Raw genomic sequence first — 72,089 nt, forward strand, 5'->3', positions numbered from 1 at the left:
CCTAAGGATCTATAGAGCTATCTTTTTTCCCACTTTCCCTCTCATCTATTTTTTTCTCCTCTATCATTTCAAAAGATAACATTAACCTAAATGTATGCATCATTTGTCCTTTCCTAAGCATCTTCTTTGTATTCAACACTTTCCTCTAAACTTTTCAGCTCTGACAAAAGCAGAAAATTACTGATTTATCATTTTATGTATATCCTACCTTTTCTTTAACAGCTAAAGATGATATATTTAAAAGCATCTCTCATTTTACCTCCCTAACAATGGAGACCCAATCGATGGATCCATTTGAGAGAGACTACAGTAATCTTTGATTTACAACACTCTGTTTAATGACCTTTTGAATTTATGATGGTACTGAAAAGCAACTTATAACTATTTTTCACACTTATGACCACATCCTGATGGTCACATGATCAAAATTTAGATGCTTGGCAACTGACTCATATTTATTATGGTTGCAGTGTCCCCATACACTGCAACCATTATCGTACATATGTACATATCTTCATGTGATCACCTTTTGCAACCTTCTGCAAGCAAAGTCAATGGGGAAGCCAGACTCACTTAACAACTCTGTTACTAATTTAACAACTGCAGTAAATCACTTAACAAATGTGGCAAGGAAAGTCATAAAATGAGACAAAATTCACTTAATAAATTTTTCACTTGGCAACAAAAAATTCTGTGTCAATAGTGGTCATGTCGAGAACTACCTGTAATTAAAAAAAACACTTCATAACCTCCATGATTGAATAGGAATTTAAAGCATATTTTCACAGATTCACATCCAACATCTTCTAGATATAATTTTCTGTGCATAGCCATTTATTTATCTTAATTTTTACCTTCGTTCTCTGAAACCTTCCCATCTGGACATGGAATGCAGTCATAGCAACAGAATGGCTTCCCTTCCTTCACTTTCTTCCTAGTACCAGGTTGGCAATGTTCATTACATATCGAGATTGGCTGGACCTAATTAGAAATGTAAGAAGAGAGTAAATTTGAGAAAAATCATAGATTAAAAATTCAATTGATTCTTGTTCTTCTCCTTTTGTTATTAGAGTTGCAGAATAATAAGATTTTAAAGAGTTCACATTTCTTTGTCAAAATGCAATCCTGTAGATGGGATCTACTGCTGATCATCTGATTGCTGTACAAAGATGAATAAGTATATGAATTTAAAAGCATTTTAATGTTTGAAAATAAATTTTCACTGACTTCCAATGTATTTTGGTTTATTAGATTTGTTTGTTACATGTATTTTATTCAATGGACAAGATATGTCCATAATATGTCACATATTTAATAATTTAAACTCTGTCAAACCATGTTCTTTTCTGGTCAGACTTTGCACTTTCTTTTTAAAAAAATCTATCAAATGCTTGGATAAATGGTAAAATAATGGCATCACCAAATGTCTAGACTTATATAAATTAGGTACATTATATTATTGCACATGAATTCTGGATCATTGAAAGAGCATGAGAATCAAGACTCTTGCTTTGTACCAAACTATGCTATGAATATCTATAGGAATATAGTAATACATCTACAATATGCATGTGTTTGGGCATCAAGAGACAGTCGTACAAGCATTATTTAAATAAGGAAGACTACCATAAGTAAGTTTTGTTTCCAATAAGGAGCCAGATCCAGAAACCAGCTCAATGAAATCCACCAAATACACTGTAGTCTCTAAAACTTCTCCAGCTATTCCACAAACATGCCCATATTTATTAAAGGCACACAAGAAGGAAGAATAACAAGGAAGTGCTTGGCTATACCAATAACCAGCCAGATGTAGTAGGATGAATATGGTTAATCTTTAAGAAAACTAGAGCAGATCTAAGTCAACAGATTTGGGTGAAATCAGTTTTTATAGTAATTATGCAATCAAAGCTACTATGACAAATGATGCATGATTTGAAGAAAACCCATTGTGTTTGGATTAACTCCTTACATTTTAATATACAGTAAGTTGTCTTTGGAATTATTTATTTTTGTTCTTAACCTCTCTGATTAAAAACTTTTAATAATTATGAGCATGCATTAGATTGAAAATTAGACGATAAGCCTGATGCTGCAGTTCAAGCCAAATAAGCTTGTGAGGACTGGAAAGTATGCTTATACATTTAGCAACATGTAAACTCATATGTATTTATTTTCACTAAATATGCACACCTGGAAAGATTGTAACCTAAAACCTAAATTTGTATGACTTTTTGAGCAGGAATGATTGTTCCTATTATTCTTAATAGTTTGGTTGAAAATTGGAGCAAAAGACTTTGTTCTCGAAAATAATTCAATGTATATTCTGCTTTACATTTCCATCAACACATTTTCAGACAATTTAAAGACATGCTCCAGATATTATTTCAGTAGACCTTCATTTGTTATACCATAGAATTCTATGTAGATTTCTGAGGATCCAGTGGCAGAACAAGATGCCAGACACAGATGTCCACTCCAGAGGAGGCCTCCCATCAGTTCACACCTTGCTGATGAAAGTTCAGACACGTTGAGCAGGCCATGTTGCAAGGATGCCAGACCATCACATCTCCAAACAGTTGCTTTATAATGAACTGTCTCAAGGAAAGCGATCACACGTGGGACAAAGGAAGTGTTACAAAGACACCTTGAAAACCTCCTTCAAGTCCCTGGAATTTGACACCACCTCCTGGGAAACCCTGGCACAAGATCAATCAATATGGTGCATGCCGATCCACCAAGGCTGCCAGACATCTGAGGACAGAAGAACAACCATAGCACAAGAGAAGCAAGCACTCTGAAAAGCCAGAGCTGCAAATGCTGCAACAATGATGCCCACAGATGTCTGTCCGACATGTAGCAAAATATTTCATGCCCATATAGGCCTTAACAACCACCTGCGGACACATTGTGCACCGCTCACATCCTGTTTGGTGTCAAGGTCCTCTTTGAACACTATAGACAAATATCATCAGCATCATTTGTTAAAACAGTTAGTTTATAGTACTTTTTTCATTTTTAAATCAAAAATTATTAGGATTAATCATTAAACTGAAGAACAGTGAAACTTACTTGGTTAAACCAACTGTGCCATACTATGGCATCTTTGTTGATGGTCAATGTTTCTCCTAGAGAAGTTTCATGAGCCATTCTCCCAATTTTTCTTCTATGAAAAGATAGATTTGAGGAAGTAATCCAGTTTATAATGTCCATTCCAACTAATAACCTCCTGTTCTCATCAAAGGAGATATAGTCTCCAGCACTATTGTTAAATGAGACACTACTGAGAAAGTGATGAAGCTGGTTTGAAAATGAAAATTCAATTTAAGTGGGTTTTTTTCTTTCCCCCAAAGAATCTCCCTTCCTTTTCCCTTTTTTTCTTTTCCATAAGGGAAACCATAATGTGGGAACACTTCCTATCAGCCTTTTGCATTTGTGTTGCTTAATGGGGAGAAATCATACTGAAGAATTTATCATTGTGTTACATAGTTTTGCAAATGTTGATCTCTTGGTTTCTCTGCTCACAGATTAGATGGGTTTTTTTAAAAAAAAAGAAAATCATTTACATCTTGGTCAAGTGCTAAGTTTACTTAAACAGAGTTAACATTTTTGCCTATATTCAAAGGAAGGCATTACCACTGCATTTATACTAGTGAATTTTCCAACATTTTATTTATTCCATATCATGATTAAATATTAACATTAAGCATGAATTTCCTCTAAAGGAAGTTCAAGTTCATGTTCAATGTGTCTGCAAATTTATGGACAACAGATGGAGAAGCTAGGGATAAAATTTCCCATACTGCAAATTTGAAGCCTTTTACCTGCAGAGAGTGCATCATTTTGGATTGATCCATTCTTGCTTTTTGGCTGAGACTTGATGCAGTCATGGCATGTAAGGCATAGGCCACACTATGGACAGCATTGTATATACTGTAGCTATGGCCAATCATATTCATTTCAAAAAAGGGGCCAGGTACATTCTGCAGCTTTTCCTTGCCTGTGCACATGAGTCCTTCAACTTTATCCTGAATTCTATTTGGAAATGCACAATTAAAGACATGTTGCCAGAAGTCCATCAAAAACCCATCCTCTTTGTTATTTATTGGCTTCTGACTCTGAATGAAATCTTGAAACCCATGAAGTTCTTTGGTGTGAATTGTAAAGGACAGAGCACCATGTAACAATCTTAAACTCCAGGTCCTTTGATAGTTCAAAACACTGAGCTCCATCTGAGTAGTCATTATCCATACTTTACCTTTTAATGGATTTATATATGATTTTTGCTCTCCAAATTCAGAAATGTGGGGAAACCATATCAAAAACAAAACAGAGTAAGATACTCCATAGAACACCACTGTATTGGCTTTGCTTGCTGTGATAACTTCATACATTTTTGCTCCTTGGTTTAACATGTTTTCATGTTCAGCAGAGTAATTTATTCCAGGGAACATTTCTATAAAGGCAAAACAGATGCCTTGATTGGAAAATGCTGGAATAATAGCATGCACAAATCTTTCTCCTTTGTCATCGTCCATAGCAAGGATCCCAATCCATGTCCATAAGAAATAGAGAAGCAAAGAGAGGATTCCAACATGCTGAAGATCATCCTTAGGGGCCATCTGGTAGAAAGACAGACCTGGAGATTTATCATTTATCTCTGGAGCTGATCCATAAGTGATCTGAATATAATTCATTAAATGAAATAGATTACTAACAGCATTTAGACAGCAAATTCTACATTGCTATACTTTGAAATCTACTACACTTTACACATATTTACAGAAATACTATGTATGATGATTTAAGATGATGGAAAACCTTAATTTCTTCAGACAATTTTAAAATACAGTTCAGATCACCTCTTGTCTACCTTGATACTATTAACTTCATCTAGTATCATCTCAGATACTGAAATGTTTTTTTTAAAAAAATGTGTCCATGATTTATGACCATCTCACTCAGAAACATAACATCAATTCTAGTTTTACACCAAGTACACTTTCAATGATTATGAGATTACAAGAGGGCCTTCCATTTTTTTCTTCTGTTTTAATTTTTAAAAAAGCCAACACAATTCTAGACTGCACAAACAGAGGGATAGAATCAAGATCACTTGAAGTGTTAATACCACTTTATAATGCCTTGGTAAGGACACACTTGGAATACTGTATTTGGTTTTGGTTGCCACGATGTAGAAAAGATGTAGATACTCTAGAAAGAATGCAGAGAAGAGCAATAAAGATGATTAGGGGACTGGAGACTAAAACATATGAAGAACTGTTGCAGGAACTGGGTATGTCTAGTTTAATGAAAAAAAGGATTAGGGGAGACATGATAGCAGTGTTCCGATATCTCAGGGGTTGCCACAAAAAAGAGGGAGTCAAACTATTCTCTGAAGCACCTGAGGGTAGAACAAAAAGTAGTGGGTGGAAAGAGAAGCAATTTAGAACTAAGGAGAAGTTGTGAATGCCCCAACACTGGAAGTCTTTAAGAAGATGTTGGATAGCCATTTGTCTGGAACAGTATAGGTTTCCTTCCTAGGCAGTGGGTTAGACTTGAAGACCTCCAAGGTCCCTTCCAACTCTGCTACTGTATTCTATTGTAATTGTGTCTGATTCTCAGAGACTGATTGGACAAGTCGCTGCAATTTTCTTGACAACTTTTTTAGAAATAGTTTGCTATCTCCTTCTTCCTAGGGTTGAGAGAAAATGACTAGGCCAAGATTACCCAGCTAGCTTTGTGCCTAAGGCAGGATTAGAATTCACAGTCTCTAGCCGGATGCTTTAACCACTACACAAAATTGTCTCTTCCATCAATTTACTTAATGGTAAATAAAGCAGTGAATTTAGCCGAGGTGGTGCAGTGGTTAGGGTGCAGTACTGCAAGCCACTTCAGCTGACTGTTATCTGCAGTTCAGCAGTTCAAATCTCACCGGCTCAGGGTTGACTCAGCCTTCCATCCTTCCGAGGTGGGTAAAATGAGGACCTGGATTGTTGTTGGGGGCAATATGCTGACTCTGTAAACCACTTAGAGGGGGCTGAAAGCCCTATGAAGCAGTATATAAGTCTAACTGCTATTGCTATTGCTATATTATTGGAGACAAATTCTTATGGCAGACATTTATTTTACAAATTAATGTGTTTTCCCAAAATTTAACATCAGTGGATGGAAGCTAGGATTTAAACCCATAACATCTGTAAACATTACAAAAATCCATTAAGAAAATAACTGGATTTGTCTCTATCCTGTAGATTCCATTAAATCAGGAGCATAAAATATATAATGATATTGGGGAATATCAGGAATTAAGTTAGGATATACATTCAGAAAGATTATATTTAAAAGAACATTCTACAAAACATCAGTTGCACTCCTATCTAAATATACTTAAATGAAACAGAAGGAAGGAAGGAAGGAAGGAAGGAAGGAAGGAAGGAAGGAAGGAAGGAAGGAAGATAGATAGATAGATAGATAGATAGATAGATAGATAGATAGATAGATAGATAGATAGATAGATAGATAGATCTAGATCTCTCTGTCTGTCTGTCTCTGTGTGTGTGTGTGTCCCTTGACATGCAGGTGGCACACAGAGCCATCTCTGCAACCACATGAGCTGTTGCTCCTGCTCAGCACCACTGTGCATGGCACATGCCAGCCAGCTGATTTTTGGGTTTCTGCCAGACATGTGTGAGGACGGGGTGCATGCGGGAGATGCACAAACATGCACAGATGGACACACACATGCATAGAGTAGTATGTGCATGTACAGGATCATGCACGCATGCACAAGATCATGCCCAAATGTGTGGGGTACAGGAGGAGCACAGTGGCCCATGCTTGTTCCCAAGAGACTGCAAGGAGACCTACCGGACCCAAAAGGGGCATCATGGGGGATTCACGTGACACTATAGATATAATTCATTACTCTTCCTGTCTAATACAGGATTAGGATAAATAAATATCTGAGCAACGCTGGGTTATCAGCTAGAATGAAATAATTCACTACACTTGATTACATACTTGGCATACTGCTTCATATGTGCATGCACAAACCCTAAGTGAATATATATTTGTATATGATAGCAGTCAGTCCCAATCTGATATTAAACTAAAGTTTTTGGGGCTAAACAATCTCCAATATTTTTAAATACAGTTCTAAGAATTTTGAGGGAGTTTGGGAGGACTTTTGCAGTGCATTCTTTAATATGCTGTAGAATTCACTCTGTCAATTTTATCCTTTTTGTTTCTTCGATCCCATAAGCTCCCACCTCACTTTAAGACCTTGTGAAATGTTCTGACAGGGTAGCGATGTTCCAATATCTAAGGGGCTGCCAAAAGAAAAAAAAGGGTCAAGCTATTCTCCAAAGCACCTTAAGACAGAACAAGAAGCAATGAATCAAAACTAATCAAGGAGAGAACCAACCTAGAAATAAGGAGAAATTTCATTTGAGTAATAATAATTTCCTGAGGAAAATACAGAGAACTTTTCCACAATAAATCAGTGGAACAGCTTGCCTTCAGAATTTTTGAGTGTTCAATCACTGGAGGTTTTAAAGAAGAGATTGTACAATCACTTCTCTGAAATAGTATTAGTCTTCTACTTGAGCAGGGGTGGAATTAGACGACTTCCAAGGTCCTTTCCAACTCTGTTATTCTTTTATTTCTAATTCCTCTTTTAAAAACATGAGTACTTTTCTTGAGCCTATTTAGCCAACCAAAGAGCTCTCATCTCACAATGTTAGTCTGAATCACCATCAAATTGATTATGAAAATCTATATATCTGGTTAGAAAAATAATGTTTAATGGATAAACAAGTGATTCTAAGAGGGACGAGACATTTGAAGCATTGTTACAGAAGAAAAATGTAATATCTTGGATCAAGGCATGAAAAAATGAAATTTAGTAGATGCAACCGTCAATATTCTCCCAACTAGCAATTGAATCTGTATAGTATGCCCTGATGAAAATGTTATTTCTGTATGATGAAAGCAGAGGTGAATATTAGATTGTCTGCCAGATCATGACCTCTAGATTTTAAGACCTTGTGATTACACATTGAGTCATGCAATTGCTTAAAAATTCATATTTATAGGAAGGAAGGTGGCAAAGATGTTTCTCTCTGTTGATTCTAAAGAAAAAGAAGATAAATGAGCCTAATATATTGTTTCATTGCCTTTATTGGAACATTTTCAGAAGAATAGATGATTCACATTTCTTTCTTGACAATTTTTCATTTTTCTATTGGAAGAATTCAGATAGAAATTTGACACTATAAAATCTTAGTTAGCTCACCATATCTAAATTGGCAACATTATATTAGCTCTAATGCCCAGGTAGGGTGGATCACCAAGTCAATGGATTCTCTGAAATATAAGCAAAGATCAATTGGGTTAATACGGTGATGAAAGGTATCAGGATTCCCAGTGTTGTGTACTAGAACTGAGAAATAAGTAGCAATTAGAGAGAGAGAAAACAAACTATTTATATATTGGAATTTCCATGAAAATTGGACAGGTAAATTCATAAGGTCACCAGGAAATTGAGCTTGATCTGGAAGATATGTTATCATTCTTCCAGTAATTGAGTAGGATATGTGGATTTCCAGAGGAATAAATACTTTCTGTCTGATATTAATTTTCTCCAACCAATATTTTTTTCAAGCTAGAATAGTTCTTTGAGTAGTTTTATTTTAAAACGATTGTTTATGTTATTTCTGATCCACTTATTTCAGTTTCTTGAATAGAAAAATCCAATAAGGAAAGATAAGAATGAAACGAAAGCTATGAAGGGCTAAAGATATTGTATATCTAAGAAGGATGAGAGACAATAAGATTGTAATTTCCTTCCTTCCTTTCATTTGATTTGTCTTTTATTTTAGGAAAAAACAATCTTAATATAAATAAATTAACAACAAAAATAAAGCCTAATTCCAATGTTACAGTATAAGAGAAAAGCCATTATCTTACCTGCGGAATTTTGTAGACATCCAAAATATTTGCCATATGAAGGGATGTTTGGGCATCAAGTCCTCCAATGACTACTATTAAGTTATTTTGGATACCACATTTATAATTGGGCATGAATCTATCTGATGTAGATATCAGCTGTGTTATGGCGCGATATGTTCTCTTTGCATTGAAATAGCTGTCATAGATGTGGAAACCCAAGGAAACATTAGGTAGCAACTGAGAATTTTTATTTATTTCCTTTACTGCAAATGCCAAAGCCAGAACGTGCTGATAATGCTTAGTCAGGATGCTAGAACAAGAGTTGCATTATAAATCAGCAGGATAGATTATATTCCACATTTCTAAATATTTCACATTAAATTTATGTTATTATTATTATTGAAACAAACCTTGCTCTGGCAGTTACATATTGATAAAAGATAGATTTTACCAGTGTAAATTATTAACTTTATAAGTAGAGTACTTCATTTGAGTTCTGTCTTTTTTTTTTAGATGATTATTTATCAAAATAATTTAATTATCAGTTCAAATGAATATGGAGAATCACATACCTTTGTACTAATAATATCAGGCCAAAATACTGGGCCCAGAAATACAGGATTCATTTGATAGAAATGCAAAGGAGGGGCTCCAAATACTAAAAGGTTGCCTAATCAGATTTTGACCACACAGCAGTATATATCTCTTTTAGAAAAGAAAGATTTATAAGATCCATGTTGTATCTAGGTGTACATTTCAAAGAAAGTCATGCTCCCCAGGAGATTAAAGTGCTGTTCTGTATTGTTCAAAGGTTGAAAAACCAAAACATGCAAGTTTTGGATTGAAAGCCAGTTTGTTATAGTGATTAACCAGGCTAGAAACAATGACTATGAATTCTAGTCTGTGAATTCTAGTCACACCTTGGATACAAAGCCAACTAGATGACCTTGGATTATACCCTGTCATCCCCAGGAAGATGTCAATGGTAAACTGATTCTGAAAAAAAAAATATCTGCAGGGACATGTCCAGCCAGTTTTTGAAGATTGAACAGAATTGAATGGAAGGGGAGGGGGAATTATAGATAGGGAGAGACCAAAATTACTGCTAATTGATGCTTTCTTCATAAGAGATTTTGGAAGTAGCTGATGCTGACTACAAAATGACTGGATGGCTTGGAAAAATCTCTATTTCTGATCGTGTATAATGTAAATCTACAGTGTTTGATGGGGGTAAGCAATGAAATTAATTATCCCTAGGACAGATGTATTTGTGATTTTTTGGCAATGAAAATAGAACAGGTCAGGGCATAGAAGAAGAGAGAATGGAATGACAGAACATTTGCTAAGGAACAAATATTTAAAGGCAGTTAAAATCAAGCAACTAATTTACTGCCAAATCAATACTTTATATATAGTAGCAATCTGCTTCTTAGTAAGCAGGCAGGAGACTATTGAAAATATCTATATTAAACTGTAGATGTAAGGAAGGAAAATGAAAAATTCCTTACCTAAGATCCTGATATACCACTGGTGGAGGTTCTACATCAAAAGTCAAAGGATCAGAAACAATAAAAGTTAGAGAAACAACAGCACCAATGATGAAATCTCCAAGCTTATAATACTTATGAACTGGAGGTTGTGGATCACGAACATAATGTCTGAATACATGAACCTGGCAAGCTATCTGAGAAAGTAGCAGCATCAATAGTATCATCATTTTGAGTGCAGATACAAATAATCCAAATCAGGTCTCTTTTTTAAACTACAATGTTTTAATTAAAATCATGATTAAAATAATTTTATGAATAAACATTTCAAGTTTTTCAAGTTATTTAACTGGAATATATAAAGTAGGAAATCTGAGACCACAGACGAGTAATTTTGTTTGTCTCAAATCTTTAGCTCTTCATTATACCTTTTGTTAAGGCATAATGAAATTGCACAGGAGAATTAGACAAACAACAGGATTAAATTAGTGATTAACTCATAATAACCACTTTACACTTGGGAAATCCTTATGTTCAATTTGTTTATTACAAATGAACAGAACCTTACCAGCCCTAACAAAGGACACTTGAGTTTGAAAGATCTATTTCAAGAAACAGACAGAAATTTTAGGAATATTATTTGGGACTACAAAAGAAATGTTCATGCATAAAAATCTTTCACTTTAGTATTCTCTAATTTTTTTCAGGTTTTAATGTCTCAAATTCTGAGACTATAGTTCTGAGTGTTGTCATTCTAATCATGCAAAAATGATAAAGTACAGAGTTATGAATACTATTGTTATTATTTATATTATTATTTGTGTCCGTGTGTCTGCGCGTGTATTGCCTGGGTAAAATTAATTTTGAGAAGCCTGTGTCATCAGTGCTATATATTGTAGACATCTTATCTTGGTTATGGCAAGAAACCTTCAAAATTTTGATTTTATTCAGTGCAACAAAAAAAATTCTTTTTCCCTTCTCTTATAATTGTATTATGGGAATTTTTTATACTATCCTTATTTTTTATTTTTTTTATTAACAAACATGTAAAATACACACACACAAAACTTAGATGTATACCACATTTATATAATACAATACGAACAGGAACTTCCTGTTCTTTATAATAGCAATTATCAATCGATACCGCTCACCTTATATTATTTCCCTTTCTATTGTATTTCATTTGGATTTCACCATTCTTAACCCTCTTATTTTACTCATAACTATTATTTTTTAAGTTTTGTTATATTCCTTCATGATTTTTGTTTCTTTCCTCCATCCACCTATACCATTTATCCCATATCTGGTAGAATTCTGATTCTTCTTTTCCCTGTATTTCTTTAGTTAGTTTATCCATTTCAGCACAATCCATAACCTTTCTTATTATTTTATCTTCGCTTGGAATTATTTTGTTTTTCCATTTCTGGGCAAAGGCAATCCTTACCGCCGTAATTATATGTAGCATTAAATACTGGATTTCTTTTTTGTATTTCACAGATATTATTCCTAAAAAAAAACAACCTTCAGGTTTCCATTCTATATTAACCCCTGTTATTGCCTCCAGCCAATTTTTGATCCTTTTCCAAAAAATTTTAGCCTCCTCACAAGTCCACCATAAATGGTAATAAGTTCCGTGTATTGATTCGCATTTCCAACATTTTGGGGAAGGTATTTGTTAAGATTTTAGCTAACCTTGGTGGTGACAGGTACCATCTGTAAAACATTTTGTACTGGTTTTCCTTGTTTGCAACTGATAAGTGTCATTTTTAAATTTGTTCCCGAAAATTTTTCCCATTTGTCTAATTCAATATTACAGCCAAAGTTCTGTGCCCATTTTGTTATTTGTTCCTTCATAATTTCCTCTTCCATTTTATACTTCAGGAGGAATTTATATATTCTCCCTATTATCTTTCTATCTGAGCTTTGAATAATTTTATCTAATTTGTATGGTTCTGTTTCGATGTCATATAATTTAGTATTTTTATTGTATTTAGTTTTGATTTGGAGGTAAGTTAGCAAGTCAACTTTCATGTTCTGATCTGCCAATTCTTCAATTGTTTTTAAATTTCCCTGTGTATCAATTAAGTCTCTGTATCTTAGCATTTTGTTCAAATCTATAAAATTTGGGTGAGTTGTCCTTTCTGTCGGTGATAGCCAATTTGGGATTTTCACATATGGATTTTTTTGATTTTGAGCCATTTTTGCAATAACGCTCTTCTGATTAAATGATTTTGAAAGTATTTGTGTGTTTTATTTTTATCATCCCACAGGAATGTATGCCAGCCTGCTTACAAATCATGGCCTTCTAAGGTCAAAATTATTTTATTCTTCAAGATTAATCTTTTATTACATTTTCATTTTCCTTTATATAATCACTTAAATACTGTGCAGTTAAAAAAAAGAAGCAATAAACAACTCATAACACTTCTATCCTACATACACCCTTCCTTCTACCCCTCCAACTTTCATTTCTCCCTTCCAACAATCCCCTCTTCTACTTCCCCTCCCCCTCAGCCATTCCTTTCTCCCCTTCCCACCATCTCACCCTCCTTACATTCCCTTCTCACTCCCTCTTAATTCCCCCCTCTTCTTTCCCTCTACACCTCGCTTCGGTGTATTTCTAGTATTCATTGGTCTATTTGTTTTGTACTAAAACAAAAGAAAAATAAAAGGAGAAGAAAGAAGAAAAGAAAAGAAAAAAGAAAAAAAAGCAACAGTATCCAAGTGCATTCATTGTTCTGAAAATTGAGTCTATATTTCCACCCTCCCCCCCACCCACCCCCTGAACCCCCCCTCCCTGACCCCCTTCTGACTTCCCAGATCCCATTCCCGGCATCGTTCTTTATCAAGCAAAGTCTGGAGTATATTGAAACCAAGTAGATTAGAAGTTACAAAATAATAATAATAATAAAAAATAAAGAACAAAAAAGAAAAGAATAATAAAAAGAAAAAAAGGGGGGAAACCCCCCCCCCAAGAAAGAGAAGTCAATAAACTCTCTAACATTAAACTCAGCTTCTCATTATTTTTAAAATCTTAAACAATGTCTTTACCCGCTTCCGCATATAAATTTTATACCTCCCATCCTGCCTTTACCCGTGTCCACATATATATTTTATCCTCATCCATTGCTCCTCTCATATTTACTCCACCCTCGTGTAGACTCTCCAGATAATCTTTCTTAACCTTGTATTCAAATAACAATTTATACAAAAATCAGCTTACATTCTGGATCAAGGTAATCTAATTGAACTTTCACTACCCTTCCATCTACCCCACGCCACCCGACTCCATTCATCCCAAACCACAATCCAAGAAAACTACGATCTCCGCTCTCCTCGCCCCAAAGAAGCTAAAATGTTGATAAACAATTATTGTCCATGGAAACGGATTCAGCTCGTGATAAGATTAAATCAAACAAAACTTTGAACTGAGTGGGGGAGACCTACTTTGTCCTGCACAAGGCAGTTTGAAATTCCCAGCACGGACAGCCGTTCTGCCTTGGGCTAGCCCCCCTTTCCCTGCAAGCACAAAAGCTGCAAAAATCAAAGAGCATTTGCCAGCAAAACAATTTCTTCTTTCCTTCTTGCCTGAAGGATAAGAAAACCTGATAAGACGTCAGATGGAAGATCCTCTAAACAGGTACGTAGCCAGGAATTCAGAGGCAGCTGATTTTTTTGCTGCCACCACCAGCAGGCTCCTCCCAGGAAGTCGAATCAAAATTATTTTATTCTTTAGCTCTATCCAATCCTTCACCAGTGTTCTTGTTACTGCTGATGTGTATAGTTTAGTTTAGTTTACTTTATTTGTATGCCGCCCTTTTCCCTGGGGGGACTCAGGGCGGCTCACAATTCAGGGGGAGGGGAGGACAAACAAGTTATAGACACAAAGACAATACATCATTAAAAAAGCACAGCAGTCATACTATTCAAGTGGGGCTGAAGTCTTTAGCCCCAAGCCTGTCGGGACAGCCAGGATTTAAGGGCTACGCGGAAGGTCTGGAGGGTGGTGAGGGTACGAATCTCCACGGGGAGTTCGTTCCAAAGGGTCGGAGAAGCCACCGAGAAGGCTCTCCTCCGGGTAGTTGCCAGCCGACATTGGCTGGCTGATGGAATTCGGAGGAGGCCTAATCTATGGGATCTTATTGGCCTAGTGGAGGTAATTGGCAGTAGGCGGTCTCTCAAGTATCCAGATCCAATACCATGAAGGGCTTTGTAGGTGACAACTAGCACCTTGAAGCGCACCCGGAGATCAACAGGCTGCCAGTGCAGCTCGCGGAGGATAGGTGTTACGTGCATTGACTTTAGTTTAATCCTTGCTTTTCATCCCTGCCAAATGAACCTAGTGGTTATTTTGTTTAATTCTTGAAAGAATGTTTTACCCGGATTAATAGGTGCGCTTGCAACAGGAATAGGATCTTCGTAAAATATTCATTTTAATTGTTGCTATATGTTCCATGAGTGATAGCTGAATGTTTTTCCAATTTTCTAAATCTTTCTTTATTTGTATCACTAATTTATTATAATTATCTTCTTTAATTGTGGAACATTTTGCGAAACACCCAGATCCTCAAATATTTCACTTTCTAAGTTATTTGCATTCTGGTTGCTACTTCCAGTTCCACTTCTTGCATTTTTGTCATGTTCTTGGTTATCATTTTTGTTTTGTCTTTATTGATCTTTAGTCCTGTCACTTTGCCATATTCTTCTAATTTTTGAATTAATTTCAGGCTGGATTCTAATGGGTCCTCTAGAACAAATACTAAGTCATCAGCATAGGCTTGAGCCTTATATTCTTCATTTTTGAGTCTTAAACCTTTTATTCCCTGGTCCTTCTGAATTTCATTTAATAAAATTTCCAAAGTTAATATAACCAGCAAAGGAGAGAGGGGACATCCCTGCCTGACTCCTTTTTTTATTTCAATTTTCTCTGTTAGATCTCCATTCATCAGAACTTTGGCTGTCTGGGTGTTATAAAATCGTTCTATCATTTTTATAAATTTTTCTCCAAATTTCATCTTGTCTAATAGTGTTATTATAAATTTCCAGATTACGTTATCAAATGCTTTTTGTGCATCAAGGAAAACCAGTACCATTTGTTTTTTCTGGATGTGTCTCCTAATACTCTATTATGTTTAGGATGACTCTCGTATTATTTTTAATGTGTCTGTGAGGTAAAAATCTGTTTTCATCCAGGTGTATTCGTTCATTTAAAACCTGCCATAATTGCTGCAAATATTTTATAATTGGAGTTTAGTAATGAAATTGGCCTGTAATTTTGAATTTCTTGTAGGTTGGTTTCTTTTTTGGGGATTAGCTATATTATTGCTTCTGTCCATGATTCAGGTATCTTGGCTTTTCCTAAAACTTCATTAAACGTTTCCACTCCTAGCTCTTCCAATATTATTTTGTTATATTTGTATAACTCCACCGGTATTCTGTCTGGTCTGGGGTTTCTATTATTTTTCTGGTTTTTCAGGACTAATTCCACTTTGGCTAACATTATTGGCCTGTTTATCACCTCCTTTTGTTCTTTTCAGATTGGTGTTATCTTTTCTGTGTTTAAATAATGTTTTATTTTGATTTCCTCAATACTATCTTCCGTGTATAGTTTTGTGAAGTATTTATGAGTAATATGCTTCTTTTCTTCCGCTTTATATTGAATTCTTCCCTCATCATCTTTTAATTGATATATCATCCTTTTTTCTCTTTCATTCTTCAATCTGTATGCCAGCCATCGTCCAGGTTTGTTGGCTTGTTCAAAGTAATTTTGTCTAGCTGGTTTAATTTTCTGTGCTAATTCCTTTTGAGTGATTAAGTTGATGTTATGTTTTATCATCTCTCTTTTTCCTTTTTTAATTTTATTCTTTGGATCTTTCTGTAGTTCACCTTCGGCTTCCCTAAGTTCTTTTTGCATACATTCTTGTTGCTCTTTTGGTTTTCTAGTTTTTCTTGCCATGTAGGCAATCGTGGGACCTCTTGTGTATGCTTTCATAGTATCCCAGAGATTTTGAATTGAGGTATCTTCTTTTTTATTTATTCTAAAGAATAGTTTTAATTCTTTCCCCAGCATTTCAGTGTATTCTATTTCATTTACAATATTTGAATTAATCATCCATCTTTTTCTTCTTCTTTGATCTTTCCATCTTAATGTTATTGGATTATGATCTGCCCACTCATTTGCTTCTATTTCAATTTTGTCTAATTGATTACATAACCCAGACGAGATCCAAGCCATGTCAATTCTTGATAGAGACTGATGAGGGTTCGAATAAAAGGCATATTGCTTTCTTGTTTTGTGCCTTTCTCTCTAAATATTCCATTACCATCTCAAAAAAAGGATTTGGGTATTGTATTTTTTTTTGTTTTATTTTTCTTTTTGCTTTCATAGTCTATTTTTTTATCCACTATTGCATTATAATTCCTAATTAAGGAAATATTTTCATAGTCTAATTCATTTATTTTGTTGTGTAATTTCCTATAGAATTCCTCTTGTTTCTGATTTGGTGCATATACGACTATTAATAATATTGGTTTTTCTGTTATCTCTCATTCAATCATTAGCATCCTGCCTTCTTCATCAAAGTAGATTTCTTTGGAGTTTATGATTTATAACACTTTGGCTTGCTTTTGGATATAATTTGTATTTTGTATGAAAAATGTAAGTGTAGTAGCACAAGAGAAACCTGTAGGCATGAAGTTAATGGTTACTATCCCAAGAGCAGAGATTCATTTGCACCTCTGTGGTTAGAGCTTTCCCCTTGAAGACCACATCTGATAGTCCACAGATGTCTCTCAATTGTATCAGTTATACAGGTATTCAATTCTAGTAATTAGTATGTATGTATGTATGTATGTATGTATGTATGTATGTATGTATGTATGTATATATCAGCTTCTGCCACCATTGGTTTTCTTGCATCAGGCTTCATGGTTCAAATTTATAATCCACTAGGTGTCACCATCTCCTCAGTATCACTGTTAGTGTCAGTCAGTTAATACAAGTCCAGCAGAAAAGGGAAATAAAGGTCTCTGGTACTGTTCTAAGTTCCGAGGTGAATAAATACCAAATACTTGTAAGTTCAACAATTCTTTGGGAAAACAAAACAATAGAAGAGCAAAAAGAAAAAAGTCAACTACCAACCCAACTGTTAAACAAACTTTTCTGTGCCTTCCAAGTCTTCTCAGCAGTTACTATGTTCTACTCCTGTTGTCCATGCCGGGTTTTCATTCTCAGTTTGGCCAATTCCTTCAAGTTATTCAGCTGTCAATTCCAACTGTCTATGCTCTCACTTCTTTTCAGCAAAATTCTGAACTACAAAAACAGTCTCTTTCCCAGAGCCTTTGTGTTGTCCTCTTCTTCTTTTGGTTGTCAATAATAATAATTACTTTCAACTGCTTTCTCTCTCTTCTTCCTTCTTCTGTGGTCGCCATCGCTCCAGTCCTAACTAAATGGCAGGATAGATCCTCATCCATTTAGTGGGTTTCTCCTACCCACTGGGGGATTTGCCTTATCAACCCAACATCTTCAGAGTTTCCCCCTTAATCTGCTGGTCCCTTCAGGATCCACAGCGCTCAGAAATGAGCCCAAACAAAGAAGTTAGAGTTAGAGGGTAGGAGAGCTCCTGTTCATCAGCTCCAAGCATGATGACATCACCACAGGAAGTCCTATCTATCCTTATTTTTATACTACCCCTATTTTCTGTATTTGTGACATCATAAATTAACCCATATTGTACATTTTCTTTATATGCTTCTGCTTTTAAATCAGTGTATGCTTCCCAGAGTCACCATTTGAGAATTGTAGTAATATAAATCCTTAACACAAACTGTCAGTGTATTCATGCCTGGCAGGGACACGGTAACAAGGTCAGCCAATAAAAATGGCTCAGTAACAAGGTCAGCCAATGGAAGCTGAGACAGTAAGGATCCTGGGGGTGAATTGGCTGTGCTAAGCTCTGAGAACTGAAACTGAAACTAATCTGCTGCTGGAGTGAAATCAATCTCTCCTCTGCTTGTGTTTTGCTTGTATCTACCACATTGGAAGAATCAGATTTATATTTACTTCATGTATTATATCCAAAGAGAAGTTAATAAATCCTGCTGAATTAGTTACCTGTGTGTGCTTTTTGGATTTGATTTCTGCAACAAACTCTGACACAAACAAACACAGATATATATCAAAAAGGAAGAAAAAATATAAACAAATGTGAAGCACTACCACCAAATGATTTATAACACTTTGGCTTGCTTTTGGATATAATTTGTGTTTTATATGAAAAATGTGAGTAAGTGTAGCAGCAAAAGAGAAACTTGTAGGCATGAAGTTAATGGTTACCATCCCAAGAGCAGAGATTCATTTGCACCTCTGTGGTTAGAGCTTTCCCCTTGAAGACCACATCTGATAGTCCACAGCAGGACAGAAAATTTTCAGTTCCTTAAGAAATGGTTTGAATGAAATTGAATGAAAGTTCATAGGTAAAATATTCTGAATATATAGAAGGATGCATTTTTGGCATCCCTTATTTTCAGTCTATTTATCTATCTTTTTATAGCCAGATTGAACAATACAGTTTCTATTTTTCAGCATTGGGATATAGACACATTTCAATCTCTCTTTATACAGATGATGCTTTACTACTTTTACATGTGCATAGTGGCCTGATGCAGATATTTCATAGGTAAGAGCCGAGGTGGCGCAGTGGTTAAATGCAGCACTGCAGGCTACTGCTAGATCAGCAGTTCAGCGGTTCAAATCTCACCGGCTCAGGGTTGACTCAGCCTTCCATCCTTCCGAGGTGGGTAAAATGAGGACCCAGATTGTTGGGGGCAATATGCTGACTCTCTGTAAACCGTTTAGAGAGGGCTGAAAGCCCTATGAAGCAGTATATAAGTCTACTGCTATTGCTATATGTTTTACCAAGTACTATTTAAAACAGGTCAAAATCAACTACCAAGATCATGGTGCTTGCTAAAAGACTAATGTTACATGTATATTAACTACATGTGTCTTAACCAAACATCATTTGATAGAGCAAGTCAAAGTACTCAAATGCTGACTTACTCTTTCTAACACCATTTGTAGAGCCCATCTTGACAATATTATGCGCATACACAGTCTCAGCTCTACAACTGTTCCATTTCTTCAAGGAAGCCCAATTTGTACCTTTAGTGTTAAAGTTTTCTAAGCTAAGATGCATGTTCAACTCATTTTAGGAATTCATTTAGACGATACATAATTTTTCACAAAAAGGAAATCTAACCATGCCAGCCATGCATAATATTTAACTTAAAGGGAAAAGAGAAAAAAAGTTATACATAGGAAACAAGAGAAGAAAACATCCAGAGAACCAGATTGTAAATTATTACCAAAACATTATTTCTTTCTTTTCATTAACTGTTTCCTACTGTTTAGCTCAGGCCTCCATAAAATAATGAAACACTTGGGGAGAAAAATGCATCCTAGCAGTCCAGCACTGGAGGCTAAGATAGAGAAGATCTCCACAGCTACCATATATTTTCCTTTAGTGCTCAGGTAAGTTGGAACAAAGGATAACCAAACACTGCAGAAAACCAACATGCTGAATGTGATAAATTTGGCTTCATTAAAAGTATCTGGTAACTTCCTGGCAAGAAAGGCCACCATGAAACTTACCATAGACAAAAACCCCAGATAGCTCAGCACAGAATAAAACATAGTCACGGAACCTTGATTACATTCCAGAACAATTTGATCTTCCATTGAGTCCATGTCAATATCTGGGAAGGGAGGAGCAGTTGACAGCCATATAATACATATGCTTGATTGAATAAGGGAACAGAAAAGAACAATGGAATAAGCAATTTTTTTCCCCACCCATTTTTTCAATACAGAATTTGGCTTGGTAGCCAAGAAAGCCAGAACAACTATGATGGTTTTTGCCAGCACACAAGAAACAGCCACTGAGAAGATCATACTAAAAGTGGTTTGGCATAGGAGACACAAGATTTTCCCAGGCCGGTCAATAAAAAGCAAGGCTGATAGAAAGCAGAGCAAGAGGGAAATTAGGAGAGCATAGGTGAGGTCCCGGTTGTTGGCTATGACAATGGGTGTGTTGTGATGCTTCAGAAATATTCCAAGCATGAAGGCTGTGATCAGCGCAAAGGAAACAGCAAACAATCCTAAGCAAAGTCCCAAAGGTTCTTCAAAAGACAGAAAGCTTACAGTTTTCAGAATGCAGAAATCCTGGGTCTTGCTTGGATATTTTTCATTTGAACATTTGTTGCAATCATTCATATCTGGGGAGGGAGGGGGAATGAAAATTCACCTTCTAATACAAACCTTGCAAACAAATCACAAGGATTGCAGATTACATAATCAACATCTGTGACCTTCCCTGTTTAACAATGGCAACAAGGAGTGCTAGAATTTTCATTGATAAGTGGCATAATTGCATGACAGCATGTTTATGACCTCATTGATAGATTTTATATATATATATATATATATATATATATATATATATATATATATATATATATATACATACATACATACATACATACATACATACATACATACATACATATATATATATATATATATATATATATATATATATAATTATGTTTTCATTCTATACAATCACAGGGCATATAACATTGAGTAATAAACACGGCCTTCACTTATATAGAAAATGCCCTCTACAATACAAACCCAATATACCACCTTGGCCCACCATACACCCTCTTTCAACCCCCTCCAACTTTCATTCTTCCTTCTCACACACCCCTCTACGCCTACTTCCCCTCCCCTTCTTTCTAACCCTAACCCTGTCACTCCTTCTAATCCATTCCCTCCCTCCCTTCTCCTCCTCCTCTCTCTCACCCTCTCCACCCTCCTTCTTCTTTCACTTGACTCTTTCCTTCGGTATATTTCTATTATCTTCCAGTATATTCGGTTTGTTCTATTTTCGCACTAACATTGAAAAGCCACAGTATACAAATGCAATCATGGAATTTAACACATATTGTATTTCCCCCCTCCCCCCTCCCCCTAAATCCCCACCTCCCTTCCCTCCCCCCAACTTCCCAAAGACCATACGTGGTATAACTTTTGGACAATCACAGTCTAAAATATCTCTACATTGAACTCAGCTCCTTACTGTTACCCAAATTTTAAACAATTTAAATTGTTACTGATACTAAGCATAAGCTATCTGGAGTTTCTTAGTCCCATATTTACTTTTTATGTAATCAATCCATTTTTTCCAGTCTCGTTTATATTTCTCGTTTGAATGTTCTTTGAGATATGCTGAAATTTTGGCCATTTCGGCTAAGTTCATAACTTTCAAAGTCCATTCTTGAATTGTAGGTAAATCTTTCTTCTTCCAATACTGCGCCACCAAGAGTCTTGCTGCCGTTATTAAGTACAGAACCAAATTAGTCTCTGCTGCTGTAAAGTCAATACATATACCCAGTAAGAACAACTGGGGGGTGAATTTTATCCTTCTTTTGAGGATGTTTTGCAGGATCCACCATATTTTTATCCAAAATGCCTTGACATTACGACATGTCCACCATATATGAAAATATGTAGCATCACAGAAACCACATCTCCAACATTTAGGTTGAACATTTGGATACATAGAGGCAAGCTTTTTAGGATCTAGGTGCCATCTATAAAACATCTTATAAAAATTTTCTCTCAAGTTTTGTGCTTGTGTAAATTTCACATTTCTTACCCAGATTCTTTCCCATGTTTCAAGCATTATTGGTTCCTCGATATTCTGAGCCCATTTTATCATACAATCCTTAATCAGTTCCGTTTCAGAATCCATCTGTATTAGTACATTATATATCCTCTTTATATGCATTGAGCTTTGATCTCTTATTTGTTTAAACAAATTATCCTCAACTTTTACAAAGCCAATTTTTTGATCTGTTTTCCACCTAGCCTGTAGTTGACCATACTGAAACCACGTTTGAACTACCTTCTCTTCTTTAAGTACCTCTAAAGATTTTAGTTGCATCACCCCTCTTTCTGAGATAAGAAGTTGTCTATAGGTGGTTCTATCGTGTTTTTGTTCTACATTCATATTTTCAATTGCATGTCTAGGAATTGCCCACATGGGCACTTTATCATTTAGTTTATGTTGATATTTTTTCCAAACCCGCAATAAAGCATTTCTTAAGATATGATTTTTAAATTTCTTATCCATTTTTTTGTTAAATAACAGGTAAGCATGCCAACCATATAACAAGTCATATCCCTCGATATTCAAAATTCTGTCATTAGTTAGATGAATCCAGTCACTAATTGCAGATAATGCCACTGCATCATAGTATAATTTTAAGTTAGATAATTTCAATCCTCCTCTTTCACGTGCATCTTGCATTATTTTCATCTTTACCCTCGGCTTCTTTCCTGCCCACACAAATTTGTTAATACCCTTCTGCCATTCTGAAAGATTCGCATCTCTTTTAAGTATTGGTAACATTTGAAAAAGAAATAAAAATTTTGGTAAAATGTTCATTTTTACTGCCGCTATTCTACCCAGCAAGGACAAATGCAGTTTTTCCCATCTTTTCAACTCCAACTGTATACTATGCCAAAGTGGTTCATAATTATGCTTATATAATTTCCCATTTGAGATTAAAATATTAACTCCAAGATATTTAACTTTTTTAACTACCTCACATCTTAGCATCGCCCCCAGTTCTTCCTTCTGTTTGATAGTCATATTTATAGCTAATATTTTGGTTTTTCCTAGATTTATTTTAAATCCCGAGACTTGACCATATTGATTGATCGTGTTCAATAATACCCTACTAGATTCCTGCGGTTGTTCCAATATTATGACCAGATCATCTGCAAATGCACGGACTCTATATTCTTGCTGTCTAATTTTAATCCCTTTTAGACCGCCCAAGCCCCGTATCTTATTCAACAGTATTTCCAAAGTTATAATAAACAATAATGGGGACAGAGGACAGCCCTGTCTTGTACCTTTTTCAATTTGAAAGGAGTCTGTCAGACTTCCATTGACAATGATCTGGGCTGTTTGCTGCTGATATATTGCACCAATTGACCGTAAAAAGCCATCTCCTATCTGCATTTTTTGCAATGTCTTCAGCAGGAATTGCCAATTAACTCGATCAAAGGCTTTCTCCGCATCCAAAAATATGAATGCGGCTGGGATTTGATTGTTCTTTCCCAGGTATTCTAAAGCGTTAATAATTAATCTAACGTTGTTCTTCATCTGTCTGCCCTGTATAAAACCAGTTTGATCAGTATGTATCAATTGTTGAATTACCACCATTAGCCTATTTGCTAATATTTTAGTAAAAATTTTATAATCTACATTGAGTAATGAAATAGGTCTATAGTTTTTTGGTTGGGTAAGGTCTTGGTCTTCTTTGGGTATCAACGATATGAACGCAGTCTTCCACGAGGGGGGCACTTTCCCTCCCGATTGAATTTTATTAAATAGTTCTCTGAGGGGTTCTACCATTTCTAACTGTAAATTTTTATAATAAACAGCTGTTAAACCATCTGTGCCTGGTGCTTTCCCTAACTTTAATTGTTTAATTGCCTGCAGAATTTCCCCAGAGGTTATAGGTTGATTCAGCTTATGCCTATGTTCTTCTCTAACTAGGGGAATTTTCTCTTTATCTAAGTATTTGTCTATATCTACGTCCTTAATTTTATCCCCTTTATACAACTCTGTAAAAAATTCCCGAAATACCTTTTGAATCTCTTCCTGTTGAAACACTTCCTTCCCTCTGTAACACAATTTGGATACATTTCGAGCTTTCCTTTTTTTTCTAATCTGATAAGCCAACCACCTACCGGGTTTATTTGCATTGCAGAAAGTATTATGTTTAGCATATAATAAACTGGTGGCTACCTGGTCAGAGATCAGCATATCAAACTGAGATTTTAAAATAGCAATTGTTTCCCTAATCTTTGTATCTCCTGGATTCAATGTTAATTCTGACTCTTTCCCTTTAATTTCCTCTTCCAATTCTTTTCGTTTTTGCCCTTGTTTGTGTCTATGTATTTTGTTTATATTCATTAATACTCCTCTCATATACGCTTTGCTTGCATCCCATACATATTCCATAGATGTACCCTTATTCATATTGAGAACAAAATATTCCGATAGCAATTTTTTACAATCATTAACATACTTTTCATATCTAAATAAGTTTTCATTCACCCTCCAGGACCTTCTTGCCTGGGCTACCCTTCCCAATTCCATCCAGACTGGATTATGATCTGAAAGAACTCTCGCCATAATCTTTGTCTTCTTCACCCTGCAAAGTAAATCATTTGTAATTAGTATAAAATCAATCCTTGAAAGGGATTGATGTCTGTTGGAAAAAAAGGTAAAGTCATATTCTTCTGCATGCCTCTCGCGCCAAGCGTCTCGCAATTCAAAGTCGTCCAGCATGTCAAAAAAGGGTATGGGTAACTTAGCTCGGAATTTGGTGTTCGGGCGAGATGTCTTCTTATCTCTTTTGGTGTCAATCACGCCATTCCAGTCACCCAATAATATACAAGACTCAAAGTCCCACTGTACTAATTTAGCATGGAGATTTCTATAAAATCCATCTTGTTGTTGGTTAGGAGCATAAATTCCCAAAAGTAACGTCTTTTTCCCTTCTAAGATTAAATCTAATGCAATATATCTTCCAAAGGGATCTGCTTCAATTAGCTCAGCTTTAATGTCTTTTCTTAAGTATACTACTATGCCGTTTTTCTTTTCCATGGCTGAGGTCGCAAAATGTTGGCCCAGTTTGGGGTTAAACAAATATTTTTGATCGGTTGATTTGATATGAGTTTCTTGCAAACAAATTATGTCATTCTTAAACTGTTTGAGATAATGAAATATTTTCTTTCTTTTCTGTGGAGAGTTCAGTCCGTTAACATTCCATGTCAAAATCTTAGTTGTCATTTTTGGTTGCCTGAAGCTTTTTTAGAGCCTCCCGCAAGGCCTGTCTCACCTTTGGTTTGGCTCCTCCCACAGCTTCTGAGCTTGTTGCAGTAGCTCCTTGATCAGTGGCCAACGATTGTTGAGATTGTTGCATGGTAGTTTGTTTATCCGTTTGTCTGGTGGTCATACGGTTGGATCTTTTTTCCTTGACTCCTTGCCCCTCCGGGAGAGGGAGATGATACATTTTATCTGATGGTTGTGTGGTTTGCTGTTTATCTTGTTCGTCTCGTGGTTTTTCATATATCCCGAAGATTCAGGGTATCCCATCTTCAGAATCTTATGATAGAAATCACGAGCTTTCCATACAGAACTGAGACGATATCTTTGTTTGTCCATTGTAACTATAATACCGAATGGGGCATCCCATCTGTACTGTATCTGACGCTTTCTGAGCTCTTCCACCAGAAAGGCATAATCTCTTCTGGCTCTTAGCATTTGAGGTGGTATTTCTTTCAAAACAATCAGATCCTGTCCACCAATTTGAAGCTTAGTATTATAAGACTCCTGTAGTATCATATTTCTAGATTCTCTTGTAACAAAGTATATTACCACATCTCGGGGAAGTTGCCTTTGTTTTGCTGCCCACGAGTTAACACAAAAAGTCTTGTCAATCTGCCAATCAAAATTGGATCCCGGTTTTCCCACCAGACGGTCAAAAGCTTCAGAAAACATTTGCTTTAAGTTCTCCTGCTTTTCTTCACGCAGCCCCCTCACTCTTAATGCAAGTTCCATCTGCTTATACTGTATCATAATAATTTGTTTTTCAGCATTATCAATTTTTTGTTCCACCACTTCAGTTTTGGATATCAGGTTATTTTTAGCTTCATTGAGAATTTCTAAATTATCTTCCATTCCAGAAATATATTCTGTTACCACATTTACAATTCCCATCATATTATCATTCATTTTAGTGACCCTAGTATCGAATTTGTCATATAGAGCTTCCATCTCATTCCTTATTTCATCTTTGAACTCTCTAAGCATTTCTAGATTCTGTTCTCTGGACTCTCTAAACATTTCTAAGTTCTGTTCTCTGGATTCTTTGAACATTTCCAAGAAAAATTCTTTTGTTAGTATGTCTCCACTAGGGGGCATAGATGGTGGGGGCTGCACCTTTGTGCCTGGTATGGGAGACGTTTTCGGAAGTAATTTCACAGAGGTTGATTTGGATGCCATTATATTTTGCTTTTAATTATTTATTCTAAATTGCTAATCTACTGTGCTGTTTGGAGAAAAAGAAATTCCTCCCCCCACCCTTTTTTTTTTTTTTTTTTTACAAAGGGTTTTACGGAGGGTTTCAAAAGAGAAAGTCCGTTTGGAATGTTTGGAATGTCTCTGTATCAACAACAAAGAGTCTTTGAAGGCTTTAAGGGAGTAGATCTAATTAGATTATAAGAAGTTATTCCTTTAATTCTGTACCAGGAAGCCGGAGATAACAAATGCAGAAGCTGTAAACGCCATTTTGAAGACAATTAAACAAAAGAGATTTTTATAACATTGAAGCTGGTATTTCAGATAGGGAAAAATTTTAAAGTTCACAAGTTTGGTCTTTGCTCGTATTGATTTTCAATAGTCTATTTTCTAAAGATTGTCCTAAGGGGGAGGGGTTCCTGTCTTGTGCTGTAAATAACAGCTGCGAAGTACAGGTCGGAGTTGAATGACTCAGCTTTGGGTTGATCCTCCCCCTCCGTCCACAGCCCAAAAAGAAACAAACTGTGAACTTCAAAGAAGATTCTTACCAGCTGAGATTCCTCACTGCTTTTTCCTTGCCTGAAAAAAGAGTTATCTTCTTGATATTGAGTAGATAACGAACCAGAACTCTGGGGGCAGCTCTGTTAAGCTGCCGACGGCAACAGGTCCCTCCCCGGAAGCCTCATGTTTATGACCTCATTGACTAGCAGCAGAAATACTAATCCCAATCACTGTTGTTTCGGGAAGACTACCTTTATATTTTCCTTTCCTTCCATGTATGCCTATATATATATATATATATATATATATATATATATATATATATGTATGTATGTATGTATGTATGTATGTATGTATGTATGTATGTATGTATATATATATATATATATATATATATATATATATATATATATATATATATATATATGTTTTTTTATTTGTGCTGGTAAATAAATAAAGGGAGACTAGCACAAATAAAAAAACACAAATATAACAAAGGCAACAGTAAAAATATTGGGTTTCTGTCGTGATGGACTCTTGTGACAAGCCGAAGGACAGATGATGGAAGCAGTTAGCTTCCTCCCATAATTGGGGCTTACCAGGGGTTGTAAAAAATCTAATATATATATATATATATATATATATATATATATATATATATATATATATATATATATATATATATATATATATATATATATATATATATATATATATATACAGATTCGTTCTCTGTAGCTCAAATGGTTAACCCTCTGCCTGGGAGGCAATGGAGCACAGGTTTGATTCCCAAACTTGGGTATGGCTAGCTGATGAGAGCTAAATAGCTTGAAATAGATCTATACTAGTCTCCCTTTATTTATTTATCAGCATAAATATAACATATATATATATATATATACTTAAAGTCACAACCCCTGGTATGCCCAAGTATGGGAGGAAGGTCACACTTCCACTCTCTGTCATTAGGCTCGTCACAAGAGACCATCCAGACAGAAACCCAATATTTTTTACTGTTGCCTTTTTGTTACATTTGTTATATTTATGCTGATAAATAAAGGGAGACTAGTATAGATCTATTTCAAGCTATTTAGCTCTCATCAGCTAGTCATACCCATGTTTGGGAATCGAACCTGTGCTCCATTGCCTCCCAGGCAGGGAGTTAACCATTTGAGCTACAGAGAACGACTCCTTATCAGCCAGCCAGGGTGGGAGGTATATACTTAAAGTCACAACCCCTTGTATGCCCAAGTATGGGAGGAAGGTCACGCTTCCACTCTCTGTCATTAGGCTCGTCACAAGAGACCATCCAGACAGAAACCCGGCTGGCTGATAAGGAGTCGTTCTCTGTAGCTCAAATGGTTAACTCCCTGCCTGGGAGGCAATGGAGCACAGGTTCGATTCCCAAACATGGGTATGACTAGCTGATGAGAGCTAAATAGCTTGAAATAGATCTATACTAGTCTCCCTTTATTTATTTATCAGCATAAATATAACAAATGTAACAAAAAGGCAACAGTAAAAATATTGGGTTTCTGTCTGGATGGTCTCTTGTGACGAGCCTAATGACAGAGAGTGGAAGCGTGACCTTCCTCCCATACTTGGGCATATCAGGGGTTGTGACTTTAAGTATATACCTCCCACCCTGGCTGGCTGATAAGGAGTCGTTCTCTGTAGCTCAAATGGTTAACTCCCTGCCTGGGAGGCAATGGAGCACAGGTTCGATTCCCAAACATGGGTATGACTAGCTGATGAGAGCTAAATAGCTTGAAATAGATCTATACTAGTCTCCCTTTATTTATTTATCAGCATAAATATAACAAATGTAACAAAAAGGCAACAGTAAAAAATATTGGGTTTCTGTCTGGATGGTCTCTTGTGATGAGCCTAATGACAGAGAGTGGAAGCGTGACCTTCCTCCCATACTTGGGCATACCAGGGGTTGTGACTTTAAGTATATACCTCCCACCCTGGCTGGCTGATAAGGAGTCGTTCTCTGTAGCTCAAATGGTTAACTCCCTGCCTGGGAGGCAATGGAGCACAGGTTCGATTCCCAAACATGGGTATGACTAGCTGATGAGAGCTAAATAGCTTGAAATAGATCTATACTAGTCTCCCTTTATTTATTTATAAGCATAAATATAACAAATATATATATATATATATCTCCAATGAATAAATTATATTCATATTTATGTGTGCATGCAGAAATAGATAGGATATGAGACAGATAGGAGGAGGGAGGGAGAGGGAGGGGGAGAAAGTGAGAAAAAAAGAAAGCGAGAGAGAGGGGGGGAGAGAGATCTTTTTTATTACCCTTCTAGGTAATTATTGCATTATTTTTCATATGTACATTAGGTATATAATTAGCTAAAATAATTTAATAAATTAACTAAAAATAATTTAGTACTCATGACATCTAATTCTAATTAATTGAACTATTTTTGTTTTTTTGTTGTTGTTTTTTTTTCACAGAATTTTATTTTATTTCTTTAAAAAAAAACACAAATATGTCATCATTTGTCAATCATTAAGACATTGAAGTACAATTTTTGTGTGTGTGCCCCTCCCTCCCTTCACCCCCCCACCCCCCCTTGGACATTGGACCCCCCATGGACATTGAAAGTAACAAACTTAGCCGAGATGGCTAAAATATCGGCATATCTCAAAGATCATTCAAATGAGATATATAAACAAGACTGGAAAAAATGGATTGACTATATACAAAATAAATACGGGACTAAGAAATTCCAGTTAGCCTATGCTTAAGATCAGAAATGATTTAAACTGTTAAAAGTTAGTTCAGTAAGAAGAAGCTAAGGTCAATCTAGAATGTCATTAATCTCTTTATTTCTTTTTTCTCAATAGATTTTAGACTGTGTTAGTTAAAAATCCATACCGTGTACGGGTTCTGGGAAGTCGGGGGGGGGGGGAAGGATTAATTGAACTATTTTTATCAGGACTGTGAAAACTGTGCAATACTTCATCAGTTAAATAAAAACTTTGGCTGTTTAAAACAATTGCCTTTTCAAAAAAATCTCCAGAAAGTTACAAAAAACAATATAAGAGGTGGTGGTGGTGGTATCAGAAAAAAAAAGAAGCTGAAGAAATAGTCAACCATCTAATTAGCTGCTTCAAGACTACATAGATTAGCTAAAATAGCAACATGACAAGTAGAAACAACGTACTTTTGAAGATATGCAAGAAATATTATTTTTCTGCAAGCAAGAACTAGTGGGACCATAAGATAAAGAAAGTATTAAAAATGAAGAAGCTAAATTGCACTGGTACTTTAAATTCAAATTTGAAAAACAGACACCTGCTACATAACATGCCAGATTTAATCATTGAGGTACATAGTACATTGGACCCTCCAGTCATGGCCATAATCCATTTCAGGACTTTGGTCAGCATCCAATTTGGTCGTGGTCAGAAGCATTTGTGACCTGAGGTTCTACTGTATGTAGTAACATCCATAATATATTCAATACATCTTCAATCAATTAAGACTAAAAATTAATCTAACGATGAGCCTACAATCTTCAGTAGCTTAATCTGTGGACCTGCATGGAGTTATTCGATATGTTTTTCAGGTGCAATGTTTTACGTCTGCATTTTCCCACTTCTTAGATGAAATTCATTTCTAAGAATGAGCTTGATATTCCTCAGGAAACACTAACCTATTTATTTCAGATAAATGTAAATAATATTATTGCACTCTAATTAACAATATTTTCCTTTCTTCTCATCTGATGCATGAGATTTGAGTGCTACATGTGGCTCTTATACCTTCTGCATTGCTTTTCTAGATAAGACATAACTTTCATTTGCCAAGCCTGCTTCAGATGATATAGATGGTACATTTGGGTTGGTTGCTTAAACTTTCAATAATAGGATGTGGTAAGTCAGCTGTGATTGTAAAGCACTATCATCATAGGTATCTCTTGAATCCTCAGTCAATAACATCTCAATGAATAGAAACAACAGACATTATTCCCAAAGAATCCTATCCAAACCACCACCAACACCACATTTTATGTTGTATCATAACATGACTGATAAATAGTTACATTAAGATGCTTACCCTTCTTGCTTGAAATCTTCCCTTGAGGACATGGAATGCAATCAAAGCAACAAAATGGCTGCCCCTCCCTCATTTTCTTCCTTGATCCTGGAATGCAACTCTGACTGCACAGAGAGATGGGTTGTGCCTAATCCTCCCACAACAAACAAACAAACACATTCAACAGATTAAACCTTAACCTGGAAATTATCCTCTTGGAAATTTCTCAAAGTTGCAAAAAGAAATGAAGGGAAATATCTTGTGTATTTCCAACTTCTTGAAAGTTAAATACATAGGAAAAGTGCACAGAGACACTGCATTGCACAGAGGTTGTGATTGTGACTAATATAATTACATTTTATTGAAAGTCACCCAGAGTTGCTGGTTCATGGAGATAGGCAGCTTATCAATTTAATAAATAAATCTCCTTTTCAAATATTCCCATCATATCAGGGGTCCAATACTATTTATCATTAATCAAATTTATTCATCACCTATTTCATTGTATGTGACTCTAGATTGTTTAAAATTAAAGAAATCATAAAAGCCATATAAAAATAAATTTGAAAAAATGGCAAGAGAGTCCTAAAGTTACCAGCACACTCAGGGCTGTGCACCATTGAGTTCAATCCTAGGTACTGGCAAATGTTTCTCTCTCCCAAAGTGAAAAGAAAAATATCTGCTGCAAACCCTGCAGGGTGTCAGGAAGGGCCTCTGGCCAGTAAATGCTCAGCTCTATCCAGTCGCCCTCACTTTACCCTGAATTAAGAAATTACAGGGACATAAAAAAGGAACTTTTTTTCTTATACATTCTAATGAGCAATAAAAGTTGTAAGAACTTTTATTGAAAGAGGAGAAGATAGTTCAAACATGGTTCCAGTATGGCCAATTACAGGCCAGGTGGAAAATAGACCAAAAAACTGGTTTTATCCAAGTTGAGGATAACTTGTTTAAACAAATAAGAGATCAAAGCTTAATGCATATAAAGAGGATATATAATGTATTAATACAGATGGATTCGGAAATAGAATTAGTTAAAGATTGTATGATAAAATGGGCTCAAAATATTGAAGAACCAATACATGGGAAAGAATCTGGGTAAGAAATGTGAAATTTACACAAGCTCAAAATCTGAGAGAAAATTTTTACAAGATGTTCTATAGATGGCATTTAGATCCTAAAAAGTTGGTTTCTATGTATCCGAATGTACAGCCTAAATGTTGGAGGTGTGGTTCTCTCGATGCTACATATTATCATATATGGTGGACCTGCCAAAAGGTTAAGGCATTCTGGATAAAAATATGGTGGGTTATGCAAAATATTTTTAAAAGAAGGATAAAGTTTATTCCTCAGTTATTTTTACTAGGTATATGTACTGACTTTACAATGGTAGAGACTAACTTGATTCTGCACCTAATAACTGCAGCAAGACTGTTGGTGGCGCAATACTGGAAGAAGGAAGACTTGCCTACAATCCAAGAATGGACATTGAAAGTCACAAACTTAGCTGAGATGGCTAAAATATCGGCATATCTTAAAGATCACTCAAATGAGAGATATAAACGAGACTGGAAAAAATGGATTGACTATATACAAAATAAATACGGGACCAAGAAATTCCAGTTAGCCTATGCTTAAGATCAGAAATGATTTAAACTGTTTAAAGTTAGTTCAGTAAGAAGAAGCTAAGGTCAATGTAGAATGTCATTAATTTCTTTATTTCTTTTTTCTCAATAGATTTTAGACTGTGTTAGTTAAAAATCTATACTGTGTACGGGTTCTGGGAAGTCAGAGGGGAGGAGGGGGGGTTGGGGGGGTGGAGGGAGGGAGGGGCATACAAAAAAATTGTACTTCAATGTTTTAATGATTGACGAATGATGAAATATTTGTGTTTTTTAAAAGAAATAAAACTCTTTTCTGAATTCAAAAAAAAAAGTTGTAAGAACTTTAGAAGAGAATAATGACAAAGATAATATGAACTGTACATTTCTTCTTAAATAAACATAAAGTAACTTTTTGCATGTTAATATAATGTATATAAGTCATTACCAGCTTTAATGCATTGCAAAGGACTAAATCTACTTAAAATATTTTTTTCTTTCTGCAAACTAAATTTCTCAGTACAACCAATTTGACAAAACCAAGGTAAGCATGTTTAAAAAGATAGAAATCTAATAGAATAAAATGGGTTCCGGTTTCCTGTAATCATTTTAATTCAATCAATAGCATATCAAAAGTATAGAAGTTGGTTGAAATTCATTTGCTATAGATTGCCTAATGAGCGACATTAAGCTAAAGCAATATTTGACTTTAATGCACATGGGATTTCTTCTGAGGGATGTGCCTTTTCAAACATCAATAAATTATACCTGATTAAACCAACTATGCCATGTTATAATATTTTCATTGATGGTGAACACTTTGCCTGGAATGGCCTGGGGGTCCACCCTTCCAACTTTCACGCGTTGAAAGGACTGATTGGAAGAAACGATCCAGTTAATCACATCAAATCCAGCTTCCAACTGTCCATCCTGATTAAAAGTGATAGTTTCCCCAGCACTATTGTTGAAGGAGATGGTCCTAACAAACTGGTGGAGCTGGATTGAAAGGGAAAAGACAAAAATAAAAGATAAGATAAGGTCAAAAATAAAAGATAAGGTACGATAAGGTGGATAGGTCATGCATAAAAACTTGCCAAAAAACCCATAATTTGATTTTTCTTTTCAAAAATTCCAATTTTACTGATACTATCGTAAAGGTAAAGGTTCCTCTTTCACATATGTACTAGTTGTTCCCCACTCTAAGGGGCAGTGCTCATCTCAGTTTCAAAGCCAAAGAGCCAGCGCTGTCTGAAGATGTCTCTGTGGTCAAGTGGCCAGCATGATTAAACCCTGAAGGGGCACAGAATGCTGTTACCGTCCCACCAAAGGTGGTTCCTATTTTTCTACTTGCATTTTTACATGCTTTCGAACCACTAGGTTGGCAGAAGCTGGGACAAGTAATGGGAGCTCACTCTGTTAGACAGCACTAGGGACTTGAACCACTGAACTGCCAACTTTTTTGATCAACAAACTCAGTGCCTTAGACACTGAGCTACCAATTCCCTCTACTATCATACTGAAGACTAAAAAGACAGATGTCAATCATCTTCTTTTAATGGCCCAATAATCCCTTGTAGAGTGGAGTCTGGGCAACTAAATGAAGCTGAATGTTTTCTGTTGCCCACACAGAGGTTTTTTCCAGCAGATATATTCTCAGTGTGAACTCACAGCCTCTTGATTGTGAGGCAAGACCTCCAGCTCCAGGCCACTGCACCGTTTCTAAATACAGACTTCAATGTACTCTTTAAACTCTAGTGAAGATGTTATCAAATACATATGTCAAGTTAAATATTTTCCTTTCTATCTAGTAATTTTCTCACCAGCTTTCTGGTACATCACCTTCATAGCTTAAGAAATATTTCAATAGTGAGTACAGGGATAAACTATGCAAATCAACAATGGTTTTGGAACATGAATTCATATATTTATTGTTCAAGACATATGATATTGGAAATAAGCTTCACCCACAAATGATTGCTAATAGTTCTTGTTGTAAAGGAATAGATTGGTGTTGTTTATTTACTGATTGTACTTTTATTGGCCAATGACAAATAAAATGCTGTTCTATCAAATATATGTTCCATATTAAACTATATTTGCCTTGTACCTTTAGAATAGACACACAGCCATTCTTGCTTTGGCTTTTTCACCAGCTTTTTTGTTTAGTGCTGGAACTTTACTGCAGTAGAGGAGTTTCAATATTGAGCACAGGAATAAACTATACAACATTGTAAAATGTAAAATGAATTCATATATTTATAATATAGTGCAAATGACATTGGAAAAGTGATTTCCATCTCAAATCTGCTAGAAGTGTCGAGCTTTTCTAGTCTTCAAAACAAAAATAAATGACTCTTGGGCCATACAGTAGTAGAAGCTATGCCTACTACTATTAAACTAGTTGGGATACAAAATAGATTGCAATGAGAAAACTCTTTCAACTTGGTTGAATGGGGAAAGTATTAAACTTATTTCAAAAATTACCTTCCACAAGTCATGAACCTTAACATCTACTCCTTTAGCCGTTCTTTTTCCCTTATATTTGAGTCCTCTAGTTATTGTAGAAGACATTTCACTTAAAGCATGGGCCACAGCATAAACAGCATTGTAGACATTGTAGCTTTGACCAGTCATTTGCATTTCAAAGAAAGTTGCAGGAAGACTCTTTAGGTCTTCTTTCCCTGTGCAAATTTTTCCTTTCACTTCATCTAGATGTTGATTTTGAAACACACAACCAAAGGCTTGTTGCCAGAAGTCCCTGATAAAACCATCTGGGTTGTGGGTTGTTGGGCTTTGATTTTTAAGAAACAGTTCAAAATCTGGTAGATCATTGGAGTGAACTACAAAGAGCAAAGCTCCATTGGAAAATTCTGCATCCCAATCCTTTTGAAAAACAAATGAAGTGAGTTCCACCTGTGCTGTTAGTATCCATACTTTACCTCTTGGATTCTTAGTAACATGTTCTAATTCAGATAGATATGGAAACCATCTAAAAATAGCCACAGAATAAGAATCTCCATTGACAACTAGTACATTGGCTTCATTGAGCATGATTTTATCATGTATTCTTGCTCCCTTTATCATATTTTCTCTTCCATCAATATCAAAAGATGGTTTAGGAATTTTTTCTATAAAAGAAAAACAAATACTACTTTGGGAGAACAGAGGAACAACTGTTCGGATAAATCTTTCTCCATCATCATTATCCATAGCAATGATACCGATCCACAACCATCTGAAATGTAGAAGCAAAGAGAGAATTCCTACATATTGGATTAATTCTCTTGGCACCATCTGATAGAAAGGCAGTCCTGGGGTTTTATCATCCATCACTGGAGGAGAGCCATATATGAGCTAAAGAGAGATATGGAGAAAAAGGGCAAGGGTCCAATAATGATGACATGACACATTGTCCAAATATTGTTGTTAATTTTTTTTGTATTTTTAAACTGCCATTTGACCATGATATTTATCTCTTAACACAGAGTGTATTAAAAATTCATGTTCATTATCTTTCATTTCGTTCAAAGTAAATGGTTCAGTTTCATCCACTTTTTCCATATCATCATTTCCCCCAATTTTTAGTTTTTCCCATAAAGTCAATTTAGCATGAGAAAAATGCTAGACACTATATTACCTATGTTTCTATCTAACTGATTCCAGAGACTGTAGGGTATTAATTTATTTAGATCCTAATGCTGTCCATCCAACCAAATGTTTATTTGTGAGTATGTGCGTGTGTTCTCCCAAATAAAAATATTAACACTGTTGTCTTCCTATATTTATTAGTTGACAATAGGTAAACTTAATGATATAGTTACAGATTTGGAAAACTAAACCATCATTCATGAATTATAAATTACTAACTAGTAACTGTATTTTATTGAAGATATTCTCAGAATTGGAGAACCCTTAAAAATTTATAAAAGAATCTATTTCTGTAAAAATATTTTTCAGATATATAAAAATTGGAATCTTACATTATAAATTAATCTGGGAATAATATTCATTTTGTGAATATTCACATTTCCCCAACATTGCAGCAATGCAGCATTAAAAAGAAAAATGTATGCTCCATTTCACTTCAATTCAGCAGATTAAAAAAAGTATAATAATGATAGTTACTTAAATCTATTATAAATATAGATGTACTTTAATAACCATGCTTAGAATTGAAACTTTATTGATAAAATGTTATATTTTACTTTTTGTCTTTTTCTTTTGCTCTATTTTCCATTTTTAAAGCACTTTCGGTGTTTTTTTTTTCTTTGACAATGTATCTATTACGTTGTGCTTTTCTCCATTTTTGGTTTTTATTTTAAAAGCAACAAAAGAACGCATTAAAATGTAACATTCTTGTTGACAATATAAACAGAGAATTATTTTCCCTGCATCTTGACACCTGTTAATGTATTACTGGTGTGGGCTAAAAAAAAAGGCATTTAACAGGTAATTATTTTGGCCAGAGGCATAATTGGAATTATAGTGTTCCTCTATAGTGTTCCTCTCATTAATTTATCTATTCAACCAGAATCACTCACAGGCTTGGAAATGCTTAACTCTATCTTAATTCATTTTGTCTTTCTGTGTTTTACATGCAATCCAGTTATTACTATTATGGTTAATTGCATAGTCAGCCTGATGTTCAGACTGGGTTTGGTATTTTTGTCTATGTATAAAGTCCTTTCCAAGGACCTGGGAGAGGCAGATATGCATGTTTGATAGTGTAACCAATATTGTTGGATGGAAGCTGTTCTGAGTATTTTTTTTTACCTTTTACAATTGACTGATGGTGAATTTGTCAATGTCGAAGGTTATTATTATTCCTTTTCTACATTCTGCATCCATGTCATTAAGAATTTAATGACATAAGCTACAAACAACAGTATTGCATAGAAATAGTGTGCTATTTTCTTCCTTTTTTCAAATTGCTTCAACAATGGATGCTTTTCACCATATATATCTTACTCCTTTAAAAAAATCAGAGATATCACTGGATATCTCTGCATATAGGCTTTTGTCTCAGATCCAATATTGCACAGATGTTTTATACATAAACAGAAATATATCTTACCTGTGGAATTTTGTAGATATCCAAGACAGTTGCTACATAAAGGGAGACATCTGGATCCAGTCCTCCAATGACTGCCACCAGATTATTCTGGGTGCTACATTTAAAATTGGGGACAAAGTTCTCAAATGAAGATAGGAGTTGTATCACAGCACGATAACTCCATTTTGCATTGAAATAACTGTCAAAGATGTGGAAGCCCATAGTGCAATTGGATAAAATCTGATGGTTTTCATTAATTTCCTTTATTGCAAATGTCAAGGCTGTAATATGCTGGTAATTCTTGGGCACCATACTATAAAGGAAGTTTTATTTTAATAGAGTATTTCTAAGAAAGGTGTCTAATTCTTATTCTATAACCTAGTGCATCAACAAAAATAATTGGACAGATGACTAACTTCATCAAACTATTCAATTTTTATAAAAACTAAAGAAAACATAATAATAGACCCCCTACAAATATGAGTGTTATAAATTGCTATAAAACATATCTACTATTTAAGAAAGAGGAAAGAATAGTCATTTCACAGTCTAACTGTGGGAAAAAGGAAAAACCTCAAAAGATATCATATTATCTTCCATATTTGTCACATACAAAACCCAAATGCTTCCATACTTTTTTCTATAACAATAAATTTCACCCCATGTAAATAAGTAAGAAATATAATTTCTCTTCCACCAGCCTTTTTTTAAAAAAATTTGATTAACTTTCTGCATTACCCAAGACATAGATTAAATTTGTAGCTGCTCAAAAATATGTTGGAATTTAAGAAATGAAAGTAGAATGCCAATTTCATACATAATTTCATCCAACACTGTTAGAGAAGGCTCTAGGTTAAAGGTTATTTTATCATCAATTATGTATGCCTGAGATGTAATGAAGCCAACAATAATATCTCCTGGTTGATTGTGTACATGAATTGGAGAATGTGGCTCCTTCTCTTTGCAGATCTTAGCATCAGTCACATTCAGTATTTTGGCAAGCAGTATTTGCAGCTGTAGAGCTAGCAACCCATACATATTAAAGAAAAGGATTGTGTACCCTTATTTCTTTGGAAATAATGTCTGTGAGTATGATAGCTTGACTTCTCCCCTTTGTTCCAAGAATATCACCATGTTTTTTCTAAAATTGACGTGGTCTCAATAAATCTGTAGAGATTTCAAGAAATATTATCAACTAAGGTTGTAATTAAAGAGAAATAAACCATGTTGGGAATTCCCATTGACGTGAAGTTGAAAACATGCCTTGCTTTAGAGGATCAACATGTTTATTGAAACTATAATGTTTTCACTACTTGTACAATAAGAAACTCTTCTGACTGTAATTCTTTCAAACATGAAGTAGCAATGAACTATGTGAACTAAATCTAGGATAAAATAAACTTTCTATAAGATTAGTAACAAAAGATTAATAACAAAAAGAGTTGATATACTAATGACTTTAACCATATTTTATATCACATTATTAAAGGGATCAGTAAGGTGGAAGGCAGAATATAGACAATATGAGAGTGAGCTACAGCCAAGGTAGTCAAGTAATTAGATCTCTCTCTCTCTCTCTCTCTCTCTCTCTCTCTCTCTCTCTCTCTCTCTCTCTCTCTCTCTCTCTCTCTCTTTTGGGGGGGAGGTATGGAAAGGGCTGATGAGATTTGAGTGGCAAACCTGAGGGCTGGAGTTGACCACATACAATTCAGGAGTCAAGCTCCTTTCACCATCTGATCCCTCTTCCACTTGGAAATCAACCCCGTCTTTAGGCTGAAGATGGGACTCAGGCATGGAAATTTTACCATCCGTGTCAGTGGAGACCTCAGCGATGGGGGGCTTTGAGTTCTTGGTGTAGGGGCCAATGGAGATCTTAGGGGGCCCTCACAGTATTTGGACTTGGTCCTGGCCTTGCGGGGACTTGAGTCCGTAGTCTTGCCCTCGTCTTTTTCTGGGGCCTTATCCTGAGGTAGTTTGGACCTAGAGGTTTTATCAGGCCTAGGAACATCCTCCCTCACCGGTCCACCCCTTTTCCTGGAAGCCACTTCAATAGGAGCAGAAGGAGGAACAACGGCTGGAAGGGAATCCCGAGGAGACCCAGGGAGACTGGCATCAGAGCCATTGGAAGCCATTTTACTCATGATTGCAGAGTCACAAAATGGCCACCAAGGATTTTCCCCACCTAAACTGCTTCAAAATGGCCACCAGAATCTTCAATCCCCTGAGGGATAACAAGAGCGAACCAACAATGTCGGCTAATTTGCTATGGCCTCGTGATCTTCCTGAGGCCTCCATGCTGCCAGTGCAATGAAGATCTGTCCGGCAATGGCTGACAACCGCTGGCAAGGCGATGAAAGGCTGCAGCAGCCCAGTGGTGGCAGTAGTAGCTTGCCAGCAGCGGTGCAATGATAGCGTCCTGGCAACAGTGGCAGAGGTGGTGGCACTGGAAGCAGCACAATCAGCAAAAGTGGAGAAGCCACAAGAAGAGGTGAAGGTGGTGGAGATGATGCTCACTAATCACCATGCACTGGAACCGTGGGCCTATAGCTCCCTTGATGAGCCTGAGGGGCCAGGCAAGGGCCCTGATTCAGAAAACCACCCACAATGCTTCTAATCCGCAGCAGATCCAATATAGGTGAATTTAAACTCTTTTTAAAAAGCCAATTAACTGAATGAAATGAAATTTAGAATAAAAATATAGCTAATTAGTAAAATTTTGCTGGGAGAGATCCAAGACATAGCCAGTCCAAGGATAAGGACTGAGTCTAAGCTGGGAGGAGCTAGCACAGAGGGCATGACTTATCAATTTGGTAGACCCCGTCCCTATTGGATACTGGATGGAATAACCCATGTCTGGATGATGTCTTCACCGTCCTGAGAAGGGGCGTATCAGGTAAGTAACCAATGCCCATTCAACCTTCGCCCTGTTGTATTTTGTTAGGTAAGCTCCCCATTGGGAGAGTGAGTACGTTCAGTGAAGCATTGTGAGAGTTGTGTTGGAGAACACACAAACCAGCATACAGAGACACTGCAGTTTAAATAGGCTTTTACTTTTATGGAAATAGAGATATCAGAGTCCATCGAACAGTCCAAGTCATACACAGATAAGACAGTTATCAATGTCTTTCAGTTAATGGATAATCCAAATAAAATAGTGCAGTATCATATAATCAGTTCAGTACTCAAAATTTTGCAGTTGCAAAACTTACAATAGCTCATGGCACTTCCAGCTTCCCAAAACACTCAAATCAATCTAACAAAACAGAGAACTAACAGTCATTCTTGCTCCCTCTTATGGCCAATTGAGGAAAACAGCAACCAATCACATTTTACAGTATGTTTAAAGAAACAAGTACAACATTGTTATATGATTTATATATTGCCAACCCAACCGTTAGAATTATATTCCTAACATATATTGCTTCCTTACTTCATTGTATGGTTACATCTTTGCTAAGTTTAATGGTACTATTTGTTTTTTAATATTTTGACATTTTGTATTGTTATATTTATCTTGTTGTAATTTACCTATAGTTGCTTGATGATGAGATGGAGGCATATAAATTTAATAATAAATAAAAATAAAGTGACGTACTGAAGAAACTGGATTATTTTCTCCAAATCCCTGTTTTTTAAAGCTTCATTTATTTCCCTAACTTTGGGGTTCCATCGTTATTTCAGGCTGGTAGGCTTTGTCTCAAATTTCTATTTTTCTAAATCTGCTTATTCTTTTCATGTTGCTTTAGGTTGGTTGGTAGGAATAAATAAATTGCTGAGAGTTTGCTAAGGGCACAAAATTACTGCTATTGCATATATTGTTTATATTCTTCTATCCAGAATCAGGAAATCCTAAATTTATTTCTCTAATCCCAGAAAACAAGATTGGAATCCCATAAGCTTTATGTTCCCAGTGATGGTTTGAGGACCAAATAGAAATAAAAACACCCATCATAAAAATGCATCACTCTTACCCAGGTATGGTCCACTGATGTAACAAACACTTGATACCTATTGTCACACCAACATCACATAACATATGCTACCCATTGAATTACAAATTGTAGAAAGTGTCAAGTCAGCCACCCTCAGCAACCAAGAAAGAAACCACTTAACTCCATTTCATAGAATTAAGAGTACTTTTACTGGTTATGAAAAGATAGCAGCTAAGCAAAGCAAGATCTGAGGCAAAAGCCTGTAAAATCATACATATCAATATGTGACCCAACCCCCTCCATCTGGTAACCCCATTCCTAGTCCAATCTGCAAATCCCTCAGGTGTCATGTGAGTTCCATCTTCAAAAAACATTGTCAAGTTGGTGTACAGGACAGTTGGCCTTGGCAGGCCCATCCACTATCTCCAGCATGCGCAGTAGATGGTGAGAACAAAAACCCCTTTTTACAATCTCTCCTGTGCTTAAAACTTCCCTTCCCAAATACCATCCCCCCTCCCCATTTCAATGGAAGCCGAAAGCAAGTAGAGAAACAGAGGCTGATAGTAAGTCACTCATAAGCTTTATTCAATATCATCTTTTTATTAGGTATTGTTTATTGTTCAGCTCAGGCCTCATAATAATTATATAACATTTGGGAGAAAAGATGCAAACTAGAAGCCCAGCACCAGATGTTAAGATAGAAAAGATCTCCACAGCAATCATGTATTTTCCTTTGGTGCTTAGATAGGTTGGAACAAAAGAGATCCAAACACTGCAAAAGACCAACATGCTGAAACTGATAAATTTGGCTTCATTGAAACTGTCAGGTAATTTCCTGGCCAAAAATGCCACTATGAAACTCACAATGGATAGAAAGCCCATATAACCCAGAACGCAATAAAACATAATCACTGACCCTTCGTTGCATTCTAATACAATTTCTTCAGTTACCAAATGCAAATCCTCATCTGGGAAGGGTGGAGTAGTCCCCAACCAAAAGGTACAAATACCAGTTTGAACAAATGAACAAGAAAAAGCAATGGCGATAGCTAGTCTTTTCCCTAACCATTCATTCATTCTGGATCCTGGCTTGATAAGCATGAAAGCTAAAATGACTGTGATGGTTTTTGCAAGGACACAACAGATAGCTGCTGAAAACACAACGCTAAACACAGTTTGTCGGAGAAGACAAGTCACTTTATTAGGCTGACCAATGAAGAGCAATGCAGAAAGGAAACAGAGCAGAAGGGAGATGAGAAGGCTGTAGGTCAGGTCCCGGTTGTTGGCTTTAACAATGGGAGTGGCATGGTGCTTTATAAATGTTCCCAGCACCAAAACTGTGATTAATGAAAAGAAAAGTGTTGCAGTGCATAAGCAGATACCCAGTGGCTCTTTATAAGACAAAAAAGTTACAGTTTTGGGAATACAAAAATCACGTTTTTTGTTTGGATATGTTTTGTCTGTGCATTTATAACAGTCGTTCATATCTGAAAAAATGGAAAAGAAATATAATTTAAATCTCATAGCTCTGTTTTAAAATCAGCATTTGTTTGTTTGTTTGTGTAATTAGTTAGTTAGTTAGTTAGTTATAGCTGCACTTCTCACACACTTACAAGTTCAAAACAAGGAATCCCACCAGCTCCCTGTGCCCAAAGAAAACATAGACTCCATTCACTGCGAGCAATAGCAGAGCTCAACCAACCCCTGAACCAAACACCTGGGAAAACAGCTAGATCTTCAGTGTCTTGTAAAAAATTAACAGAGTTTAGGCCACCTGAACCTCTGGAAGTAATGCTGTTCTATGGGACAGGTGATACCACTAAGAAGGCATGACTCCAACAAAATTACATTAGTAGAAAAGACCTGGAACATGGTCTATCTACTCTATCTAATGGGAAAGGTAGAAACAATGAAGAGATGTGGTCTGGTCCTATGCCATGGAAGGCTTTATATATGATGACAAGCACATTACATATAAAGTGAATTGTATTTGGTAACCTAAATCAGACAAGTAATGATTTCAGTAAAAGAGAAACAAATGATATTATAATCAATATATGTTTTCGTAGATTTTCATGGGTGTAGGTATGCTGGTCTTGTATCGGGTCTTTTCCTGAGGTTAATCTCTAAAACTGAACATTTTAACAAGAGAATAATTATGGAAGCTATCAAAATAGAGAAATACTCCCACAACATAACCCAGCTGTTGCAGCACAAAACAACAACTGACACACAACCAGCACCAATCAGCACCAATCCACCAATCATGATACAACCACACAACCAATCATTCCACTCACTGAAACAATGCCAACACTCCACACCGCCCCCCAAGTTTTATAGAAAGACGGCAGCTCCAACCATGCTTTAAGACCAAAACCCAGCCTGAAGATGGCAAGTGAGACCTCACCGAAGTTTTGCTGTGACAATCTCAATCTTACATGGGAAAACACCCGAATACAACAAGACCAGCATACCTACACCCGTGAAAATCTATGAAAAAAATATCTACCTCTACTTACCACTACCTCCATATATAGAGAGGCTGGAGTTTTCGGCTTAAAGTGTGGTTTGAGCTGCCGTCTTTCTATAAATCTTGGTGGGAGTGTGTGGAGTGCTGGCATTGTTTCAGTAAGTAGATTGATTGGCTGTGTGGCTGTATCATGATTGGTAGATTGGTGCTGATTGGTGATGGCTGTGTGTCCATTGTTTTGTGTTTTAGCGGCTGGGTGGTGGGTGGGGCTCGTTTGTTTACCAGGGCTGGTTTCCAGATGTCTCGTAGGTGGGCTGTCACTCTGGCTTAGATATGTTGATGACACTTTTGTGATTTGGCCACACAGGAAAGAAAAATTGGACAACTTCCTCACAAATCTCCTAATCTACAAAAAATCGAATGGTTCCCTAGGACACACCACCTACTGGAAAAAACACACACACCTACTGCTATTTAAATGCACAATCCCAAAACCACCCTGCACAGATCAACTCAGTAGCCAAGACCCTCATCTCCAGAACCAAATGCCTAGCCAACAAAGACCACCTGAAAACTGAATTACACACTCTCACAAACGTATTAATCTCCAATGGATTCCAAAGAAAAACAATTACCAACCTAATCCAAAGGGAGACTCCACTCAAAAACTGAGACACAGAACAGGACAACTGCATCACCCTCCTCCCTTACACCAAAGGCACCATAGATAAAATCAGCAAAATTCTCCACAAACACAATATCAAGACAGCCTTCAACACTGACCAAAAAATACCCAACATCGTAAGAAACCCCAGACAAAATCCAGCTAGAAAACCAAGGAGTCTACCAAACACCATGCAAAATCTGCCCTGCAACATACATAGGACAAATGTAAAGGAGAATAAATGCACGCATCGCAGAACACAAGAACGCAGTCAGAAAAAAAGAAAAAAAATCCTCCCTTTTCCAGCACCTTAAAGCTACAGGACATGAAATTAATTTTGAAGGAACCAAATTAATCTCCAAAACTGAATACTTCAACAAGAGAATAATTATGGAAGCTATCGAAATAGAGAAACACCCCCACAACATAAATAAACGTGATGATACCTCTCACCTACCAGACATCTGGAAACCAGCCCTGGTAAACAAACAAGCCCCATCCACAACCCAGGCTGTTACAGCACAAAATAACAATGGACACACAGCCAGCATCAATCAGCACCAATCTACCAATCATGATACAGCCACACAGCCAATCAATCCACTTACTGAAACAATGCCAGCACTCCACACACCACCACCAAGATTTATAGAAAGACAGCAGCTCCGACCATTCTTTAAATCGAAAAATCCAGCCTGAAAATGGCGAGTGACAAACTCTGATTCTCCCAGAGTTCTCCTTCTTCAGACGAAACTTTTTTAGTCTCCAAATAGCACCTTTGTTAACAGGAGATGGAAATGCTGAATTATATTTCAGATTGTTTATTCTTATGGAGCGTCACAGATTTCCTTCCCCACAATTTGATCCAAAAATTTTCTTTGAGATACAAGTGGTTTTTTTAACTATCATTGAACAGTTAGAAATTGCATATGTGGGTATAGTAAAAACAACACAGGAAATTTAAAATAATTGGGATATTAAAAATAAGAAAAAAGAAAAGGGAAGTTATATTAACCTGTAAAATAGCATGGAAAAATCATAAGATAATAATTTGAGTGGACAAATTTTCTTCTCTTGTTCACTGACAATCAGAACACTTTTAATTGTTTGACAGATATTTTGCTGTGCCTGATATATTTTGCTGTGCCTGATATAATCTGAGCAGTGATATGTGGTGAGGATTACCGTTGGTGAGGCAAGAGCGCAGCAGTGGCGAGAAGCAATGTCCCCACCTCTGTGTCTGACAGCGTCTCGCATTTATGGTGGACATAAACATGAGATGCCTGTCGGACACAGTGGCGGGGGTGTTGCTTCTCGCCGCTGCCACGCTTTGCCGCCTCGTCCCCCCACCTATTCCAATGAACAATCCTGCAGCCAGCCCAACACCGAGTGGGGAGGAGGAGGAGGAGGAGGAGGAGGAGAGCGGTGAGTCCTTGTGCCGGCCGGCAGGCCAGGCAGGGAGCAGGTCGGGCCGGGGGGAGTGGACTGGCTAGCTGGGGAGGGGGATCAGGTAGCCCCCACTGCTGCTGACAGCAGCTTTGGTGTCCTGGCTCCATCCAAGCTGCTTCTCGCTGCCGTTGCGCTCCAATGTCTTGCTCCCCCCGCCTCCTCCGACGAACAATCCTCCACTTTCTTCAGCTCGGATGGTGCCGGGACACCCAAGCTGCTGTCAGCAGCAGCAGGGGCCATCTGTGTGGCCATGATCCCCCCTCCCCATCCAGCCAGCCCACCCACTCCCTGCCCGAACTGCTTCCCGCCTGGCCGGCTGGCCGGCACAAAGACTCACTGCTCTTCTCCTCCTCATCATCATCATTATCTTCCCTGCTCGGTGCTGGGCTGGCTGTAGGCCGGGGCAGTGGGAATGTCGGCACTTGGCAGCTCCCGTGATCCAAAGTGCCCGGAGGGGCACTTTGCATCGCGGGAGCTGCTAAGGCCCAGGTCTGCAGCAAAGGCGCCAAGGCGCCCAGTAGAAAATGCCAGCCAGAGAAGAAATTGCTGCTGAAGAAACAGCAGCTGGCAGCCCAGAGCAACCTCTCCAGAATCACCCTTGATGGAAACTGCCAGATTGCGCAGTCGCTCAAGTGCCCTTGCATAGGCATGATTCGCTGCTCCCAGATCAGGAGGTGGGAGAATCAGTGCCTCCTTTGCATACATTTTTTTTCTTTTTAACCCTTTCTTAACTTTTAAAAGGCAAAAAATTCCTTATGCAAAGGAGGCCCTGAGTTCTCTGGCCTCCTCCCATAGTTAACACTGAGCAGACACCAAGCCACTGTGACTTGGAATCTGGTAGCAACTACCCTGGCTTTAATTATTTTTAAAAAATTCTTTAAAATTCTTTCCTTTCCCTCAGGAGACTGGTGAGGCCCCAGGTCCCCTGCCTCTAGTGACTGCACGTCCCTGAATCTGAGCATGTACTCTTCATAAGTACAAAATTTGGTCTGAAAGTTTCAGATAGTATGATACACACATTAATATTTCTGCCTGATAAATCTTTCAAAAGAAATGAAATAAAATGTCTTTTAAATATAGAAATTACAATGCTCTACATTTTCTTTTGCATGAGATCCATAAAAATTAATTAGAATTGATTGAATTGATTGATTAATTGATTCATTAATTAATTAACCACTGCGCCGAGGTGGCGCAGTGGTTAAATGCAGCACTGCAGGCTACTGCTAGATCAGCAGTTCAGCGGTTCAAATCTCACCGGTTCAGGGTTGACTCAGCCTTCCATCCTTCCGAGGTGGGTAAAATGAGGACCCAGATTGTTGGGGGCAATATGCTGACTCTCTGTAAACCGCTTAGAGAGGGCTGAAAGCCCTATGAAGCGGTATATAAGTCTACTGCTATTGCTATTGCTGATTCATTTTCATTGATTGATTGAAACAATGGATGGAAACTAATCAAGGAGAGAAACAACCTAGAACCCAGGAGAAATTTCCTAACAGTGAGAACAATTAATCAGTTGAATGGCTTGCCTTCAGAAGTTATGAGTGCTTCATCACTGAAGACGTTTTAGAAGAGACTGGACAGCCACTTGTTTGAAATGGTATAGAGTCACCTGCTTAAGTATAGGGTTGGACTAGAAAGACCTCCAAGGTTCCTTCCAACTCTATGATTCTATGTTCTGATTGAATGATATCAAGTTATTCTGGACTCTTAGCAATCACATTGAAAAAAATTTTTCCCCATGATAATTTGTCCCTAAACTTTCAGGTTTTTAAAAGTGCAATCATCACCATTTAACTGAGTCCAAAATTGGGAGGAAGGGGGGGGGTACATGCACTTGGGGAGGGGGGTTTCCATGCATAGAATTGTGGGTGTGGGCCAGTGACGTGCGGTGAAGTTCACAGCCGGTGAGGCAAGGGGGCAGGACCTCTATATTCTCCTCCCCCCACCCCTCCAATCTAGGCAGGACCAAGCCACTCCGGGAAAAAAAACCCTGCCCGCCTCTTGCCTTTGAAGGAGAGGAGGAGGAGGAGGAGGGCTCCTGCTTGGGGAGGGGAGGTTGGACAAGCTGAAGGGTTCATCTCCCCATCGCATAAGGATCGGAGGGCTTGTCTCGGAACCCGCCTCTCCGAGCGTGTGCTCGCTCGCTATAGCTGGGTGAGGGGGGCGGCGGGGGCTTTAAGGCAAGCGTCTGAACACAAGAAATGAATAATCTCCCCGAGCAGCCTCACACACCAGAAGCACCGAGGAGGGCAGCAGCGACTGGCATTGACAGAGCCCCCTACCTCCACCCACCCTCGCGCGCCAGGATTTTCCTTGTGGCATTTCGCCATCCACCCCCTCACCCCAGCTGCAGCTGAGGAGAGGGAGGAAAGCCAAGGAGAGCCCCCCTTTCCCATGCAAAGCCCCCTTAAAGTAGAGAACAAGCCCGCTCTATGACGGACAGGCGCGCTGGCACTTTAAAGTGCATGCCAGCACTTTAGCTTGTCCCTCGGCCGCCATTCAGCGAAACATGTTTCACTGAATGGCGGCCGAGATCTAAACTGCCAGCTTCCCTTCGCGCCGGCCCGCCATTCAGTGAAACATGTCCTGGTTTGTGGCCGGGCTGCACGCTTGCACTTTAAAGTGCATGCCGCCCGGCCACAAACCAGGACATGTTTCGCTCTATGGCGCACCGAGGCGGCATGGCTTTAAAAAATAAAAAAATGAAATGAAAAATAAAAAATGAAAAATGAAAAATAATAAATGAAAAATGAAAAATAAAAATAGATGTGCTAGCCCGCACACCAGCAGAGGCAGGTAAAAAAAAAACCACACACACACGCACATACACATAATAAAAACAAATTACATTTATTTACATTACAAATAAATTGAATTCCTCCCCCCCTCCCTCTGACCCACATACCTTCCAGCTGCGTCGAAAATGCTAGATTTGGTCTAGCCAGGGCCAGGCAGGCTAGGCTAGTTGCTGCTAGAGTCACCACGTGGATGACTCTGCTTAAACATTTTAAAATAGGCTCTAAACAAAGTGCCCTCTGCAGGAGGAGGCGGGAGTATCACGTGCCTCATTTGCATACATAATTTTCGCGTTTTAACCCTTGGTTGACACTTAAAAGGCAAAAAAATCCTTATGCAAAGGAGGCCCATAGTTCTCTAGCCTCCTCCTATTAACTGCACTAAGGAGACTCAGAGTCACTATGACTTAGAGTTTGGGAGCAACTACCTTGGCCTTTTTAATTATTTTGAAAATAGTTTATTTTCCCTCAGGAGACTGGTGAGGCCCCGCCTCCCCTGCCTTTAGTGACTGCACGTCACTGGTGTGGGCATGAACTTTTGGCACACAATGGGAAAAAGGTTAGCCATCACTGTCCTATACTATTGTGAAAGATGGATATTGATGCTGTACAAATATTCAAGGGGGTGATTTGTTTAGTAAACATTGAACAAGTCATCTCTTGAAACTGGTTCATATTGAAGTATGCAAAACTGTTTTCTTTGCATATCCTTGGAGAAGCCTGTTGTTTGGATTTGTCAACTGGCCAATGGGACAAAAGAAGAAGTTCTGAATGATTCAAATGACAGAATTACATCAAAATAAATTGCATTGCTTCTCCTCGAGAGCCGAGGTGGTGCAGTAGTTAGAGTGCAGCACTGCAGGCTACTTCAGCTGACTGCAGTTCTGCAGTTCGGCTGTTCAAATCTCACCGGCTCAAGGTTGACTCAGCCTTCCATCCTTCCGAGGTGGGTAAAATGAGGACCCGGATTGTTGGGGGCAATATGCTGACTCTTTAAACTGCTTAGAGAGGGCTGAAAGCCCTATGAAGCGGTATATAAGTCTAACTGCTATTGCTATTGCTTTGCTGGGACAAAGAAATTCATATTGTCTCTGTAGTACAAGCTTATTTGTCCAGGAAAGTCTAAATAATTTTGCACAGATTTAATTAATACATTTGCACCAAATATGCCTTACCTTTCTCATCAGCTATCTTCCCTTCCGGACATGGGATGCAATCATAACAGCAAAATGGTTCTCCTTCCTTTACTTTCTTGCTGGATCCCGGAGAACAGCTTTCACTGCACACAGAAATAGGTTGTGTCTAATTAAAAACACAGTAAAAATATAGTATAAGTATATTTCAAATTGTACAGATACTACCATAAATCCAAGGTACTAGACAAAGTATCACTATGTTTATTTGTACTTGATATGAAGATCTATATTTTTTTCTTATTTTTCCTTTTTTTCCTTTGCAGTACATTCTACTTTTTACTTTTATTTTTTCTGACTTTAGTTGGTATTATATTTGTATTATTTTTTTAGAAAAACAATAAATTATTTTTTAAAAAAAACATTAGCCAGAATATTTCTGGGGGGGAAATCTAACTAAGTTTCATTTCAGGGATAAAATTATATTTAAAAAAAATAAACCTGGGAGAGGAACAGATATAAAGCTCAAGCCATTAAGGAAGTTCATTACATATAAATCCATCACATACCTAATAACACTGTGTACAGAATAACACTATGACCAATATTCATTCTCTCCCCCTCCCTCTTTCATCTTCATTGATAAAATATAGTAAAATAGATTAACTATTTCACTGATTTCCTCAACATTTCACATTTTAGTAGCTGAATCTTCTTACCTGATTGAACCAACTATGCCATGTGATAGCATCCTCCCTGATGATCAGCTTTTGATCTGCTGGAGTCTGAGGATCCACCCTGCCAACCTTCACTCTTGATTTGTTTGAGGAAGTAATCCAATTGATCACGTCAAATCCAGCAACTACTTCTCCATTCTGATTGAAGGCAATTTTATCCCCAGCACTGTTGTTAAATGAGACACTTTTCAGAAAGGGATGGAGCTGGATTGAAGGAGGAAAAGCAAAATTTAGAAGAGGCTGTAAAAAGTCTTTAATGGCATAACTAGAAAAAAAAGCATGGCTTCTTTGATGATGGAGGAAGCCTAGTGGAAGAAAAGTATATTTTATGAAGCAGAGATGCCAAAGAAGTAAACTAAATTGGATGATCCTAACTAAATCCTATGGATTTAAGAGAAATTTGATCAATTTATATTTTTCTAGACAGTTACCAAGTCCTAATGTCTAAAGCTATACATAGCTATACATAGACTGGAACATATTTGAATATGTTTCATTCTGTTGTTTTTGTTGCTATTGCTGTCATTATGACTGCTATAGTTAAGATTCATTGCATAGTCAGCCAAATGTTCCAAATGTATTTGGCATTTTATCCACTTTTCAGTTCTTTCAAAGGACCTGGGATAGACAGAGTATTGATGGTGTTAGAAGTATTGTTGCAGGGTATAAACTGTTGGAGCAAAGCTGTCTTTTACCATTGACTGATGGTGCCTTTGTCAATTCTGAGTATTTAACTGGTGCTCCAATTGTTTTGGGATATCACCCAAGGTGCCTATTGCTATTGGTACTACATTTGCTTTCTTTTGCCATAATCATTTTATTTCTATTTGCAAGTCTTTATATTTTGTTGTCGTCTTCAGTTTTTTTCTCTTATATTTTGCTGTGTTCAGGTACTGCCATGTCCTGTTATAATTATGGCCAAATTAATGTCCATAGTATAATTGACTGAACATTGACTCTTATGATTCAGACCCAGACAAAGAGTCACAAATGTATTTCCATAAAATGTATGTTGTATTTGTAAAGAATTTGTAAAATTTCCTGCTCTAAATTCAGGAATGTGACTGACCACTGGAATACTTTTCATTGTGATATGGTATAGGGCTTTCTGAGCAATTAGGATCAACCATACATTTGGGCTGGGCTTGAGTTAGATGTGAGCAACAGTAATATGAAGAATAAGGCATGAGAAGAATATGGAAAGCATGATGAAATGAAAGTATGTTAAAACTAATACTGGGAAGGAAAGTATGGTGTGTTCAGTCATACACAAAGTTTTCTAAGAGCCAAGTAAAAGATGTGAAAGAAAATTGAGCCATCCAAGATCAGAGGAGGTAGCGAAGTTTTTGGTCTGCTGAGGAGTGAGCCTGATTCAAGATCAGGAACACTAGACAGATACAAAAGAGATACAGTAATAGACAAAGTTTCTTTCAGCAAATTTGAAACAGGAATTCTGAGTTTTAAATTTCCTCCCAGCTGGGTGGGTCTATGTAGTACCTGCCAAAATTGTATACGCTGTCCTTTCCTGTGTCTTTTCACCATTGTTTTTTTGTCTTTGAATCTGAATAATGACATTTGCAGAGCATGAGCTACTGCATAGATGGTATTGTAGAGGCTATAGCTATGGCCAGTCATGCTCATTTCAAAGAATGAGTCAGGAAGGCTCTCCAGCTTCTCCTTCCCTGAACAAATATTCTTCATGTAATTGCCTCCAGTTCCATTTGGGAGCCTACAATTGAAGGCAACTTCCCAGAAGGTCTTTATAAAATCATCTTCAGGTACATGGAAAGGATTTTGTCTCTCAAGAAATTGGGAAAATCCTGGTATGTAACTAACATGAATTGTGAAAACTAGGGAGCCATCAAACAATTCTTCATTCCAGTCCTTTTGGTAGATGAATGAAGTTTGTTCCACCTGAGCTGTTCTTATCCACACTTTACCTTGAAGTGTATGGTCCTCCAATAAAATTGCAATCCATCTAAAATATGTCATAGAATAAGATTCTCCATAGGCCAAAATGATGTTTGCTTTTGTCTGTATTAGTTTATGTCGTATCTTTTCTCCCTCTTTCATCATTTTATCAAATGCAATAGCATATCTTAGTGTAGGGATTCTTTCAATGAGGGCAAAACAAACACCCCGCTGTGAAAACATTTGAACAATGGTTTGTAGAAATCTTTCTCCATTTTCATTATCCATCACAATGATCCCAACCCATATCCATCTGAAATGCAGGAGCAAAGCAAGAATTCCCTCATACTGAAGAGCCTCCTGAGGAATCATTTGATAGGAAGAAATGCTTTCAGCTTCCTTATTTCTCACAGAAGCAGGAGTATAGATCAACTGAATATTTATATGTAAAGGAAAAGATTGAAAGAATACTTTACATTTTGCTTTCAAATATTCAAAAACCTTCACTCTCAGCACCTACTTTAAGTATTTTTCATTAATTATTCTTGTACTTTGATTGAGTGGAAAATAAGAAAATACTACAAGTTGTAGGTGGAAGGTTATCATACAAATGAATGTTTAAGTAGATGTGTTATAATTTTAGGAATGCAACCTTTGTTGCTTTTCTTTATTTTCTCTATATTTTATTTATCTGATTTATTCCTATATGCATCTGTTATTTATGCTTCTGAAATACAACACTTTATTTTACCTTTACTAAATTTAATCAAAATATTTTTAAAAAACACTTCATATACTTTATTATTTAAACTGAGGAAATACTAACCAGCCACAAAAGTCAATAAATTTTCAGGATCATTGTTGCAAGGAATATTTGAAAAGATAAACACTTTATACAACATATGAATTATCTGTGTTAAAGGTTAGGAATATATAATTTTGCAAGTAAATTAAAAAGAATTTAAACATTGGCACTGGTTATGAAAGTTAGCCATAGGATCAGACCTTTGCTTATAACAAAAATGAAACCACTGATTTCTAATACTATTATTTAATTTGCCTCTAATTTTATGTGCTTTTAAATTTCAGTGTCCAATCCATAAAACAGAATCTATATAGGCAAACACTCATACTGAAGGCATCAACATACTGAACATATACATAGATTATTAATGAAAACATTTAGACTTTACCTGTGGAATCTTGTAGGTATTTACAAGAGTTGCAACATGAAGGGAAGTTTGGGCATCAAGACCACCAATGATTGCTATAACATTATTCTGAGCATCACATGAATAGTTGGGGACAAATTTCTCAAAAGAAGATATAAGAAGCAATGTGGCATGATAAGTCCACTGTGCATTGAAATAACTGTCATAAATTCGGAAACCCAGGGTAAGATTAGTCAAGATCAGAGGTGTTTCATTGATTTCCTTTACTGCAAATGTCAAGGCCAGGATATGCTGATAATTCTTAAGCAATAAACTAGAAGAAGAATTACAACTCATATTGGAAGTAAAAATTACTTTAAAAAAATAATTGTCACTATCACTGATCTACATTATGTTCATTAGAAGTTATTAGTATTTAATCTGTTTTTTATGGAAATCATTAACATAAGGTATGATAACCATTAAAAAATCAACCTCAATAAGGTTAATCAGTATTTTATATAAAATAAATATTTCTGAAGTATTTGCAAAATAATTATTATTTTAGCAATGAAAGACAAGGCATTTTTCTACTCATATCCCCAATTTTGTATTATACACATTCATTCTTTATAATATTTTAATTCTACTAACTGTGTATTAATAAGTACAGCAAAAAAACATTTCCATTTTTAATAGTGATAACAGAATAAATTGAGAGTAAGAAAAATTCTATTTATTTAATATTATAAATGTGAACCTCATGAAATAAGCTGTGATATGTCAATGCAGTAATTTACATTGGGGAAATAACATCTGGCAAAATTTGTAACTATATTCCAAACATCTGGCTCTGCCTTATGAAGTTGGCTGCATGACTGATTTACTGCCTACCCACATGGCCTTCCTTAACTACATTAATATTAATCCTTACTTGAAATCATCAACTGATGCTGGCAGAGGATATTCTATGAACTCTATTTCATTATTAGATAAAATGAAATTTTGAGATACAACGACACCAATTATGTAGTCTCCTTCCTGATGATACTTGTGGATTGGGTTGTGTGGATGATTGATTCTGCATCCTACAAAATAAGGCTCACATGTCGTATGAGGAATCATCACTAGTAGCAAGAGGTGTAATACCATCATCCTAAGTGAATCTTTTCTCATTATTTTTCCACTTATAATACCTTCATAACAGTCCAAAATTATGGTGAGTTGATATTAACATGAATTTATCATGTTAAATTTAGAGAGTGTAAATGTTAAACCACCAGCCATATCCTTGCCTATTCTTCACTTGTGACAATTAGTAGACAAAGCTATGCATTCTCTATAACCCATGTTGTTATTGTAAAATGGATTCCATAGAGGATGACTACAAAAACATTAATTATAGCAGTCTATAATTCAATAATTAAACAAAAAAGCAATCTTCAAAAAATACATATGAAAATTAAGGAAAAAAACAATTGTTGTCACATATTCTGAACAGAAGTCCTCTCTTCTACTTAAATGGAAAAGAATGATCAGAATCAGAATAGAGCTGGAAGGTACTTTGGAAGTCTTCTAGTTCAACTCCCTGCTCAAGCAGATCTTATACAGTTTCAGACAAGTGACTTTCCAGTCTGTTCTTTAAAACTTCCAGTGTTGAAGCACCGACAACTTCAGAAGGCAAACTGTTCCACTGGTTAATTGTCCCGATTATTAGGAAGTTTCTCCTTAATTCCATGTTGCTTCTCTCCTTGATTAGTTTCCATCCATTGTTTCTTGTCTTGCCTATAGGTGCTTTGTTAAATAAATTGACCCCCTCCTCTTTGTGGCAACCTTGTGGCAATATTGGAATACTGCTATCATGTCCCGTCCCATCCCCCTAGTCCTTCTTTTCTCTAGACTAGCCAAATCTGCAATCATTCTTCCTATGTTTAAGTCTCCAGGCCTTTAATTATATTACTTGCTCTTCTTTGCACTTTTTCCAAAGTCTCTACAACTTTTTTTATAATATGGTGACCAAAACTGGATGTAGTATTCCTGGTTTGATCTTACTAAAACTTTATAAAGTGGTACTCCATGTGATTTTGATTCTTTCTATCTGTTTAAAAAGCCAAAGATTGTATTAGCTTTTTTTGGCTGCTGCCACACAGTACTTGTTCATGTTTTCATGATCGTCCATTAGGACTCCAAGGTCTCTCTCATACTTATTGTTTTTGAGCCAGGTTTTGCCTAATCTGTACTTGTACCTTTGGTTTTTCTTGTCCAGGAAAAAAACCTTGCTTTTCTCCACATTAAATTCCATTTTGTTGGATAGGGCCCATTGTTAAAGTCTTTTTTAAAAATGATCCTGAGCTTGTTTTCTGAGTTATTTGCTATTTCTGCCAGTATAGTGTCATCTGAAAATTTGATGAGTTCCCTTTCTATTTCCTCATCTACAGTAAGTCATTTATAAAGATATTAAGAGTGCTGGGCCTAAGATACAACCTTATGGTACCCAACTGCTTACTTTCCTCCATGTAGATGTAGTATCATTAGAAACTACTCATTGAGTATCTGAGCAGAGTTTTTCACAAACTTATTATTTTGGTGGTAATCGTGCAGACTAAAATTATAAGTGAATAATAAAATTGTGCTCTATAAATATTGCAACATACATGATGAAATATGAGGAAGTGGTATCATAATATATGACTACTGATCTTTACTGATTATCTTATAACTTTAATGAAGTCTTTCCCACAGTCAGCACTTCATGAGTGGAACTACATTGACATATGTAAGTGGCTCCTCTCAAAGTTCCCCCTTTCTTAATTAGTTTTCAATATAATTGGCAGAAATTATGACTATATTAAATAAAAGAGTAAAATGTATTCATAGCACTGACCATCAATGTGGTGTGGCAGAAAAAAACTAAGCAAGAGATAATAGCAGTCCTTTTCCACACCACTTAAATGGATAGTCTTAGCTGCTATTGGACACAAAGTGATGGAGGTAACAGAAAGGAACATTTGGATTGGATTTATTTCATTTATATGCCGCCCTTTTCCCCGAAGGGGACTCAGGGCGGCTCACAATTCAGTCAGGGAAAGGGGTACAGACAGGGGATAAAAAGACGAACATAACAGTACACAATTTAAAACACCCAACAACCATACCATTCGAGGAGGGGGGCAGAAGCTCTTTAGTCCCAGGCCTGTTGGAATAGCCAGGTTTTAAGGGCTTTGTGGAAGGCCTGGAGGGTGGTGAGGGTTCGAATCTCCACGGGGAGTTCATTCCAGAGGGCCGGAGCAGCCACAGAGAAGGCTGTCCTCCGGGTAGTCACCAGTCGGCATTGGCCGGTGGATGGAATTCGGAGGAGGCCTAATCTGTGGGATCTGATCAGTCTATTGGAGGTAATTGACAGCAGGCGGTCTCTCAAGTACCCAGGTCCAATACCATGAAGGGCTTTATAAGTGACGACTAGCGCCTTGAAGCGTATCCGAAGACCAATAGGCAGCCAGTGCAGCTCGCGGAGGATAGGTGTTACGTGGGTGAACCGAGGTGCACCCATGATCGCTCGCGTGGCTGCATTCTGGACAAGCTGAAGTCTCCGAATGCTCTTCAAGGTCTGCCCCATGTAGAGCACGTTGCAGTAGTCCAGTCTAGAGGTCACAAGGGCACAAGTAACTGTTGTGAGGGCCTCCCGGTTCAGGTAGGGACGCAACTGGTGCACCAGGTGAACCTGGGCAAATGCCCCCCTGGAAACAGCCGACAGGTGGTGTTCGAAAGTCAGCTGTGGGTCCAGGAGGACTCCCAAATTGCGAACCCTGTCTGACCCCCCCAGCCTGAGAGATGGAAAACTTGGCCAATTAGTAGGAGGGAAACACATCAGCCACTCGGTCTTATCCGGATTGAGTACAAGCTTGTTAACCCCCATCCAGGCCCTAACAGCCTCGAGGCACTGGCACATCACATCAACCGCTTCACTGAGTTGGCACGGGGCGGACAGATACAACTGTGTATCGTCCGCATACTGATGGTATTTTATCCCGTGCCGTCGAATGATCTCACCCAGCGGCTTCATGTAGATATTAAACCCTGTGGCACCCCATAATTCAGGGGCCTAGGGGTCGGTCTCTGCCCTCCAACCAGCACCGACTGCGACCTGTCCGAGAGGTAAGAGAAGAACCACCGTAGAACAGTGCCTCCCACCCCCACCTCCCGCAGTCATCGCAGAAGGATACCATGGTCGATGGTATCGAAGGCCGCTGAGAGGTCAAGGAGCACTAGGACGGAGGCATGACCTCCATCCCTGGCTCTCCAGAGATCATCGGTCAGCACGACCAAAGCGGTTTCCATGCTGGAGCCAGGCCTAAATCCCGACTAGAAGGGATCTAGATAATCGGTTTCCTCCAAGGACCGCTGGAGCTGAAAGGCCACCACTTTCTCAACAACCTTCCCCATGAAGGGGAGGTTGGAGACTGGATGATAGTTGTTTAAAATGGCTGGATCCAAAGATGGCTTCTTCAGGAGGGGTCTCACCACCGCCGCCTTTAAAGTGGGGGGAAAGAACCCCTCCTGAAGGGAGGCGGTAACAACCACCTGGATCCAGCCCCGTGTCACCTCCCTGCTGTTAGCAACCAGCCAGGAGGGGCACGGGTCCAGCACACATGTGGAGGCACTTACGGCTCCCATGGCCTTGTCCACGTCCTCAGGGGTAACAGCTTGAAAATCAGTCCAGTGATGTCCATCCCGATTCTCCCCTGGTGCCTCGGCTGGCTCTGCACAATTGGAGTCCAGGTCCGTCCGAAGCCAAGCAACTTTATCCGCGAGGAATTGGACGTAGTCCTCAGCTCTGCCTTGCAAAGGATCGCCTGTTTTCCTCCTGTTTAGGAGGGAACGGGTTATCCTGAACAAGGCGGCTGGGCACAACTCAGCGGAAGCTATCAGAGAGGCAAAGTGTGTCCTTTTTGTCGTCCTGATTGCCCGGAGGTAGACTCTGATGCTGGATGTTAAGAGCACTTGGTCTGACTCAGACTTACTGGATCTCCATCGTTGCTCTAGGCATCTCTTACGGCGCTTCATCTCCCGGAGTTCCTCAGTAAACCAAGGAGCCCTCCTGGATCCACTGCCTCGGATTGGCTGTAAAGGCGCAATCCGGTTAAGAGCCTCTGCCGCTGCTGAATTCCAGGCAGCAACCAGAGTCTCCGCTGGACTGCGGGCGAGGGTATCAAGAACAACACAAAGCTCCATCTGAAAGCCCAAAGAGTCCATAAGGCGCCTGGGGTGGAACCACCTAATCGGTTCCTCCTCCCTACAGTGGGGGTTTGGTCTCCGAAAGTCAAGCCTCAGTAGGTAGTGGTCCGACCATGACAGGGGTAAGGTCTCGCTACCCCTCAAACCAAGATCACAATTCCACTGCTCCGAGAGGAATACGAGGTCGAGCGTGTGACCCGCCAAGTGAGTCGGGCCCCAAATTACTTGGGTCAAGCCCATGGCTGTCATGGAAGCCATGAACTCCTGCACTCCATCAGAGTGTTCACCGAGCGAAGGCAAATTGAAATCTCCCAGAACCATAAGCCTGGGGAACTCAATTGCCAGCTCAGCTGCTGACTCGAGGAGCGAGGGGAGGCTGCTGCAACGCTGTTGGGAGGCAGGTACGTTAACAGCAAGCCCACTTGACCCTTGAGGTCCAACTTCACCAGCAAGGACTCACACCCGACAAGCTCCGGAGCAGGGATCCTATGAGGTACTAGAGACTCTCGGATAACAATAGCCACACCTCCACCCCTTCCCTGGGGTCACGGCTGATGAAGCACCTGAAAACCCTCTGGGCACATTTCAGTGAGGGGGACTCCTCCCTCCGGGCCCAGCCTGGTTTCAGTAATACATGCCATGTTTTCCCTCTCGTCTAAAATTAGGTCCCGGATGAGGGGAGCCTTGTGAACTACAGACCTGGCATTTAGCGACAGCAGCCTGCGACCAGGGTCCTGATTACTCATGCCATCTGGCCTTGGAGTGGGACTCATAGGGCTGGAAGGAGGGATCTCTGTAACATAGCGAGCCCTCCTTCCCCGGTAATGGCCAGCCCTAAAGTCCCCGCCATATCTGCCCTTCCCTGTTAAGCCTCTAATGCTCCGGCCCACTCCCGTGTCCGTAGTCCCTCCACCCACCCCCATAGCCCCGCATTTCCCGACAGGCCCTTCGAATCAGTCATCCTGAGATTGGAGTAGGCCCAGATCCCGTCAACACTTCTGCGAAGCACTCAGTGTGGGGGAACCCGGTTCCCATCCCAATCTCGCTTACACCCCCAAACACTCACTCACTCACACCCCTACAAAAATTTAAAAATACAACAATATAATATAAAAGGGAATTAAACAGTTAAAAAGTTAAAAAGTGTGGGATCATTCAATCAAATACATACGTACCACATGCACTCCCCATACAAAAAGAAAAATTGCACAGCTATTAAAAGATGTAAAAAATGTGCAAGTTCGAGTAAAGTTTGTAGGTGAGTTTGCAAAAAAGTCCAGTCCGGTGGGATTCGCAGAAATATAAATATAATATAAAGATGGAGAAAGATTTTGTCTTCTCTCTTCTTGCATGATAGATGGTAAAGATGGTATAGATGGTATTGGAATAGAAGCTCCAAAGGGGCTAAGATGAAGTCTCTTGACAACAACGGGCGGCAATGATCGTACCAGCCAGGACCAGATCGTAAGTCCAATGTCCAATGTCCAGTAGCCGTGAGTAGGGAACCATATAGTAAAGTCCCGTATGAGTAAGAGCAAACCGAGGGCCAGGGAAGAGAGGAAAGGCCGCACTGTAGAAAAGGCCTAGGGAGTAGACTAAGGGGCAGTGGCAATGGCCGCAAGGCCAACTGCCAGGTCTTATACCGCCCCATATCAAACCAACTACCCCTCTATAAAGTCAGCCAACAGAGTCCAAAAAGATTCCAAGGAAACAGGGCCAAAGATGTCAAAAAATGCCAAGAGCATCCAGTAATGAGATCCACCAGAGTAGAGGGGGGGGCGCCTAGAGAGACTACGGCAGCCAGGGGGAAAAACCAGCTGCCTTGTCTCATCCAGCATCGTTCGAATCACCCACCTCCTTTGGTAGAACAATCATCCTTAAGATCATTGGAAAAAACCTTTTGACTTCTAGAGGATATTTGTCTACTTACAAGAGCCATAATCATGGCCAACTTCATCCTATTAAATGATTATCATTAAGAGTGATAAACTTGCTTAAATCTTAATACCTTCTAGGCAGTGGTGGGTTTCAAAAGTTTAGAACCTCTTCTGTAGGTGTTGCCTGCTTTATGGGAGTGGCTTGCTGGCCATGTGACTGGGTGAGCATGGCCAACTTGTAAAATGTGGTGAAACTCACTTAACAACGCTCTTGCTTAGCAACCACAATGTTGGCTCAGAAACTCTGGCATTTGAAGCACGCAAGTCTTAAAGCTGTCAAGTTACAAGACCCTTGCACCCCTAACCCTTTAGAAAAAAACCCAGTGTGTTCAAACTTGACAGCTTTAACACTTGTGGACTTCAACTCCCAGAATTCCTCCTCCAGTCATGTTGGCTCAGGAACTCTGGCATTTAAGCATGCAAGGCTTAAAGCTGTCAAGTTACAAGACCCGTGCACCCCTAACCCTTTAGAAAAAAAACCCCAGTATGTTCAAACTTGACAGCTTTAAGACTTGTGGACTTCGACTCCCAGAATTCCTCCTCTCACACTTCATCTTGATGATGTGCGGATGGGCGGGGGGAGGAAGGTGGAACTGGTTCTAAAAGGCACTGAAGATTTGTGGAACCTCTTCTATAGTAGAGGTTAGAACTAGCAGGAACCCACCCCTGCTTCTAGGCCTACTCACTCATTGATACTAGATCCTTCATTAAAAATTAAACTTTTGCCTTTAATCAGGCACAGTAATCAGATGCAGGGTTGCTAGTCAATTTCTTTAAATAGTCTATATGCAAGTAATCGCACACACTGTATAGTCATTAAAATTGCTGAGTCTATAATGCCAATTAGACACTTTTGTTTTTTACCTAACTAGGAGCCAACGATGCTACATTTCCTTTCAAATCATAAATACAATTAAAAAAAATATTATTAGGATATCAGAGAACAAAAACAAGTTGTCTCCCTTTTCAGAATTTTCAACTTATTTAGCCACTCTTGAGATTTCACACTTTTCAATCCAGGCCAGAAGACAATTGCAATAGAAGAAAATATACTGTATGTAGATCAATGTGGAACCAAGTATCATATACTTGGTCTCTATGAATTTGGTTGTTTGCTTGCAGATGTTTAAATACCTGACTAGTTGATAAGGTAATAAAACATCTGCAACTAAACCAAAACCAAAGAACAGCATATATGCCACTGAAGACCATTCCTGTTGAGACCACCATTCCAACATCAAGAGAATGAAATAATCCTTCCTATTTTTAGATGACCTTCCATACTCAGTTAAAGTACCTCTAAAAGAAATTGCAAAGGACAAAACAAAATTCTTCCACCAACTTCTCTTACCCCCTCATATTCCAACTCAGCTTCTAATTGTCTTCAGAATGTTGTAATTTCCCAACTGGTCTTCAAAGTGAAATTACAAAAGAAAAAAGTTTTGGGTCAATACTACCAGTACGAACAAATAATAAAAGCTGCACACTTCCTCAAGCAAGAATTTTGTCTATTTAGTTCTCTCTGAAACCATAATACTGACCAACTTGCCATACAATAACTTTCCATCCATCCATCCATCCATCCATCCATCCATCCATCCATCCATCACAAATAATCAGTCTATCCTTAATTTTACCTTTCAGTCTTTGTTCCCAGTGAAAATGGCATAGGTAACTTTCTAACAAAAGAACCCATCTTCTATAAAAATAGAAGTAAGTCTCCCTTCAGGATCTCTACCTCAAATCTAGCATTTGCTCATGAATAAAGTACAAGGAACAGGACTCTTACATTCAATATCCACAGCAAGAGGCCAAAGCAACCTAGTATATGTCAGAGGATCACAATCAACTAGAAAATTTCCTGAGAAAACCAGAAAATTTTCTTCATCCTTGTTCCCTTATGGAGGACATTGGATATGCCATTCCCATCTACAAAATTGTTTCTTTCGTGATGCAGAACAGTGATCAGATTATCTAGTATCCTGCTTTCCATCTCCATTCTGCCGATGTTACATATTTTAAAAAGTTAAGACTGGAACAGCCAAAGATCATTCTCTTTTTAAAACAAAACAGTAAGTAATGATCATAAACTGATCCAAAAATCATTTTCTATGGATGGATGGATGGATGGATGGATGGATGGATGGATGATAGATAGATAGATAGATAGATAGATAGATAGATAGATAGATAGATAGATAGATAGATAGATAGATAGATAGATAGATCTTTGTATCCTTTTACTCAAATTTGCTCTGCACAATTAGTTTAATTTGAGATATTTGTGCTTCCTATGATCTAGACGAAGTGTTTCACTGAGAGTGTGCTGAATGTAAATTATACTTGAAATTACAGTAATTTGCCAACAGAAGATTCCTATGAAAGACATCCTGCATTTGTTCCTATAGAGCATGGGTGTCAAATTGCAATTATGTTGCAGTCACATGATGTATCATGATGTTTTTTCCCTTCATGGACCTGGGGTGAGCGTGCTTCCCCTGCTATAGAGAACTGACATGGGGAAAACCATCATAAAGATTGGGTAATTATCTGTAATGTAACAGTATGGCCCTCAAAATATAAAGCAGAGTTTTTCAAACTTGCCAACTTTAAGAAGTGTGGACTTCAACAAATAAAACTGAATGTAGATAAAATATCAGAATATCTTTAGAGTTAACAATATTATGACTATTGAAATCTGTATTACTTTAAAAATAATACATCATACATGAATGTCTGAAAGTAAGAAAAAAGTGGAAATATGATAATTACATTTTAAAAGTGACTTCTAAATACACTCTTAATCAATAGGCAACAGGGAGAAGAATTTTTAAAAAGATGTATTTAATAACATTATTAGGAAAGAGTATTTTGCTTCACAGATGTAAAATGCACAAACCTCTCTATGCTGAACACTATACCAAATAATTGGATTGTTTACATTTAATTCATTTAATTGAATTAGTAATATTTCTATTCTGTAGCTGCCTGATATTCAGCTCCTGTCTCAGAACTATAATGTAGCATTTGGGGAAAAAGATGCAGACCAGAAGCCCAGCACTTGAGGCTAACATTGAGAAAATCTCCACAGCCACTGTGAACTTCCCCTTGGTGCTCAGGTAGGTTGGAACAAAGGATATCCAAACACTGCAGAAAACCAACATGCTGAAAGTAATGAACTTGGCTTCATTAAAGGTATCTGGTAATTTCCTGGCAAAGAAAGCAGCTATGAAACTGATTGTGGCCAAAAAGCCCATATAACACTTTGCAAAATAAAACATAATCATGGACCCTTCCTTACATTCTAGGACAATTTTTCCAGCTTCTGAGTGCAGGTCAGCATTTGGGGCTGGAGGAGAAATCAACAGCCACAGAGTGCAAACCCCAGTTTGAATTAAGAAGCCAGATAAAACAAAAGTGTAGCCCAGTCTTTTTCCTACCCACTTTTTTATTCCACTTCCTGGCTTAGTTGCCATAAAAGCCAGGACCACAGTCAAAGTCTTCGCCAGCACACAAGAAATAGCCACAGAGAAGATGATGCTGAAACCAATTTGTCGGAGAATACACGTCACCTTGCTTGGCTGACCAATGAATAGTAATGCACAAAGAAAGCAGAGCAGGAGGGCGATCAGGAGCATGTAGGTAAGATCCCGGTTGCTGGCCTTGACAATGGGAGTGTTGTGATGCATTAGAAATGTCCTTAGTATGAGAACTGTGATTATGGAACAGAAAAGAGAAAAGCAGGCTAAACTGATTCCCAAAGGGTCTTTATAGGACAAGAAACTTATGTCCTTGGGAATACATGAATCCTGGTTTTTGCTGGGATATTTTTCATCTGCACAGCTGTAGCAGTCATTCAAATCTAAAACAGAAAATATATAGTCAAAGTCTCAAACTATGCAAAAATATTCATAACCTTTGTTATTTCTTACATAAGTGAATAACTGATGAGTCTCTCTTCCATATTCAGCAATGAAGAAAACAATTAGGATTAGGAAAAAAAGGAAAACTCGAAATATATCTAAACTGATTTACAGAGGGAAGGAGGTGTTTCAACAGGAAGAGATTCAAAAGGCTTTCTGGGAATTTTTTACAGAACTGTATAAAGGGGATAAAATTAATGGTTTAGACATAGACAAATATTTAGACAAAGAGAAAATACCTTCAATTAGAGAACAACACAGGCAAAAATTGAATCAACCAATAACCTCGGGGGAAATCCTGCAGGTAATTAAGCAATTAAAGTCAGGGAAAGCAGCAGGTACAGATGGCTTGACAGCGGTTTACTATAAAAACTTACAGTTAGAAATGGTAGAACCTCTTAGAGAATTATTTAATATGATTCAAACGGAAGGTAAAGTCCCTCCATCTTGGAAGACAGCGTTTATATCTTTGATACCCAAAGAAGATCAAGATACTACTCAACCCAAAAATTATAGACCTATTTCATTACTGAATGTAGATTATAAAATTTTTACTAAAATATTAGCAAATAGGTTAATGTTGGTTATTCAACAATTGATACATACGGACCAAACAGGTTTTATACAAGGGAGACAGATGAAAAGTAATGTCAGATTAATTATTAATGCATTAGAATATTTGGGAAAGAACAACCAGATCCCTGCTGCGTTTATATTTTTGGATGCTGAGAAGGCCTTTGATCGAGTTAACTGGCAATTTCTGCTGAAGATACTGCAAAAAATGCAGATAGGAGATAATTTTTTACAGTCAATTAAAGCAATATACCAACAGCAAACAGCACAAATCATAGTCAATGGAACTTTAACAGACACTTTTCAAATTGGAAAAGGTACAAGACAGGGCTGTCCTTTGTCCCCATTATTGTTTATTATAACTTTGGAAGTATTGTTGAATAAAATACGGGGCTTGGATGGTTTAAAAGGGATCAAGATTAGGCAGCAAGAATATAGAGTCCGCGCTTTTGCGGATGATTTGGTCATAATATTGGAACAACCGCAGGAATCCAGTATGGTTTTAATGAATACGATTAATCAATATGGTCAAGTGTCTGGCTTTAAAATAAATTTAGGAAAAACCAAAATATTAGCTATAAATATGAATATTAAACAAAAGGAAGAATTAGGAGTGATGCTAGGATGTGAGGTAGTTAAAAAAGTCAAATATCTTGGAGTTAACATTTTAACTTCAAATGGGAAATTATATAAGCATAATTATGAACCACTTTGGCATAGCATACAGACAGAGATGAAAAAATGGGAGAAATTGCACTTATCTTTGCTGGGTAGGATAGCGGCAGTGAAAATGAACATTTTACCAAAATTTTTATTTCTTTTCCAAATGTTACCTATACTTAAAAAAGATGCGAACCTTTTAGAATGGCAGAAGGGTATCAACAAATTTGTGTGGGCAGGAAAGAAGCTGAGGGTAAAGATGAAAATAATGCAAGATGTACGTGAGAGAGGAGGATTGAAACTACCTAATTTAAAACTATATTATGATGCAGTGGCATTATCTGTAATTAGTGATTGGACTCATTTAACCAATGATAGAATATTGAATATTGAGGGACACGATCTGGTATTTGGTTGGCATGCTTACCTGTTATTCAACAAAAAATTGGATAAGAATTTTAAAAGTCATATTTTAAGAAATGCTTTATTGCGGGTTTGGAAGAAATACCAATATAAATTAAATGACAAGATACCCATGTGGGCAATTCCTAGACACGCAATTGAAAATATGAATACAGCACAAAAACAGGACAGAATTACTTACAGACAGCTTCTTACCTCGGAAAGGGGGGTATTACAATTAAAATCTTTAGAGGTATTAAAAGAGGAGAAGGTAGTTCAAACATGGTTCCAGTATGGGCAATTACAGGCTAGGTGGAAAATAGATCAAAAAATTGGTTTTATCCAAGTTGAGGATAATCTGTTTAAACAAATAAGAGATCAAAGCTTAATGCATATAAAGAGGATATATAATGTATTAATACAGATGGATTCGGAAACAGAATTAGTTAAAGATTGTATGATAAAATGGGCTCAAAATATTGAGGAACCAATAATGTTGGATACATGGGAAAGAATCTGGGTAAGAAATGTGAAATTCACACAAGCTCAAAATCTGAGAGAAAATTTTTACAAGATGTTCTATAGATGGCATTTAGATCCTAAAAAGTTGGCTTCTATGTATCCGAATGTACAGCCTAAATGTTGGAGGTGTGGTTCTCTCGATGCTACATATTATCATATATGGTGGACCTGCCAAAAGGTTAAGGCATTCTGGATAAAAATATGGTGGGTCATGCAAAATGTTTTTAAAAGAAGGATAAAGTTTATTCCTCAGTTATTTTTACTAGGTATATGTACTGACTTTACAGTGGTAGAGACTAATTTGATTCTGCACCTGATAACTGCAGCAAGGCTGTTGGTGGCGCAATATTGGAAGAAGGAAGACTTGCCTACAATCCAAGAATGGACATTGAAAGTGACAAACTTAGCCGAGATGGCTAAAATATCGGCATATCTCAAAGATCATTCAAATGAGATATATAAACGAGACTGGAAAAAATGGATTGACTATATACAAAATAAATACGGGACCAAGAAATTCCAGTTAGCCTATGCTTAAGATCAGAAATGATTTAAACTGTTAAAAGTTAGTTCAGTAAGAAGAAGCTAAGGTCAATGTAGAATGTCATTAATTTCTTTATTTCTTTTTTCTCAATAGATTTTAGACTGTGTTAGTTAAAAATCCATACCGTGTACGGGTTCTGGGAAGTCAGGGGGGGAGGAGGAGGGGGTGGGGGGGGAGGGAGGGGCACACACACAAAAATTGTATTTCAATGTCTTAACGATTGACAAATGATGAAATATTTATGTTTTTTTTTAAAGAAATAAAATAAATATTTGGCATTAAAAAAAAAACAATTTATATATTGGCTATAAACCATTAGGGAGCAATGTCCAACAAAGACTACTATCAATCTGATACCACCAGATGGTCAGAGAAAATGAGAAAGTCCAAAGAAAACCTGATGCCAAACATTTCAGGAAAATGTGAAACTATCAACTTTAAATGGAAGGATGTGGAGACTAACTGTGGACTGAGAGCTAGGGTATATACTTGTAGCTCAATGGGGACATGGTAAGATAAACCATATCTATATACTTTGATTATATGCAACAGTCCTAGCATACAAACAGCAAAACTCATAATAAATTACAATTTTAACATTTAAAAATGTTGGCAGTTTGTAATTACTTTATAGTAATTTGTGGAATTTTGGCTTCTATATCTGGACTGAAAAAATATAAATGGCCACTGGATGGTGGCAAAGGGTAGAAAATTCTTATTATTTGTTATAAACTGATATTTGTGATATCCAAATTCTAGTTATGCAGGTAATCCTCAATTTACAAGCAACCATTCAAAGTTGCAATGGAATTTTTAAAAAGTGGCTTATAACCAGTTCTTGCACTTATGACCTTTGCAGCAACCTCATGGTCATGCAATCAAAATTCAGGAATTGGCAACCAACATTGTTATAAGTTAGTGGTTATTAACCTCCCTGCATATAATGCACCTAACACTAAGGAGTCACATTAAGTATGCTGCATATTTTAAACAGGTAGTTGTTACAAACCAAAGATGTGTTTTGCAATCAAATAACAACAAAATAGCAGTCCTGAATGAGTTTTCTAAAATCAGAACCATTCGTAACCATCAAAATACCTGATTGCACCCTTTCAAAATTAAAAAAAGTGTTTAAAATGGTTACTTATCCATTTATTTGATTGAATATTTACTTAAAATGAAAAAGAAATTATAACATACCTGAGAAATTGAAACTTAAATAGAATGCTAATTATAAATAAAAAAAATTAGAACATTAAAAAATTGGGAGACCATTAAAAAGTCCAATGCTGAGCGCAAGAAAATTCTTTGAAATAGAAAAGATATCCAGGATTAGAAAAGTAAAACCAAACTGTTCACTAGAAGCAATTGGAACAAAGCTAAATGTAAAATATTTGTACATGTAATGTGGCAAGAATCCAGGAAGGCAAGAATCACTAAAATAGGCCTTGATCTTAGGGAAAATGGATTGAATAACAAAGAAAAAGTGAATAACAGAAGAAAATGTATCCAAATATTTTCATGACTGACAGCTATTTGCGAGTAGGTCTTACAAAATGATATTCATCAGCTCATGAAGATTTGGAAACAACTATGCAACTGAAAAAAAATATTATCCTTACCCTCCTTTTCTGCAATTTTCCCTTCGGGACATGAGATACAAGAGTAGCAGCAAAATGGTCTCCCTTCTGTTACTTGCTTACTAGAACCTGGAGTACAGCTAGGTGTACATAGGGAAACAGGAGTAGTCTAATTTATGAACCAAAATCAACATAAAAGAAAGCAATCATTTTTTAGTACTGTGATTCTGAGCTGTGGTTGTTCTCTTTAGCAAGGTTACATAAATGTACAGTTTTTTCAGCATACTGTCATAATAATAGAGTAAAAAAGCTTTCTTGCTTTGTAACGAAGTAACAAGCTTTGGGAAATGTTGGGCTTCAGGGTTTAGTGACCATAGTCCGGAAAATAAATGCTGTCAACAAATGTGGCTGGCATTTTCACAGGCAAAATGGTCTGCTATACATCCCAATAGCTTTAAGAAGAAAAAAGAAAGTCTGAATATTAGCAAAATCAAGTTACCTGCCCTGCACAATATCAACAACCTACCCAAGATATTGCCCAACCAGGAATCAGATGGTTTAACAGGTTAACAACCAATTTAACAACTAACCAACCAATTTCAATATTCATATACAGATTCGAAATTTCCAGACGTTCTGTTCCTGAAACCTACCTGATTAAACCTACTGTTCCATCTTATGGCATCTTCCTCAATTATGAATGTTTGGTGTGCAGGAGACTGAGGGCCTATCTTTCCAATTTTCACTTTTGACTGTTTTTCGGAAAGAATAAAATTTATTATATCAAACCCATCCACTAACATTCCATCTGGGTCAAAGGTGATTTTGTCCCCAATGCTATTATTAAACATGACCTGTCTCAAAAATGGATGGAGCTAAAATTAAAAAAAAAGGAGAGAGAAAACCAATTAATGTAGAAAATCCTGTGAATCAAAATATATGTGCAGATAAAACATTCCATGGCTGGTTTCATTCACTTATTTTATTTTTTCTGTTATTCTTGCTAATACTGTTAATTGTCTTAATTCATCCCTCCTAGCAATTCCAGTTTGTGAAAATCTTGCAAAATGATTCTGCTCTTTTTAAAAAAAATCAAAACAGATACCATCAAATACCACTGGCAGCACATACAAATACATATAAGTATCCCTCCTCATAAAACAGTAGGGGAAATCTATGTTTGAAATGCTGACTCATTTTTATTGCAACCCCACTCTTGTTCTCTGACCACTGAGAACTAATCCTGGTTTGCCTTCATTTCAGTTTTAGATTTATACAAGGGCACTAATTGCCAGTTGTGTTTAATACTAGGCTGAGAACTAATAGATGGCTGACATTTAAGTATACCTGTGGCTAAAATGGTAAGGTTCCATGTCAGAGTTTCAGAGTGTGTTGAAAGTGATTGGAGATGTAATTATTTTTCATGAATTTATACATTGTAGCAGAGACATTTCAACTGAATTAAATTACATTATACTATGTAATGTAAAGGAAACTGTATGACCGTGAAGAGAACCTGGAATTAGGACTATAGAATATTACAAGCACATTTACCTGCCAAACTGGTTGGTTATGTAGCTTCAGTTGACCCTCTATCTTTGTCCTGTGTCTGAATCCAGCTATGTGCATAGCATGTAAAGCATGGGCTATAGCAAAAACAGCATTGTAGACAGTGTAGCTATTGCCAGACATGCTCATTTCAAAAATGGTAGAAGAGAGGTTCTTGGGTTGTTCATCTCCAGTGCAAGAAGGTTCCTCCATTTCATCCACAAATGTACTTGGAAATACACAGCCAAAGACCTGCTCCCAGAAGTTTTTGAAAAAACCATCTCCTTTTGTAGTGAAAGGGTTTCGATTCTCTATAAACTGATGAAATCCAGGTACATCCCTGGAATGAAACATGAAAGCTAGAGAGCCACGAAACATGACTAAATCCCAATCTCTTTGAAATACAAAGGATGCAATCTCCATTTGGGCTGTGATGATCCATAGTTTTCCTAAGGGTTTCCTAGGCTTACTATCTACATCTTCCTCTGATTGATAAGAGAGTATTCTAAAAAATCCGAATGAATTAGATTCACTATAAACAAGTATCACTGTAGCCTTACTACATGTCAATATATCATAAATCATCTTCCCTTTATGCAGTATTTCAGAGATATTAGTAATAAAAGTTATAACAGGGATTTTCTGTACAAATGCAAAGCAAATGCCCTTCTGGGAAAACATGGGTATCACTGTTTGTACAAATCTCTCTCCATTGTCAGTATCTATAACCACCACCCCAATCCATATCCATTTGAAGTGTAAAAGTAGAGACAGAATCCCTTCATATTGAAGCTCTTCCTTAGGAACCATCTGGTAGAAAGGAAGACCAGGAGATTTGTCTTTCTTCACTGGAGTGGAACTATAGGTGAGCTAAAGACATCCATGAAAGGAACAATTACAATTGGACCCATATCACATCCTGCATTAATTTGCATTGTTCTTATTGGTTCATAAAGATGATAGTTTTCAGTAACAATAAAGGAGAATATTTGTAATCAGGGTTGAAATGAAGGGTCCTTCAAGATCTTGCTTGTTTTCTTGAAGATGTTCCATTATGCTAACTAAAGTAACATCATCATTTGCTGGTAAGGAGT

General features: G+C 37.4%; 4 protein-coding genes across 4 annotated transcripts in view; all 4 read right to left on the reverse strand.

Annotated features, from left to right (window-relative positions):
- The window catches only part of LOC116521559 (vomeronasal type-2 receptor 26-like), a 12,430-nt gene extending 1,764 nt beyond the window's left edge, over positions 1–10,666 (reverse strand). The window contains exons 1-5 of the mRNA XM_032236218.1: positions 10,458–10,666; positions 8,968–9,259; positions 3,822–4,679; positions 3,070–3,297; positions 855–981 (exon numbers count right to left, since the gene is read on the reverse strand). Coding sequence (XP_032092109.1) covers positions 855–981; positions 3,070–3,297; positions 3,822–4,679; positions 8,968–9,259; positions 10,458–10,666 — 1,714 coding nt within the window. The remainder of the gene's footprint in view (positions 1–854; positions 982–3,069; positions 3,298–3,821; positions 4,680–8,967; positions 9,260–10,457) is intronic.
- A 9,146-nt stretch (positions 10,667–19,812) lies between these two features.
- LOC116521560 (vomeronasal type-2 receptor 26-like) lies at positions 19,813–39,955 on the reverse strand. Its single transcript, XM_032236219.1, has 7 exons — positions 39,712–39,955; positions 38,641–38,845; positions 37,845–38,136; positions 35,255–36,124; positions 33,539–33,766; positions 31,191–31,317; positions 19,813–20,714 (listed from the first exon to the last, which is right to left on the reverse strand). Exons 1-7 carry the CDS (start codon positions 39,953–39,955, stop codon positions 19,813–19,815), a joined length of 2,868 nt encoding a protein of 955 aa, XP_032092110.1.
- A 2,391-nt stretch (positions 39,956–42,346) lies between these two features.
- LOC116521562 (vomeronasal type-2 receptor 26-like) lies at positions 42,347–55,223 on the reverse strand. The gene is made up of 6 exons (XM_032236220.1): positions 55,006–55,223; positions 54,114–54,405; positions 52,507–53,352; positions 50,992–51,213; positions 50,315–50,441; positions 42,347–43,242 (listed from the first exon to the last, which is right to left on the reverse strand). The coding sequence occupies exons 1-6, from the start codon at positions 55,221–55,223 to the stop codon at positions 42,347–42,349; spliced, it is 2,601 nt and encodes an 866-aa protein (XP_032092111.1).
- Positions 55,224–64,191: 8,968 nt separating this feature from the next.
- Positions 64,192–72,089, reverse strand: part of LOC116521563 (vomeronasal type-2 receptor 26-like) — a 9,412-nt gene continuing 1,514 nt past the window's right edge. The window contains exons 3-6 of the mRNA XM_032236221.1: positions 71,002–71,865; positions 70,101–70,322; positions 69,490–69,616; positions 64,192–65,105 (exon numbers count right to left, since the gene is read on the reverse strand). Of these exons, the coding sequence (XP_032092112.1) occupies positions 64,192–65,105; positions 69,490–69,616; positions 70,101–70,322; positions 71,002–71,865 (2,127 nt within the window). The remainder of the gene's footprint in view (positions 65,106–69,489; positions 69,617–70,100; positions 70,323–71,001; positions 71,866–72,089) is intronic.

Source organism: Thamnophis elegans, chromosome Z, assembly GCF_009769535.1.
Source record: "Thamnophis elegans isolate rThaEle1 chromosome Z, rThaEle1.pri, whole genome shotgun sequence".
Lineage (NCBI taxonomy): Eukaryota > Metazoa > Chordata > Lepidosauria > Squamata > Colubridae > Thamnophis > Thamnophis elegans.

What these genes read in the sequence shown, in the direction of transcription:
- LOC116521560 (XM_032236219.1), bottom strand. Translation starts at nt 39,955, where the DNA reads ATGGCTTCCAATGGCTCTGATGCCAGTCTCCCTGGGTCTCCTCGGGAT. An exon ending in AGGTTCATGACTTGTGGAAG is followed by an intron (nt 33,767 to 35,254) that starts GTAATTTTTGAA and finishes CTTTCAATCCAG; the next exon opens with CTCCACCAGTTTGTTAGGAC. An exon ending in GGCATAGTTGGTTTAATCAG is followed by an intron (nt 31,318 to 33,538) that starts GTATAATTTATT and finishes TGGGAGGATTAG; the next exon opens with GCACAACCCATCTCTCTGTG.
- LOC116521562 (XM_032236220.1), bottom strand. Translation starts at nt 55,223, where the DNA reads ATGGTATTACACCTCTTGCTACTAGTGATGATTCCTCATACGACATGT. An exon ending in ATACCTACAAGATTCCACAG is followed by an intron (nt 53,353 to 54,113) that starts GTAAAGTCTAAA and finishes ATAAATATTCAG; the next exon opens with TTGATCTATACTCCTGCTTC. An exon ending in GAAGATAGCTGATGAGAAAG is followed by an intron (nt 43,243 to 50,314) that starts GTAAGGCATATT and finishes CCATTTTTTCAG; the next exon opens with ATATGAACGACTGTTATAAA.